Source organism: Denticeps clupeoides, chromosome 10 (assembly GCF_900700375.1).
Source record: "Denticeps clupeoides chromosome 10, fDenClu1.1, whole genome shotgun sequence".
Lineage (NCBI taxonomy): Eukaryota > Metazoa > Chordata > Actinopteri > Clupeiformes > Denticipitidae > Denticeps > Denticeps clupeoides.
In genome coordinates this window covers 7286162-7357422 of record NC_041716.1, presented here as the reverse complement: position 1 = coordinate 7357422, position 71261 = coordinate 7286162, and the positions used below count along the sequence as shown (strand labels likewise).

Below are 71261 nucleotides of genomic sequence, written 5' to 3'. Positions count from 1 at the left end.
CATGATGCACTGATGTTTTTTTTTTTTTACGTGTTCTGCAGGTGACCATGGCTCTCAGTTGAACTGACCCATGAGTCAAGGTGCTGTCCGTCCATCATCCGCCTGTGCACCCATGCTTATGCAGTTATAGGTCAACCATCAACCTTCTAGAAGCTCACGCTCCAGTTCAACCACAGCTGGCTGGGTCAATTATCTCCGTTTGGACCTATTGACTCATGCCGGCCTTTAATGCTTCTTTTGTGGTGAGCACCTGAGAGCTTGCTGGCATTTCGTGAGATGCACATTTTCAGGAATCGATTAATTAGTGACTGAAAGTGAGCTTTGGAGGGGCAACATATTGGGGTTTGTTTTCCCATCCAAAATTTGACATACCTGCCGAAGTGCCAGAATGTTTCTACAGCATTAGCTTTACTCAAAATGTTTGTATTAACATCATTAGCTTGCATGGTGGAGGTCAGAGGTCAAAGGGATCAATGGTTACGTCATCACTGATAATGCATTTTTGCCCGAGTAAGTGACATGTTCCATCATTGCTAATTGCCTCAGACATATTCCTCATTACTCAAGGGCTTCTCAAAATAGATCACGCATGGAGACACGTAGAGGCATGCGTTGAATGCAGTACCAGCCCAGCCCAAGGGTAAAAGACAAGTAGCTGACGTCATGGAACAAAAGAGACGAGAGCTGAAAGTGGAAGCCAAGATGGAGTTGGATGTTAGAGAAACTCAGTCCTTCATTTATCAGTGCAATGTGTAACATTTACATTTACAGCATTTATCAGATGTTCCCCCCCCCCGGAGCAACTTAGGGTGAAGTGTCTTGCTCAGGGACACAATGGTAGTAAGTGGGATTTGAACCTGGGTCTTCTGGTTCATAGGTGAGCGTGTTAGCCACTAGGCTACTACCTCCCTTCTAGAGATTACAGTGCTTAAAACTTAAATCCATTTTAGCGTTCCATGCATTAAGCAAATTGAATGGATCTTTACAGTGGACTTTCATCAGAAAAAGCCCGTGGCCTTTGTTCAGTCTATGTTGTATTGTGTCTGCATTTAGTGTCATGGTTAAATGACGTCCAACACAGGTTTCTGTGTAGGCTTATTCCTTTTGCTCATCTGAAACTTCTTTGTGATCCATTTGAACTAAATACCATGCAGGCTTGCATATCATTGAGCTCTCATCAACATGATTGCCCCCCATAACAGTTATGGGATGAAAACTGGAGAGAGTACTCCGAGCACTCTCAGCCATTTGAGTCAGGATAAGGTGGTAGTAGCCTAGTGGGTAACACACTCGCCACACTCGCCAGAAGACCCAGGTTCAAATCCTGCTTACTACCATTGTGTCCCTGAGCAAGACACTTAACCCTAAGTTGCTCCAGGGGGAGTGTCCCTGTAACTACTGATTGTAAGTCGCTCTGGATAAGGGCGTCTGATAAATGCCATAAATGTAAATGTAAATGTATTCTCAGGCTAATAAGAGATTCACAGCCACTTGTCATGATAAATGGTTATGAGAACATTCAGTCATTTGATTTACAGTCTTCTGCTAAAGTCAGGCTTTTCATTTTGCTCGTGGTTTAACAGCACAGGGGCAAACATCTTGTGTTCAGATTTTTCGAGGTCAACTAATTCAGCCAAATTTGCAATTCATGCAAACATTTACAATTTAAAATTTACATTTATAATGCTAAATTGTCTGCCAGCCTTTCAAAAGGTCTTGACTTTGGACACTGTCATATTCAGCATTGTTTAACATTTATTTAGTTATTTATTTATTACACAAATGCATCGATGGAATATGGCCTCAGATATGTTTATTTATGATATATCAGGCATATCAGTCTGTCATAAAACAAGTAGCACAATAAGCCTTGAATGCATAAGAGTCTTCAAGATGTTAAACTGTTTTGTGTATAATACAGTTTACTGGACATAACAATACTCAAACATGATAAAAGCAGAATGAAGTAAAACAGGCTTCCTAGTAGTGCTGCATGACATGGAATTTTTTTTTTTATCTATACAGCTTTAATTCCTCTTGACTCAGCTAAAAACAGCACCTCATAGTGAGGCTCAGATAGTTTAACTAGATGGAAATGTCCTGTTATCTGCTGCCTGCCTGTTGTGAAAATTCAAGGGGAAAAACATGTTTAGAAAAAGAGCACAGTTACTGCATTTCAATGGGGGTGGTGTCTGTTATTGTGATATTGTTATGGTTGATTCCACGATGGTTGAATAATGAATTGTCCATAACAACAATAGTAACACGGTATGTATTTCAGGGAAGTGTTTTAGCAAAGTGCATGTGATGAACAGAAAAAACAGAGGCTGCAAAAAGTTGAGCTCTCACATACAGACACTCGCCTATGAGTCAAAAGACCCCTGGTTCAAATCCCTCTTATGACCATTTTGTCCCTGAGCAAGACACTTCACCCAGAGTGTCTCCAGGCGGACTGTCCTTGTAACTAATGATTGTAAATCACGCTGGATAAGGGCAATTGATAAATGCCTTTAATGTAAATTATCACGGCCCTTGCACAATCCAATTCATTATGCATTAAGCAAATTGAATGGATCATTACAGTGGACTTTCATCAGAGGAAGCCTGTGGCCTTTGTTCAGTCTATGTTGTATTGCGTCTGCATTTAGTGTCATGGTTAAATGACGTCCAACACAGGTTTCTGTGTAGGCTTATTCCTTTTGCTCATCTGAAACTTCTTTGTGATCCATTTGAACTAAATACCATGCAGGCTTGCATATCATTGAGCTCTCATCAACATGATTGCCCCCCATAACAGTTAATTGTCTCGTGGGATGAAAACTGGAGAGTGTACTCTGAGCACTCTCAGCCATTTGAATCAGGATGAAGGAGAACATTCTCAGACCTGGCAAGGTTGGTCCACCCAGGACTGCATAATAACTTCTTCTTTGAGCAATCCCTTTCCCATAATTGAATCAAAGGAGACGCCATTGGAGGTTTCTTTCAATTGACATTCAGTAGTCCTTCCACAATTGATGAGCGTATAAAAATTCACTTTCATTTTTTGAGCATTAGTATCCAATATATAGTTGTCTGGTCTTTTGTAATGATTGTACAAAACAGGACAGAACCATCAGTGTAAATAAGGTACAAAATATATTTTAACTCCCTTTGGTTGTTTCAATGTGTGTATCAAACCTGGGCTCCATTTCACCAGCAGATCTCTCACAGTTCTATATCCCGCAGTCTATTCCTTGCGATGTTTGGTAGTTGCCAGAGGCTCATGGTTCAACCCTTTCTGTCTTACCTCAGCAAGCGAGTAAAAAAAAAGCTGTGAAAGCTGCTAGGTCAGCATTTTTTCTCTTATTTTATTGTTACAAACTCTCATAACCCCCGCTTTCTTTTTAACACACTGAATACTCTCGATATTCTTGTTTCTATGCTAGAGGAATGGGTGGGTGTTACAGGTTCAGCTCTCCAATGGTTTAGGTCTTATCTTTCAGAGAGATGTTTTTACTTCCACCTCAGAGGCACTTTCTTGGGGGGGTTCCACAAGGCTTCATTCTAGGTCCTCTTTTATTTTCTTTGTACCTGATGCCACTTGGAGCTATCTTTCAGACACAAAATGTCTCAGACACATTTCCTTTCATTATTGCAAATAACAGTCAGGTTTATCTTATTGTAAAGCACAGCGGGGTGTGTTCTGTCCAGCCTCTCCTTGGTTGCCTTATTGATGTCAGGAGGTGGCACTAAATATTTTGGATTTTTATGATAATAGAACTGAAATCAAGCTGTTGAGTCCCAATGGTGTTAGCAGACCCAGCCTTTTGAGGGTTTTTGTGGCCCCTTTTGAGAAATCCATGTGAGAATGTACCCTACACAAAATTTTGCCAGGTAAATGCTGTTGTGAAGTCCTGCTTTTTCCAGTTGAGGCGGTTCTGTCAAAATGCAATCTGGAAACTGTGGTACATGCTTTTATAACTACTCGTCTTGACTACTGTAATTCACTTTTCTTCAGAATCAGCCAGGCCTCCATGGCCCACAAACTCAGGTTTATAGGGCTTTAGCATTTGCAGCTCCTCAACTCCATGCTTTGTTAGGCAGACCCCTTCACTCATAGAGTTCAAATCTCTTCTAAAAACACACTTTTACTTTCAACTCTGTGAGGTGGTGATTTATGTGGTTTTTGTACTTGTCTTATTTTGTTTGCATTGATTTTTATTATATTACTTTTATTCTATTTTATTACTCTACCACATTTAATTTGTTATATTATTTTATTTTTATGGTTTCTTTGCTTATTTTATATGTCTCTTTAATTCATTGGTCTGTGTGTCATCATTTATGTTTACTTGTATTGTACAGTACTTTGGTCAGCCTTGTTGTTTAAAGGTGCTTTATAAATAAAACTGGTATGATATGGTATTGTGTTCAGGGAAATTAATGATCCACTACGTTCTTGTGTGCCTGTTGTCATGCTCTCGGGGTGCTTTGATTATGCCTGTTTTGTGCCACATGATGAGGAGGAGGCTCTGTCTCTCAAGAGGACAAATCACCACCATGGCAATAGTATGTGGGAGGCTCATGACAAAGGTTAGTTAACACACATATATGAATTGGCTGATGCCACATTACAAATCAGAGACTGTGAGGCAAGAGCTGACCCAAGAGCTTAATCCTAATCCTCTTTAATGACTATTCCCTGTATGTTTACTATAGGTTAGGGAAACTAATTAATGATAGAATAATGCCAATAGTTTCCCTGATGCCACAATTTTTTGTTTTGTACAGACAAAATGTCTAAACAGCTGATTATTTTGCTGATCGTTAAGTGATTGTCACAGAAAATTGCTTTTACTTTGATTACTTTTATTCTATTCTATTTTATTCTATTGGGGCAGAGGTGGCCTAGCGGTAATCATAAGGTTGCCGGTTCAAATCCCAATCCGCCAAGGTGCCACTGAGGTGCCACTGAGCAAAGCACCGTCCCCACACACTGCTCCCCGGGCGCCTGTCATGGCTGCCCACTGCTCACTCAGGGTGATGGTTAAATGCAGAGGACAAATTTCACTGTGTGCCGTGCTGCTGTGTATCACATGTGACAATCACTTTATCACTTTATCTTTACAGTATAACATGTCTTATGAACAATATTTATAATGACTGTCAGGATCCGGTCCAGATGGACTTCTCCAGATCCAGTGTTCGGACCAGAGTTTCATGTTTGTCCTGTATTAAGTTTCCTGATTGTGTTCACCTGTGTCTGATTGTAAAAAGCTGCCCTGTTCATGTCTGATTGCCATTGGGTCGATGATTGGTGATGTTTTCCCTGTGATCATGTAATAAACCCCAGTCTTGTGACGTCGTGCTTATACGTCCTACATTTACATTTACAGCATTTATCAGATGCCCTTATCCAGAGCGACTTACAATCAGTAGTTACAGGGACAGTCCCCCCTGGAGCAATTTAGGGTTAAGTGTCTTGCTCAGGGACACAATGGTAGTAAGTGGGATTTGAACCTGGGTCTTCTGGTTCATAGGCGAGCGTGTTACCACTAGGCTACTTCCACCCCACGTCCTCCTTATTCGCCATGTCCTGCAATCATGACAATGACAGTATTCAGGGAAAATGGGACAAAGATCCCAAATTTTGTTCTAAGCATACAGCATAACCTACCTAGCATACAGCAGAGTTTGTGTTTCTAAACATCCTCATGTTAATTTTTTATGAATTATAACAAGTTATTTTTATCATAAGGAGACAAATGACTTCTTCATGACTGCTTGTCTGAACATTTCCTTAACAGGACATACTTTAGGCCATACTTTATATAATTTCTAAACACAAAAATATATATTTTTGCAAAATTCCAAGCACTCCTGTGCCCCTTGCTGGCTAGGAAACACTATGCATCTTCTTATAGCTTTGAAATACAATTTGTTCTGTTTTAGTGAAATCGTCACGGTTGGGCTGGACATGTCGATGAAGGAGGACGCATTCGCACGATTTCACAGGACAGGGGTTTAATACAAACTACACGAGACAAGGGAACATCAACACGCAATAACCCGACGGCGAACAGACACAAACAGGATAGTTTTATACAATTATATAAATATACACCAGGTGAACACGATCAGGGAACATTACACGAGACGAACATGAAACTCCGGACTAAACTCCGGATCCGGAGTAACCCCTGCCGGTCCGGATCATGACAGTACTCCCCCCTCAAAGGCACTACCACCTGGGAGTGCCCCACAAAAACGGTCCATGAAAGGGGGGGAGGAAGTCCATAAGGATGAGTGGCGGCTGTCCTGCACCGGCGGCATCAGACCCGGGCCAAAGCATGGCTCGTCCATGGGGACCGGCATCCTGTCCGCCGTCCGCAGGTAGCCACCACTCCAGTCAGTCTCTGGCACGCCCTTCTGGAAAGTTCGCCGCCTCCCTCGTCTCGATTAATGCCGGGAGCACCTGAACTGCGCGACTGGTCTCCTCGACCCCATGGTAGCTTTCGTAGGTCATCGAGGTCCGGTTGCATGGATTCATCCGTCGGAATCACCAGGGGGAACATGGACAGCGTGACAGATCCTCTCAACCCCATGGTAGCTTTCGTAGGCCGTCGAGAGTCTGTCACGCTTGGGGAACCGATAAAAACAGGACATGGATCATGGCGGGGAACTGGTGATTACCGGAGGTGCGTCGCTGGAATCTGGATGAGACGGCGGCGTCGGGGGACGTCCATACATGGAACCTTGAACATGGATCTGTGGAGCAGACGTCCTCCCGACCGACCACAGCTCCCTGGATCTCAGAATGTAACTTACAAAACTGTGCAAATTGCATTTACTATAATGGTAATATGTTACCAAATCTGCGTAATAATGTATTCTTTTAAATCACTTACAATGAATGAATCACAGTTATAATAATAATAATAATAATAGTAATAATATATAAGCTACCATCCATGCTTTTTTCAGCCACTTTCTTCTTTTTATTGTATGTATTTCTGTTTTTACTCTTTAATTGTTTCATACATTCCCCATTGCTGTGAACAAACAGTATTTCTTATTTTGTTTCTCCAACGTGTTCCTTGCAGTTTCTCCCATCCAGTCCCCTTTTCTTCTTCTGATTTGCGTGTCCATGTCTCAGCTCAGTATGAAGCCACTCTTCATATACAGCACTTGTTAAGCAGATGGAAACATTATAGCCTGGTTCGTAGCATCACATTTTATCCTACACATTTGGGAAATCCCCTCCATACAACAAATGACACCAGAGATCTGTGGTAAAATTAAACTATTTGTCCGCTATCAAAGCAATCCACCTATTCATCTCAACCGTTTGACTTCAGTTAATCCTGTCAAAGGTTTTTGCAAAACATTGTGTAAAAAGTATTCCATGATGTTGGATTTTATTATTTAGATTTGTTTTTGTCTGTCCCTGGGTGAAACATCTCCATCATATAAGCTTTATTGACCCTAGTTACACTGGTTCTCCATCCTCTGATACTGAACAGGATGGATGGACACCATTCTTCTAAAAGATAGTCTCTCATTTGTTATTTTAATGATGATGTTGTGACAGGCTCCGAAATTTCCCATAGGTGTTGAGATGGGTTGGCATCTGGTGATCTGATGGCCACTGTCTTCATTCTCAATTACCCTTTCTTAAAGACAATGTTATCATCAGGGCAGAAATGTTTGAAAATGAAGGTGATCCTTCATAGTCAGTTTGAATTGACCTGTTGTGAAAGTGACCCCAAACCGTGAACGTGTAAAGCCGATCTGTAATTGGAGAACATTGCAAATTTATGGCGGGAATAATTTAGGTAAATAGGCATGTGAGAGAAAACAAACTGTGCACAAATATACAAATGGGGCCTGACAAAATCCTACAAATCCTGAACTGCCATGGTGCTCCCCGGGTGCCTGTCACGGCTGCCCACTGCTCACCAAGGTGGTGAATTTAATGAGTTAATTTTTGTTATGTGCACCGTGTGATGTGCTGCAGTGTTTTTTCATTTAACTTTCACTTAAATGTTGTATAATCACATGCATATTGCATTTTACATCGTCCGAAATGTTCCAAAAACATTACAAGCAAACATACAACCACACCTGTTCTCACACGATGTCCATAGGTGAAACGCAATAGAGGCAAATGGCGATGAAAGCACTTCTCTCTTGCACATACTCACACTTGCATCACAGTCTAGAGCCAGAAATGGGAATAATTGCATGGCTCCTCCAGCGCTAGATGGGCTCTCTCTTCTCCAATCACTCCACTTTGATTCCCGGTGCCGTAATTGTGCGTGTGGGCATCCATATTCATATTCTGCATTTTGACACCCATATTTGGGATTGTTGTATGCACCCCGCCACTGTGCATCCTTCAGACCCTCTGTAATCATGATCTGTGAAAGTTTGTGCGTGTGTTTTCAGCTGTCTCTTCATTATGAACCAGCTGGAGCTGGGGGTGCAGCGGCGGCTGTAAAATCTGTGCTGACACATTCCCTGTATAGCAACCGCTATTTACCAAGCAGAGCATTACTGTCAAAGCGAGGGCCAGTGAGTGGGAGAGCACAGGAAAAGGCGGCTGTGGGGACGCAATCTAATAAGAAATCTTTAATGCAGTACGAGGAATACACTTTCAGTGGTGCGCGAATGAAGATATTATTATCTTATCTGCAATCCGAACAGAGAGCGACTCTTTGAAGCATGCAGCTGAAAAAGAGGACAGAAATAGAACTGGCTTGTATAGCTGTGCTGTTCCTGTGAAAAAAACATATATCTTTAAAACTATTTTTAAAGATACTGAAGACTTAAGATTCATGTGCATAGTGAGGAGAAGAATAGGAAGGAGGAAACATACATGAAAGGGCCAACACAAAAATCAATGGTCATAATGTCAACAGAACGATCTGACAAACATGGTTATGCAATGCCAACTGAACGCCCCTCTTCAGGGTGTTCTCATGTGGCTGCTAGTGTTGTTTTATGACGAAATATCTTAATAATGAGACTAAATCACAATTAAAAGAAGAAATGGCCTATACAACAGCCAATCAGAAAATAGCAGTATTGTATCTGGGTAAAATGCTACACAACCACCAATGAAAAGGCCTCCTGGAAGCGGTATTCATCCATAGACGCTCCGAGCACCACTTCAAGCACAGAGTAAGTCATCTTAAGTTTTCATGTTACTACAAATTCACATTTTGTTTGACACAAACAATGACAACTTGACTGCTGTCAGAGAATATTATGCCAGATAATTAGCATCTTTTCAATGCTAAGTTCTAAAGATTTACCGCCTGTTCACTGACAACATCTGTTCAGAACAAGTAGTTCTGTCATATTTCATTATCACAGGATGACTGACATATTCTCACATTATAATCATCTCTCTCACTCAAAGTAATTTTAAATTTAATTGAATGTAATTGTCTGTGGCGTGTATCAAATCTTTCTTCCATAAGTCTGAGCAATTAATAACAATAACACTAATCATAAAAATATTAATGAAACACCACATTACTAAGGCAGTTGTGGTCTGGAGGTTTAGTGAACTGGTGAAATGGCACTCTTACCCGGGGGTGGGCAAATGTTTTAGCTCAGGGGCAACATGGATTTTTAATATTTTCACCACATGCATACATATCAGAAATAAACAGAAAAAAGGCATTGCAGTATTTACACAATCAGTAACACAGAAAGACCAGGACGGATCTCCTACACTGCAAACGACTGCACTCAAGTTATCATCCTTTTGTACTTCATGATTACACTGGAATAAACTGTTTGAGATATGTGCAGTTTGTGTATTTGAAGTGAAATGTAATAAACAAAATATGAAACATAATAAGTATGTGCCACCTAGTTAATGTCCCAGTGTTAAAACGATTAATTATATTGACTAATGGCTGGATTGTTAAGGAGAATAAAACAACTGTATCCTTTTGTTAAGGTACTCCAAAAACAGGAGTATTGTAGCTGCTGGGTGCATCATTGGCAGCATAGGAGATCGGTCCTTGACTAGTGTGGTCTGACTTTCTGCATTACTGATTGGGGCCTGATGGTTCAATTTGTTGTCAAGTGCACAGGACTGAGATTATTAGAATACAAGAAAATGGCATTTTTTTTAAAAGGTGTCTTTGTTAAGCCATTCCGTTGCAACCTATAAAAACATGTCATGAACCTGGAGATTATTGGCCCTGACTGCTTGCCATAAATGACTGCTCACTTACTATGCAAGCCAGTGCAATTGGTTTATTTAAATAAAAGAATTTCTAATACAACGCTATTCAGTTTCTTGTGAGTATATCAACACTAGCAGTGGAATTTACTGCTATGCAAGGGGGTGCCACCTAAAGTCTTGCCTAGGGATCCCAATATGTAAATAATATATAATAAAAATATAACCTTTTTATTATTATGAAATGGGTTTAACTAAAACAAAGAGTTTGCTTTTATCATTTCTACTAAATACTTATACTGTTTTGACTGGGTTAACAAGGGAAAAAAGTTTCATTGACTAAAATTAGACTAAAATGTCATCAATTTTATTGACTAAATCTAGTAGCCATGGATAATTCTGACTAAAATAAGGCTAAAATGCTTAGGGATTTAGTAGACTGAAACTTGACTAGACTAAAATGAGTCTGAATTTGATTAAGACTAGTAATAACTAATATGGCAGCTTCTTGCAAAGACTAGACTAAAACAGGCTTTCAAAAACAACTATTGTAGCTGCATGTCAGAATATGGCCCCTTGATGTCGTTTGTACTTCATATATTAGTGAAAATTGACAATTTTTCACTAGTAAATGTATGTTGATGTGAAAGGAGGCCTAAACAAGATGATGACGATTTATGGGTGAAGTATAGGTTAATCTATAAGGAAAAAGTACTTGCCTACAAAATACATTAAGTGTCTAATAAACCCTCAAGCCTCAACACTTTAATGACAGATGGTCCTCAAACCTTTTTCCAGTAGTGTATTTAAATAGTTTACACAGGGGGACAATTTTATTCCTAATATGAATATTATTAATTATTGGCTGTTATCCACTGTCAATACTGCAGTCAAACACACAGCCAGTGAGGATATTGTACTATGTTGTGGATATGAAGAATCATAGCTATATTTTAAACATGCAGAAGCTGGCCAGATGCATGCAGCCCAAGATAAATCAAAATCAAAAGTCTACTGGAGCAAATATAATGGATAAGAATGCAACGTCAATCATGAATGAACAGACACCTCCAATAGCAAGCAGTAAGGTGTTCAAGTGACATGACCATACAAAATGTCATTTAGAAAGAATGATGGATTTTAGTTTCAGAAGCGTATGAAGACTAAATTGCCTGACATCCTCCAAGGCTAACAAGTTCCAAGATGACAACGTCCTGCTTTACTCTGCAATAAGAATTGACTCTGCAGAGCTTCACTGCACTTCAGAAAGATGTGCCTCAGCGAAGTATCCCTTCCCATTTCAGTAGCACAACTCCTGCACTGCAATCTAGACAAGATTAGGGTCAAACCACAAGCATGGAACACATCAGTACACAACTTGAAACAAGTGTGTATTTTATTCATTTATTCACATAGAAAAAAAAATGTTGTTATTTTTTTGTATGAGATTTTAATTGTCAGTTCACAAGAAACTCATGCTTACAAATAAGGTGTTCCAATGGGCACATGGCTATATAATTACACAGAAAAGTGAAATACAGTCATAGAAGATAGCACAACTGGATCAGTTGATTTTTAAAGTGCTTTTGAGCTAATGTGTGCCTTTTCACGTCCAAAAATCAGAACACATAAGGTATTTAGTGTAGCTGGAAAACCACAAATATCACCTTTAAAGATGAACCTTTTTAGATTATTGTCACTATTTACACACATTAATTTCCATTCCTGTTACACGTGGGAAAAAAGACTGTTCCGGTCATAAAATTGAGATTCAGCAGATTATACAACTCGCACGATAATAACATTGTACTGGATTTTCATACTGTGGCCTGTTTTACTGGAGGCATCGGGACTGCTGTGGCCGCTGTGGCTGTGAAAGTCCTGGGAGGTATTGCTTCATGGGTTGACCTTGCCCTTGGCACAGGCTGCATAAGAAATCAATGGCCTGCTGGGAGCTGACAAATGCGATCATCTTGAGGTGAGAACAATCAGAATTTCTAGTCAGCCAAAAGGTCCGATAGGGCCAGTTCTGTCTGCTAGCGGCTGGTCCCTCGTCATAGTAAAGCGAGGCCCTTGGAGGTGTTCTGGCCTGTGAATTATTCACACGTGGACGTTGCTTCCACTCATTTGACACTTCCACGTGCTGGTAGAAATTTGAACAGCATGTGAGTTAATATTAAAGAAGGAGTCATGCATTTAAAAAGACGACCACCAACTATATAAGCAACTCTTCACATGTTTCACGAAAAATGACAACAGCAAAAAAATCTTAAAAATGCTGATCATTATAAAGATATTCTAACGATATTAGCTGAAAAAAGACAGCTCCTGCCTGAACATTTTGGCAACATTTTTTTTTATTCAAGTCTGCTGTATAGATGCCATGTGGGCGCACCCTTCAGAGTAATAACCAATAATTGAAAGAACGGTTACCACCACGCTAAAGTAAAAAAAACAATTCTGAAAAATCTTGTGGTTTGAATAGACTCATGTTGAACTTTTGTTTTTATTAATTCAAAAACAAATACATATTTCTTGAAGGCCAGCAGAGTGACACATTTGCTTTGCAAGCTTTGCTCTAGAGCCTTGGTTCTCAAACTGATGGTACTTGGGCTCCCTCCTGCACTGTAGTTGTTATTCAAATTATGTGCAACATGGCTCAGTTCATTTTAATGGCCTCCTCAATTGGGTACTTCCAGTTTTAAATCGTGTTCGAAATGGTGGCACTTTGAGAGCGGAATATTTTTGGAGGAGAACCACAGAACCAGAGCATGACAGCAAACCACTGGCTTCCCCCTCTATTAATAAGCATTTATTATAAGCTACAGCAGCCCAGTAGCACTTCTAGTCAGTTCTGGATTCAAGCTACCTTCTGAAGGTCAAGCATGAAACACTGAAGAGGTTTTCCTGGTGTTCTACCTTTCCTCTTGCTAGTTGCACTGAACGTTGCGTGTTGAAGATTGTAATAATTTGTACTAATTCGATGGGTGGCCTGTCTAAAACCGCATGATGTTCATGGTGAGTATAATGTCAGTTAATTACTGTATAGTCAAAATATTTTTCAGATGTCGTGTAATGTTAATTTGTCCCTACCACTGTCATAATTCAGTCTTTGTGATTTGAAATCTATAGAGGTCTATAGATGTCAGATTGTTATCGGTTCCTCTCAGTGATTTTTAAAGTACATATTTTACCACAGGCATCAACCCTCAATCAATTCCCTTATTCTTGGGGATCGATAACAAATTTCTTCTTTCAGGCAATGCTGTACATGGCTGCTGTATCTCCACACTTGTCGGTGAAGTTGACTCTCTTGCTGTTAACCGTGTACACGGTGACGTCCTCCTGCTCGGTAGCGTGGTTTGGGCTCTCGTGCGACGAGTCCTTCATGACGCTGTAGTACACTGGGGCGTTGAACTTCGCCGCCTTCTTGCCACTGCCAAAGCTGCCTTTGCACTTGCAGAGCTTCTTGAAGGCGCTGCGGAACTTCTGAGACATGAGGTTGTAGATGATGGGGTTGATGGCGCTGTTGGCGTAGATGCAGATGCGGCAGAACAGCAGGAACCAGGTGTTGAGGTACGGGGGGTCCATGAGGGAATTGATCACTACCAGTGTGCGGTACGGCATCCAGAGCAAGGCGAACAGAGCCACCACAACTGCCAGCATCTTCGTAACCTGTGGCCACAGCAAGCAGCATAAGTATTTCAAACAATCCTGTATGATCAATTACAAATGATTATTAATAATGATGGCTTTCTCATGCTTAAAATGTATTTGAAAATGTATTTAGAAAGCTGCTTATAATGCATTTAATGTACAAACCTCTACTTGTATTTGTACTTGAGCACTAAATAAACACAGGCGCTCAACTTTAAGCTACATTTGCTAATTTTTGTAACGGATCATCAGTCTTATGTTCAACCCACCTGTGTTTAAAATGTAAAAATAATTTGATTGTTTTTTTTTTACTTCCTGTACAGTGCTTGACCTAGGACACGTATACTCACACTAGACAGAGACAATCCCTACATGAAGGTGGTGATGGCCAGTCAGGGTGTATGGACAAACGGTGCAGAGACCAGATGCATACAGAACAACAACGTTTATTTCTTATATAGCCCAAAATCACGTACAGCATGTCTCAATGAGCTTAATGACCATGCGACTTGTGTCTGTGAACCACATGTCTCATAGTCACTGGATAAATTGGATATTGGATAAATAAAAATAAATAAATAAATATCCCTGTCACTCTCCACATGAGCCTCTTTCCCACATTCTTTATCATCCTATAAAAATATTCATTAGAGCAAGCTTTATTCTTAAATATGAATTCGGATTATTCATTGTGATTGATTAATTAATTGAAGATCATGGTTAATTACATGATATTTTTAATATTATATTAATATTAATATTACATGAAAACCCCCAGTGTACACCATTTTACACCGAAGAGAACCGCAGTCTCACCTGTTTCCTTGATGAGACTGAGCCTTTGTTGGGCTTGCAGGAGGACATTTTAGTTGTGCTCATCGCCCTCCCCTGGTGTATCGAGTTGTTTCCACCTCTTTCACCAGGATTCAATGGCAAGGGATTCGTGAACAAAATCCTTGCAATCAGACCATACAGGACCATTGCAATGATCAACGGGATGACGTAAAACAGGGTCAGGTCCAGGAAGTAGATGGGTGTGTACAGGTTCCTGGAGACCCGGTAGTCGCATGTGACCACTACTCCATTGGCATAAACTGTCTCCTTGATGTCCACCAAGAAAAACCACATTGTGCAGTAGAGCGAGGTGAAAATCCAGACTCCAGCGATGATCTTCTTGGCCCTGGACACAGTGCATATAAACTGAGCCTTGATGGAGTGGCAGATGGCTATATAGCGCTCGATGGTGAAGGCTGTGATGGAGCAGGAGGACACGTTGATTCCCAGGTACTGAAGGTAAGTGATGCAGAGACAGCCTGTGTAGCCGTAAATCCAGGAGGTAATGACCTCAGAAATGTTGGGCAGACCTGCAGCGAGGAGTACGATGAGGTCAGCGATGGCCAGACTGACCAGGTAGCAGTTTGTGGGAGTCATCATATGCTTGGTCTGGAGCACAACCAAGACCACCATGATGTTCCCAGCAATGCCTACTCCACATATGAGCAGTGCCAGGAAAATGGTGATAACCTGAATTTCCAGGGAGTTCTCCGGCATGTTGGCCAATGGTTCACTCGTCACGGAGGTACTGAAGTTCAGCTCAGAAAGTAAAGTGCTGTTCTGCATTTTGTTCTTGGTTTTGTTTCAGACCTCCTTGGAAGATGATTATTCTGTTAACATACTAGGAAGAATCCTAAAAATGTGTAAAAAAAAAAATAAAATATGAATATGTCTAAGTCCTCTTCCAATTCAAGTTTTCTCAAGTTAAGGTTCATCACAAGTAATACAAAAGTATCTTACCAGACTTTGTTATTTCCTCTCCATTTTTCACCACTCAGTGGGCTTCATCAACAGCATACTCACATTTCCCCCACAAGCTGCATCCTGAAGCCAGAGCAAAACTGAGCTGACCATCTCAGAGTAGACCTTTCCCTGTCTGCACCTCCCCATTTCCCTCCCTCCGTCTCTCACAAACTCCCTCCCTCTCCTCTCCATTTCCCCCCATGTCTCTCTCTCTCTCTCGCTCTCTGCCTTGCATCTTCAGTCCATACCTCAGTCTCTCCCTCTCCATGTGTCTCTTTTCAGACCCTGTCCATTTCTCGCACTACCTTGATTTATTCATGTTTCAGGTACATTTGGAGGCAGAGTGGTGTGTTCCCCTAAAAAAAAATTTCCTTTTTGTACTATCAGATCATGCCACATAAAATGTAACGCTGCGAACACCAATAGGATCCAGCACAGCCCTCATCAGACGGGATTGAAATAAAAATTTTATCTAATTCTAAGATAAATTGATATAGCATGATTATGGTTATATATGGGATAAAACATGTGATTTCTGAATTATTACACTTTATCGCAATAATTACATGTTGCTGTCTAATTGGGCAATAGGTCTGAGCCTTATTATTCTGTCTCTTTTTTGGGGGGGGAATTTGGGTGAATTTGGGGGAATTTTTTTTTTGCCTTTTTTTTGTCAACCATCGCCAGGCTTCAAGTGTAGCATCTTGTCGAATGCAAATAGCACAATTTCAGCTTCAACTGAGTGCCACTAGTCGTCAGGTCTGTGAAGGCTTTTTGTTTTCGGCTAGTCCTGATAGCATTAGTCCTGATTGCGGCAGTGCTTGAGGATGAGGAGAACGTAAGAGACCTGGTTCTGGTCTTGGTGTGTACTGAGTGTAGTCTGGACCATGTAAAGGAATTTAAGCTCTTTGAGTAAGTAGCCATGTATGCACTTGTGGAACCTAGGCATGTCACACTCAGCCAACTTTGAGCAGGGTGTAAGGTGGGAAATTCGAGGTTCAAGCTGTGTCCCCACCCCAGGTCAACAAATTGCCTGAAGCGGCATGAGGGGAGCGTCATGTGACGGATGGATGATGGCGGCATTCCTGCATTCCTGTATTGGGGGATTCGTTTGAACAAGACAGGAACATCAAAGGACAATCTGATTGGTCTGCATCAGTTATGATTTGGGTGACCAATGTCTGGTATAAAGGAGGTTCTCAGAGCTCCCTGGGGAGCCTCTCGGCCTCTGTTTCTTCTTCTTCTATCTCATTCTGGTCTTTCTACTGATGTTGGTACTATTTATATACAATAATTCCATGTAAATTTAACCTATTTGTGTTAATAAATTATAAACTATTAATTCCTGCAGTTCCTTACGAGACTCTGTAGCAGCAGCGCGCCCGTAAATCACTCTGTGATTATGTATGTCAGAAGATATACATCCTTGCTGAAATTTCCCATAAACGTAATTTTTTTTTCTCCGCCTCATTTTGAGGACATGCCAAGTTGTGTTCTGACAAATAGCAAACGTAGGGTCATGCACCGAGACTCACATTCTTGACTAATAATTGTCAAGGGGCGTGTCATTCACATCCACATAAGGGCAGATTGAAGAGAGGCGGCATTGAAAGCAGACATATGGTTATTTTATCAGCTTACTTTTAGTGATGACTGTATAAGATTGAGATAGATGTACACCATGGGCTACGTTGCATTTATTTGCTGGAATTACAAAGCCCCTGCAAACATTTTCATTCATGGTCAAAAGAAAGCTCTACAGTGTTTGGGGCTCTCGATGAGCAGCAGAGGTTTTCAGCATTGTACGTAATGTTCAGTGTGTGGTATGTTCTTCTCCTCCGCTTCTCAATCCTTGACTTTGAACTGCGTGGCTACAGCTCGAGAGCTTTTCATTTGTTTTGGTGCTTCTTGTTGAGAGCCTTCTTGTTCATGTCCCCAGTCCACTAATTACAGTCTCAAACATTAAATAAGGAAAAAATGATGCGGCATGTACATGAGCATGTGTGTGCTAATTTTCCATGTCCATGTCTAAATAAAGATCTTGGATGTAAAAAAAAAAATCACAAGTAAGTGTTTTATGAACAGCATTAGACCACTTAGCACTGAATGCTAATTAGCTTGTACTTCATTCATTTAATGTAAACTCTACAATGAAACAGTGGACTGCTTGCACAAATCTAATATTTTCTCCAAATCTAATATTTTTATAATATTTGATATCCGAAGTGTACAGCAGGAACTGTACTGTTTAAAGTGTACAGCAAATGTGTTTTTATTTCATTTATGCACTATTGCAACCCGATCGTTTCTGCATTCTTACAGCAAACCTCTGCCGTATATAGGAATGAACGCTTCAGTTCCTTTTACAACTCACAGCACTTTCTTAGTCTGAAAAATTAATAACGTATGAAAAATGCATGTCCCAATCAAAAGATAAGTATATTGAAAAATGTCTTTAGATCACATCAATTGGTGAGAGCATTTAATTGGCTGGTTTGTTAACCGTGTAACTTTCGTTAAAAATCATTAAGCATGAATAGGACTTTGAGGACAGAAGGTAAAACTGGGACAAGAATGAAATAACCAGCATGAAAAATAGATGAATTTATGGAATTTTGTTCCTAGATAGAACAAAAATAACTGAATACAACCCGTGGAGCAGGGGGTGGTGCCCAAGGGATCTGAGAGCAGAAGAAACTCTGAACAATGCACAATCTTTACAGCATTACATCTTTCACATTCTTACATATTTGATAACAAGTAAATTTCAATTAATTTGAAGGTTTACAGGCTAATTACTATTTGCATGACTTGGCTTTAGCAACATGCTGTGCCACGGGAATGTGTCTGCAGTCGTGTTAGTGACATCAGGTGGCCATTGACTGCCATTGCAACTGTTCACTATAATATTAACCCAGCATAAACAGAATAAACCAGGTTCATTGCAAGTCGTTACATTAAAATATTTAACAAGATTTAGTATTTACATTTTCACATAGTTTGGACACAGAGACCATGCAGTGTTTAACCGCCGCTTGTTTCTGTTGTGCTGCTCCCTGATTACATTTGACGCACTTTTAATAATTTAATCATGCGCTGCATTAGTGGTATCCCCTGTGTTGCCATCTAAATCGCTGATCACGTTTTATTCCATAATATAGAGTAATGAAGCGTGTAATAGACGCATCTCTGAATTGATAGGAGCCTCCATTTTAACTACAGTCTTCATTTATTGAGCATCAGAACTATGAAAAGTGAAAGTGATTTTCATTGTGAAACACTGCAGCACAGCACACGGTGACACAACGAAATGTGTCCTCCACTTTTAACCATCTTCCTTGGTGAGCAGTGGGCAGCCACAACAGGTGCCCGGGGAGCAGTGTGTGGGGACGGTGCTTTGCTCAGTGGCACCTCAGTGGCACCTTGGCGGCTCGGAATTTGAATCGGCAACATTCTGATTACGGGTCCGATTCCTTTCCCGCTGGGCCAACCACTGCCCACTGATGGATTGTATATGGTTGTCTTTCAATGACCCAGAACCACATGTGCTGAGGCTCCTGTACAAAACAATATGAATGTTGTGTAATGTGTGAAAGACAAACTACACGGTATGCTGCAGATCAGATTTATTGCTCAGTGTCCTTGACCAGACTCGTGAAGATGTTTGAATGGACCAGCTCTATATGCCCGCCAGTCTGAGACGATGGTTGATTGTCACAGACCCCATTCCTTGATACATTTGCTTGGATGAAATAGACTCCATTGTCTGTTCCTCTCTGTTTGGCCAGAAATTTCTTGAAGAGAAAGTCCACCCTTCGCTTCTCCTGTCTCCGGAAAAAAGACGCTGCCACTTTTCGGCGCAGTCTGCAGGCATACACCTCCAGGAAGGCCATCAAATAGCTGAGGCCGAAGAGCAGGCTCAAGAGGAAAACAACTCCCCGGTTGGGCTCGGAGACTTTTAAATCACAGCGGCCGTCACTGGTATTGATCTTCCAGCCGTAATCATGGTTCAGGAGCACAGACTCTCGGCAGCAGTTGTCATGAAACAACAGGCAACCGTCATAGCAGTGTTCCACCTGCAGTAGAACAAGAAGAGGCGTGAGTTCAGTGCCAATTATTCAGAAGGGGAATATTAACCTTAGCCTGCCCCCTAGTGGCATACCTTGTAAAAGACATTAAGGCTGATCTCAATGGGTGGAATGTGTAAAAGCCAGGGCACACTGGCTGTCACCAAATGATAGACGAGAAAGTCCAGTCCGATTACAATGATGGTCAGGGTGAAGTACAATGTGACCACAGCCAGAGGGACCAAACAAGAAAGTAGTTCCTGCTTAGCTATCCTGCAGCTGGAGGAGTCCACTGTGCCCTTCACATCGCCTGCTCTCATCAGAACTTGGTTTTCAGAAGCCATTTCCTTCAGCTGTCCAGTGATGTAGTGGTTGTCGAACTTGACCGATATCAAGTAGGACTTCAGGTAGCAGGCAGATTCGGTGAAGAGATAAAGCACAAGAAAGGCCGCCAGGGTGCGGTTTGCTACCAGCTTGGCGGCCTGCACCAAGTCAAATGCCTGGAAGAAATCTTGTGCGATGTGCTCACTCACAGACCGGAACCTCTGCATGACCTTGAAAACGTCTATGTGTGTTAGCTGGTCAAACTCCTTGAGACTCTGCACGAGGCTGAACTGGTCTTGGACAGCCCGGACCGCCACGTTGACCATGTTCCCCTTCACCAGATTCATGAGCTCCGAGGAGTTGAGGAAGCTGTGGGCAACGTTTCGCGAGGTGCACTTCAGGAGGTCTATGACCGCGCCCACATTGGCTGCCACATTGGGCACAATGTTGAGAAGCACCAACATCACACAGGCAGAGAGAATGACCTTTCGGCCCTGTGCCGTGCCCACAGTGGGCAGGGTGATGGTCAGCACGCAACGCAGGGGGTGGACGAGTACAATTACAACAAATGTGGAGATCATGTAGAGGCCCGTTGCGGCTCCAGACGTGTGATACCCATATTTCAAGACCCCAAACAGCCATTGGAAGAGAAAGCCTCCCGTCACGCAGGAAACAGAGAAACAGACAAAGAGCAGGCTGAGAAATTCCCAGATGCTGCATGGCGAAGGCTTCGAATAAGCATCCCACAGAAATGCCGCACCAGCACGGACTGAATCAGTATAACGCCCCAGCCTAAAGAAAACAGCATGAGTTATTATGTTATAAAGTGTCAATGTGAAGAATAATACACAGCTAGTTCTAGTAAGTTTTATTAGGCTTTAGGAAGATAGTAATATACACACCAATCAATATGGGTACTGGTGTGTAACTTAAAGTGCAAAAAAAAAAAAAGTTAATTGACACATTGAAATGTGTCCTCTGCTTTTAACCATCACCCTTGGTGAGCAGTGGGCAGCCATGACAGGCGCCCGGGGAGCAGCGTGTGGGGACGGTGCTTTGCTCAGTGGAACCTCAGTGTCACCTTGGCAGCTTGAGATCCGAACTGGCAACCTTCTGTGCATTTCCTTACCCGCTAGGCCAACCACTGCCTCACAATAATGAAGTTAGGAGAATATTAGAAGGGTATAAATGTTACTAGTATTTAAACTGAAGGCGAACGGATGGATGGATGGATGGATGGATAAAAAATGATTCTAAAGGTGAGTCATTTGTTAACTCTAGCCTAAAACGAACCAAGTTATTTGTGTAACTGTGTAAAAGTGACAAGTTTGCATAAAATTACATTGACTTCATTATGGAAATCAGAAGTGATGAAAAGAAAGGATCTGTGTGAGGATGGAAGGTAGATTATAATAAATATTAGATTGGAAAATCTGCCCCATTTTAAGTAAACTGGATTGTAGCCCGAATGATAAATTTAAATATGCATGATGGTTAAAAGTTAATTATTCTAATAAAAGATATGGATATTGGGGGCTGTAATAATGGACTTGATTTCAGCAGCTCTTTTGGCAGAGTGGCTTACATCTCACCATAAGACAAAACACCCTACAGTTATATTCAAGAGAAATTATTGTTCAAACAAATGTTTATTTAATTATTTTAACTACTTTATTGGATCCTTTAACATGAAAAATTGCTCAATAATATAATATAATATAATCAACAGTCATATGGAAAAAATGGTTATTGGCTTCCATATAAAATATTTGTTGTCTTATGTTGCATTTTTCACAATTGTTCTGATATTTTGTACATCATTATTAAAAAGTATAAATAACATTATGTCTGTAAAACCTCACAGAAACAAAACGCTTTATAAAAAAACAAGCACATACCCAGTTACAAAGTTAAATCGGCCTAATCTCCTTGTGTGCACCATCTTCACAAAATTGCCCAGGTTGTGTAGAATGTGTGCAAGTCTCAAATAAAATACAGAAGTTGTCCCTCACTGTCACAACGTTATTTGTCATATTTAGGTAGTTGTTGGAAGTTGCCGTTCTGCCTGCATGCAAACACACACGTATGGGTCACACACCCACACAGAGCACAGCTATCACAAGCGCATCAGTCATTCACCCACGGGAACACCACAGTACGCCAGAACTACACCACATGACAGGGCAGCAGGACATATGCAGCAGAACGTTACTTTAAGGGGCTCTTATCAGAAATGTCATAGTCTGAAAACTGATTATATAAATAAAATGTAAAATTGAATGAATAAAGTGAAGCTGAATATTTTTGATGATGGCCAAATTATGACTGTAGATAACTGGGACAGATCCAAAGAAGGATAACCGGTGAACCAGCGACAGGATCATGCGATCCAAGGGTCATGTGCTGCATGTGGGGAGTGGAAGAAGGTGGCCTGGTCTGATGAATCACGTATTCTTTTAGATCATGTGGATGGCTGTGAGTGTGTGTGTGTTTGTGTGTGTGTGTGTGTGTGTGTGTGTGTGTGTGTGTGTGTGTGTGTGCAGATGCACTGTGGAAAAAAACAAGGCATTCTGGGCAACATCCATGTATGTTTATGGATGTTACTTTCACACTGACACTTGCAAACCATAAACACAAGGAATACTTCAAGGTGTAAATTTTCAAAAAATGACTGAGTAGCTGTGGGATGTGCTGGATTTTGTCTGATCTCAAAATTTACAGGACTTACAGACACTTTCAGAGATCTTGAGTCCACACCCCAGTGGGTCAGAGCTGTTTTATACCATATTGGTATATTGGGCTGGTGGTTTTAATGTTGTGGATGATCAGTGTATTTCCACAGTCTTGTGTTTTCTATTTTTGTGTTTAATTACAACCCAATGAAAGATTTGATAGTAACAAGACTTTTACCAGTTCTTTTGAATGATAAAACTAAACCAGAGAAGAGTAGTCATTCATTTACCTTAATTTACACCCAAGTTGTGCAATCCAACAGGATAGTTTTTTTTCAAGAACTCATTTTGAATGACTCATGACTCTCAAAATTTCTCAATAACTGACATGCATTGTGGTCAGATATGAGCAGCTTCCCACACACTTCGATTGTTTCAATTCCTTTGTGATTTTAAAATGCTGTTCTGTTTTTTTTTTGTTTTTTTATTTAATAAAGGCTATGCTTAGACTGTACCTTTTTTAAGGTATATTACACTGCGGCTGGAAGTATTAGCAGTATCTGGCAACACAGTCTTCATTGCTAACCCATAAATATTGCTGTTATAACCACCTTATCACAAGTCTTAGTCATGTCCTTTGGAAAGATGCGTATGGCACATCTCCTGTGTATGAAAAAATCTGACCAGAAAGTGGTACAAAAATCATGTCTTGACAATACAATAACATATTTAGTATTTTAAATCAATTACATTCCTTGCATAATATAAATCTTTATTTGTTTAGTTCAATCAACAAGCTTATAATTAAATAATTAATACAGTGCAACTACACTGTCTACCTTTGGCAGATTATTAAAGCAAAATTTTGACTTTGGGACACAAGGAGTTGACAAATAAAATAAAAAAAACTGATGAAAATTAAATCATTCTGAAGCTTATTCATTTGTAATTGTTAATGTGTGTTTCCCCTCACCTGACTAGAGGGAAACTGTTATAATAGCATGCAGTTATTATTGTGTAAATCCCAATTTTCCCTATAAGTCATCTGGCACTCTCAGAATGACTCTGCGTACGGTTCAAGAACATGACTATATTAATTATTGCCTGTAATATCACACTCCTGAATCTGAAAAAAAATTAATTATTACCCTGAAAATGTGTGACTGCCTCCTTCAACAAGACTGAATTCAATAATTAATTATTTTCTACACATACTAGGTACAGTCTGTTTGTGGGGTAAAGGTCGACCCAGCAGCCTAATTTAAAAGATGATCTGTTACATATTCCACTCACACATATAACACTGTGCATTATACAATCATGGCTACAAATAGTCATCAAATATAATTTTATTGTACCTAAGTTATGCATAATTATGCAGTGCTCTGCTGATTAAATGCAGCACTAACAATTTAAAATGTAACTATCAGTTTTAACACTGAATTGTATTTGTATGGTTGCGATAAAATTACACAATTTGCTGAAATATGACAGGTGAGCCATTATGCTCCTGCACATTCACACAGTGAACAGGAGGTGGCATGAAATTACCACAACAGCACAGTTGGCATGTTTAAATGCTTAAACACGTCATTAAAAGTGTGTCATTTCAAAATCACATTACATTACATGGCATCATTGAACACATTTGACAAAATCATTAACACGGTTGGTCAGAAAAGTCCTTTTCTCGGTCTGCTTCAAAGCAGTTTCAACACAGAATGCCTTCTTTAAAAGATAAATGTTCATACAGCCTGACCATAGAAAACTGTTACATGACAAATGTCACACAACTTGGATGTTCAAGTTTTTTCCAACATTTTTTGCAATGGCTTTATAGTGTCACATTGAAGGGCTGCAGTGTTGCACCCACCGAGGCCATAACACCAGTGGAGACGTTCACAGGCTGAGCCCATTCAGGGTAACTGTCCAATCCGAACATCTGTATACCCCACGTGTTCATGGCCAGCGACACACACAGGATTCCCAAAATGTTCATCACAAAGCCCGTCTTCACCTGCAAAATGCAGACCAGAAAAATTCCAATTTAAAATATTTCATGCTAAAATAGAGGCGCACATTGAGGAAAAGTGTCTGACTGCGGTATCATACCATGTCTTTCACCATGAGGTGCCCAGAGGCGAAGGCAATGGAGTTGGGCGGAGTGGACACAGGCAGCATAAAGGCAAAGGAACACCCAATTGTCGCCGGGATCATGAAGTAGAGAGGATTCACTTTTACACGCAGGGCCTGACAACAATGAAACAGTCACGGATGGCAGTTTTTATTTAAAGGCAGCCATTTAGAATGGGTCACTACAGCTGGCATTTCAACGTTTGACATTTTAGTGTCCTGATCAACATATGGGGCACAGACATTTTGTGATCAAACTAAAAAATATATAGATAAAAACAACTAAATTGTTTTATTTATTTTTTTATTATGAGTATTTCATAATTTGAGTAAATTTAGAGTATTAGCCGAACAGAGTTCACTTGTACATTCTAGATTGCTAATTTACTATTAGCCATTATGTAATGGTGGGCGATTTTTATTTTTATATTTGTTTGGCTTTACTGAAATATTTTATTGAAACACTATCGTAATCTCACTATCATCAATACAATCAGAGACATGACGCCTTTAGCCCAACATATTACATTACGCAATGACTGCATCTCTTGCTCCCACTCTCAGCTGGTCCCAGTCACCATTCCAGGGTCACTGAGTGCAGGCCACGCCCATTCCTGATTCCCCACACCTATTCCGTGCACTATAAGAGGACTTCCTGCACTAGTGTTCCGTGTCTGGTCCTGCACCTATGACCGTGTTTCACGTTTGCTGCCGTATTGCCCTATTGTTAGGGTTAGAGTTCTTTTATCACAGTCCATGTGAATTTGTTCCAAGTTTGTGTTCTAGTGATCTCTCTTCATGTTAACGTCTTTTCTGGTCAGAGATGCTTTCCACTTGTCTCCTTGTTTTTATGTGAAAACAATAACCTGGATCGAGTGTTTGTTTGTGTCATGACACATTTTCAATAAGATACTGTAAAGGGAATAATAAAAATGAACAATGTGTGTCATTTTGAAAGTGGAAAGAATCGCCCTTTGATATCTTTACCCTCCAGTAACATCTTTGGTCTCCAGGTAACAGACACATGTCAGGTGATGCTTGACATTATTGTGCAGAGGCCCTGGGCTACAGAACACAGTGCAGTTGCTCCAGTACTCCAACAGAGGAACGGACCTAATTATTGCACCTAATGAGTCCGACATGCTCCACTTCAGCACACACAGGCATAATAACCACCCAAGCCAGACTGTCTTCCTAATACCAAAGCACAGTCTCCAAATCTAAGCAGAGGTCTATTACCACTGCTTTCAAAAATATGCGTTTATTTGAAATCTATTTACGGCATGGCGCTGGGCTGAGTTTGATTAAGTACGGATTCATTAAAAATACATAGACTTGGTTTAGGCTCATTATTACCCTGTTTAAATTCCAACCATGTACATGTTCATCATGACATACTTTAATTTGCCGCATGCATAGTATCCAGCCATGCCAGATCCCTGTTGCTTAGTAACACATTTAAAGATTTGCATGAAGAATAACTGAACTAAAATAGATTTGTGCACTGAATACAAAATTGTGCCATTGAAAATTAATATAAATGTCACCCATTCACGTAAGCTACAATGGTCCATAAATGCAAGGATTACAATACAAACCTGTCTGTTAAATCAATATCCCAATAAGACACCATGCAGCACAGATATTTTAATAAGGCTCACTGTGAAGATGTCGCTATAACGAGTGTCTTAGCAAAACTTATCAGCAAAAAAAATATAAGTGATGCCTGGATCTGAGAATGAATTCATTTTCACAGTGCGTAGTTGGAGTATGCAATTGCTTGCCCGCAGGGGTAGCCCGAGTGAAAAACCTTGGTTCTTTCAAATCTGAACTATGAATGAATGGGGATGAAGTCTAGAGCAGTGTTTCCCACCCCTGGTCCTAGAGGAACGTCTGCCTGTACATTTTCCCTCCAGCCCACATGGCTTCAGACCGTACCCCACCCATTATTAGGCCATTAAGAAACACCTGAGCCTACTGAAGGTAGGGATGGGGTGAAAACGTTTTGTTAGATGTACATCCAGGACCAGGGCTGGGAAACACTGGTCTAGAAAGTCACAAACTGACCTACAACCCAGACGACTGCAAAGCCACTGGTTCGATCCCCACTTACTACAGCTGTAGTTAGTGTACATGTCACAGCCCCCTATCAGAAGCACTTTTAACTACCACAGTACACAGTACAACACAGTCTGACTTTAATGTATGTCTTAAAGTGCTATAATACACAGTTAAGAAACATTAATCATGCATGTATGTTTGTAATTAATAGAGAACCCTTTTGACTCACCAGCTCAGCAATGACAGGCAGGAAGATGATAATGGTGGCTGTGTTGCTAGCAAACTCTGTGAAGGAGGCCACAAAGGCAGTAATGAGTATGACTGCCACAGGAGTGGGGACCTGAGCGAGGGGCTGGAGATGGCCACCAATCCAGGCAGCAAGACCAGACTCCTGACAAAACAGGAGCAGCGGCACAAAGAGAAGCTCTTAATGAGGAACTAATGAAACAGCGTAGTGAAAATCGTCACTAAAGGTGAAGTAATTTACCTCACATCCTTTCGCCATGGCAAAGCCCCCACCGAGCAGCAGTATGATATTCCAGGGCACACACTCCTGGGCTTTCTTCCACGACAACAGAGGAACATAAGGAGTATTTGATGCTGTGAAACACATATTGAATGTGAAAGCCAAGCTCACGTAAGACCCATCATTTGTTAAATTACTATCCTGAATAGTTAATTGGTTCCTCGGGTATGTGTGTGTGTGAACGTTACAAATTTTGCACAGCAAATATCTGGCACTTAATATAAGTGCCAATTTCTAATGCTTGTATTTGGCAGCTTAAGTAATGTGCACAACCTGGTCATAAGGGAAAAAGTAAGACAGTAATTTGACAGGTAATTTGATTCTTTGGAGGAGAAGATGATGTGTGTATCTTGTTCCTCTTCCTACTGAACAAGCTTGTAACTTAGACACCCCTGGAACCCCCTCATTACCTTTCTCTATAAAGAGCCAGTCTTACTCTTACTCTGACTGTGCAGATGTCTGCATCTCTATTGTTGCTGGTTTTCTTCAATGTTGGGCTTTGTTTGAATGAAGCCACTTCAATTTTCATCCACTTTCATCTACAATTATTACAACTGCTGTATCTGTGGTATTGTTGTATATTTGTAGTCTTTGGTCAATATTTTTGAATGTGTACACAGCTGATGTAAAGTGTGTGGGTGTGTGTGCGTTTGCATGTTAATTCTTTGACCTCTTGTCCAAAATACAAGCTCTCACCTAGGTCACAACTCTAAAAGCCTTAGTGATTAAACCTGGGATTTGCTGTAACCAAAGCATGCCCACCAACACTCAGCATGCAGGTTAACTGATGAAAACACAGAGAGAGGGACAGAAATGAGCAAGGGGTGAGAGTGAGATGCAGGGCCGAGAGGAAGGGTGTGACAACTAAAGTTTTATCAGCAGCTTGACACCAGTGAGATACAAAAGCCGAAAAAGACCCAGTGAACATGGGGTGAAGTTTGGGTGCATTTTTTGAGGAGATTAATGTAATCGCTAGAACAGCAGGCCCACAGTCTCGACCTCGCAATGGGAAGCCTTTTGAGAAACCAAAGCTGAATCATTAACATTCCTCTGGTTATTTACTGTACCCGACAAGAGATGCATTCTCAGCGAAATACAAAAAATGTTACTTTGCAGAGCTTGCCTAAATCGAATTGGACGTTAAACCTTGATAGCGTTTAAGGAGATCTGTAGTAGCATTTGTGTCATCCCAAATCTCCGGGGTGGGGGCTAACCTCCCTTAAATGAGTCTTTGCAGATTGGAATGCCTGTGATTTCTTGTTATAAGCATCAATATCACAAATTTATATATATATATCTATATCGACCATCTCCCTGTAAATTCCATGTGCTCATGAGACACTGACCTCTTGAGTCAATCCACCATTTAAGTGATGGCTTTTCTGAGGGGAAGAAGAAGAGAATGGATATGATGATGACTCCCGTCACTGCGTCTGACACGTATCTGCAGACACCATGAGGAGGACAACATAAGGCATAAAACTCTGAAAGTGACGTGATTGTCATTGTGACACACTGCAGCACAGCACACGGTGACACAACAAAATGTGTCCTCTGCTTTTAACCCATCATCTTTAGTGAGACAGTGACAATGCTTCTGACCTTCTGATTACGGGTCCACTTCCTTACCCACTAGGCCACCACTTCTCATTAAAATTATACTTTATGGCTCTGCAACTAAGCAACAATTATGTAACAATCAGAAAGTACATAGAAGGTTGCCATTACAGATGTAATGTATTTTATATTTTACATTTTGCATAATGTTTTCACATGGTTTATTCATAAATATTATATACTTAAATGCTTATGGATTGCCCAAAACTGGAGGATTGCTGACAATCAGTGGCTTAACAACAGGGAGCCATAACAGAATATATTACATTATTACTAATGCAATCATTTTTTTTAATCACACCTTGTTCTGCAACACTATATTTGCTACAGCATTATGTGTTTCCCACAGACTCTAGAATTGAACATGTGTCCAATTAGAATAAGTGAAATATTACTTACAGAGAACACAGATTAACCACCAAACTGAATATGCAAGAATAGATTTTATTATACTGATAAAGAAAATCAGCAGCAATAAAGGGTTCTTATCATCATCATCATCAAACTATGTTCATAAAATAAGAGATGTATTCAAGAGAAAGAATGGACTGGAACTAATAGACACACCTTGCAACTAGTACCTGTGGAGGCTCTGCAGATGACTCTGATTTCTCAGATTTACACATATAATTCAAAATCAGATTGCTCAGATACCCTCTGTGCTTTTTTTTTTTTTTTAACCCCCGTTGCACTTGGGGGGGTTCTTCGAAGGCATCACACTTCAGTGCACTTAGCAGAAGCCCTGGAGACACGGAAAGGTCGATGGTATATGCGAGAGCCGCAGCCTCGGTGGGTTTCTGCATGCCTCCGCACATTAGCTTGAGTGCCTGCTGTTCCGTAGGTGAGGTGACACTGACGCAACTTGCCTCCTTTGGGTCCGACATGCTCCCTGTGCCTGGGCACTGAGCTGAATTCACCTTCAGCCTATCCCAAACTTTTGCTTTTAACATTCCTGTGGGCCTTGCTGGACTTTTACACAGAAGAGAAGACAATAGACTATGGAACTGCATAATGCCTGCTATACCTCTTTTCTTGTTAATTTCTTTATATATATATGTGTGTGTGTGTGTGTGTGTGTGTGTGTGTGTGTGTGACTTTGTTGACCTCGCTTACCCTTTGTTGAAAAACACAGACCATCCAGTCACAAACTTTGGATCTCGTGTGAAAAGCAGGACAGCAAACAAAATGAAAAAGAACAATATGGATCCCTCTGCAAAGCTGAAAATGAGGACAAAGAGGCATTAGTAAAAAATCTGAGGGTGAGGGTAAATGTGACACCATCATAGCAACAGTATAGCAGGTATCATGGTAGTGTTTGTCCTTTGTGCAAAAAAAAAAAAAAAAAAAAGGATTGTGATGCCCTTACTTTATGGGTCCTAACTTTCTGTAGTCTTCTTCAATGACGGCAAAAGCTTTAACCTCAGCAGCTGCTCTTTTGTCATTTTTTGTTACACACAGCCTGCATGTTGCAAAAAAGAAAACCATAACAGCTTCCCTAATCACACAAATTACCAATATGCTATAAAATATGTATGAAATCTAAACTAACAAATAGCCTAATGTGGAACCATATGGGAATACGTGCAAGTTCTGATTCATTTACCAAACAGATAAGTCAATTCATATCATCAATCAGGTATGGGAATCAGTCAGATCCTTCAGTAAAGTTCTTATCAGAACATGGCAGCACCTCACCTTGTGTTGAGACCACCATACAGAAATGCAATCCACAACCATCCCAGAAAGAGAAAGACGAGCATGAGAGGGAAAGAAAACACGAACCAGGAACCAAAATTGATGAGGTCACAATCTGGAAAGTAACTGTTAGAGAAAAAATATTATAATTAATTAATTATGTTAATTACAAATATTTAGATTGTGTATTATATAATCTATTAAATTCAAAGTGACCAAGTATGATTCGCAATCTAGACGCTGAGAACATCCTTTCAGGGATCATAGTGTAATCCATTACATATCCCAGCACTTTGTCAATTAGTTGCTTCGCTGACATTGTGAGCTTTACCCCAGTGACCTGAAGCTTGACTGGTCATTGGTAGATTTCTATTGAATATGCCATTAACACCTTAGTAAAGTCTAGATGCTGATGTGTTTCCTTGCACAGGGGCGCTGATTCTGCATCTACCTCTTTAACTGCCCCACAAGAATGAGGTTTGGTGCGGTTCCGGTGATGGTGGCTGTGCCTCCAATGCTGGCCGCATACGGGATGCAGATCAGGAAGCCTTTCCACACCTTCATCTGATACTCTGACTCTTTCCTGATATCTTCGGGAGTCTCAAACTTCTCCATTCCGTCTCGCCTTTAAAAGTCATGTTAAAGTTTATCCTGTAAGTGACTAGATAAACTCTGTGTGTGTGTGTGTATATATATATATATATATATATATATATATACACACACACACACACACACTACAGGCCAAAAGTTTGGACACACCTTTTCATTCAATGTGTTTTCTTTATTTTCATGACCATTTACGTTGGTAGATTCTCAGTGAAGGCATCAAAACTATGAATGAACACATGTGGAGTTATGTACTTAACAAAAATAGGTGAAATAACTGAAAACATGTTTTATATTCTAGTTTCTTCAAAATAGCCGCCCTTTGCTCTGATTACTGCTTTGCACACTCTTGGCATTCTCTCGATGAGCTTCAGGTCGTCACCTGAAATGGTTTTCCAACAGTCTTGAAGGAGTTCCCAGAGGTGTTTAGGTGTTTAGCACTTGTTGACCCCTTTGCCTTCACTCTGCGGTCCAGCTCACTCTAAACCATCTCATTTGGGTTCAGGTCCGATGACTGTGGAGGCAGCACTCAATCACTTGGTCAAATAGCCCTTACACAGCCTGGAGGTGTGTTTGGGGTCTTTGTCCTGTTGAAAAATGATTAAGCTTCCAACTAAACCCAAACCGGATGGGATGGCATGTCGCTGCAGGATGCTGTGGTAGCCATGCTGGTTCAGTGTGCCTTCAATTTCGAATAAATCCCCAACAGTGTCACCAGTAAAACAACCACACACCATCACACCTCCTCCTCCATGCTTCACAGTGGGAACCAGGCATGTGGGATCCATCCGTTCACCTTTTCTGCGTCTCACAAAGACATGGCGGATCCAAAGATCCAAAAATCTAAAATTTGATCCTCTTCAAAAGCAGAGGTTACTCTTGGTCTTCCTTTCCTGGATTGGTCCTCATGTGTGCCAGTTTCGTTGTGGCGCTTGATGTGACTCCACTTGGGGACACAATTAAAGTTTTTGCAATTTTCTGGACTGACTGACCTTCATTTCTTAAAGTAATGATGGCCACTCATTTTTCTTTAGTCAGATGATTGGTTCTTGCCATAATATAATTTTTTACAGTTGTCCAAAAGGGCTGTTCGCTGTGTTTTTTTTTTAACCTCTGCACAACACAACTGATGGTCCCAACCCCATTGATAAAGCTAGAAATTCCACTAATTAACCCTGATAAGGCACACCTGTGAAGTGAAAACCCTTTCAGGTGACGACCTTTTGAAGCTCATTGAGAGAATGCCAAGAGTGTGCAAAGCAGTAATCAGAGCAAAGAAACTAGAATATAAAACATGTTTTCAGTTATTTCACCTTTTTTTGTTAAGTACATAACTCCACATGTGTTCATTCATAGTTTTGATGCCTTCAGTGAGAATCTACCAACGTAAATGGTCATGAAAATAAAGAAAACACATTGAATGAGAAGGTGTGTCCAAACTTTTGGCCTGTACTGTGTGTGTGTATTTCAAAAAGCCAGAACAGTCTGAGAAAGGATTATGTAATCGCAATCTTAGACAAACATCACACTTCAGACTAAGGTTAAATAAGGTGGCGATAGCATTTAGAATTTTCTTAGGCACTATCAGTGCCAACAAGCCCAACCAGGATGTTGTGAGTCGTTGACTTATTGAAGTTCTGTGACAAGATCCAAGGCTCTATGCAATTACCTGAGCATCTGACGTAGGCCTTGTGATTAAGGACACGAAATTTTAGTTTTTAATTTGTTTCCCAATTGCATGCAGTCTTACCTGTCTTCAATTGTCAGCATTTGCTTTTCGGATGGAAGCACATGCAGCTTTACTTGAGTCTGTCCTGTTTTGGGGTCAATGTACAGAGTGCATTTTAGAACCTGTATTCTCTTCTTTACAGTTATTGTCAGAACATTTCCTTCGCAAATTCAGTCCCTCAGTCCCAGAATAATTATGCATATTCCAACAATCTCTGGCCGTGAACCAGTAATAGCCCCTGGAAATGTACTATTTTGCACCAGCACAATTTTTATCTTAAAAAAAGTCTTCTCAGAAATAGTGGTCTTTTTGTAATGCTAGGCCTTCCCCATTCCCTAGGCATTTTCAATAAAATGTCATTCAGAGTGACAATCACTGAAAATAAACCTTTCCAAAGCTAAATTTCACGACAAAACTTGAGAACACAACACCTACAGTACATGCTGGACATTAATTTATTTGGTGCCATTTTCTGCTATTGCCAATTCAATTAGTAATGATGCTGATATTCCACAATCCATTTCTTCAGCCATCCTATTCGGTCATGAACACTCTCACCATCAGATTCTTCCTTGACCTTGCAGTTTTCCTTCAGGGTCTCCAGGTCCCCAAAGAGACTTTCCAGGATGGCATTGGCTATGGGCAACATCATGGCAGTTGTTGCTGTATTGCTGAGCCACATGGACAGGAAGGAGGATGTGATCATCATGCCCAAGATCAGCCTGAGAACAAAAAGAACTCAAAGGTTATAAAGCTTGAATGTGTTGGAAAATAACATGTTTGGCCGCTCGGGTAGTTCAAAATTGGGTCGAATGAAAATGATTTAAATTATACACCAAACTTCAGAAGGTCAACAATGTGTCCTGAATCATGTTAACTTCTTCCATGGATCCAGCTGGCCATGAAACTTCACAGTGTATGCAAGAATTTTTTATACGCCCACTGAGTTTCTGATACAACCAGCCAACCAGTAGCCCAAAGGGAAATGAAATGCATTATTTAAATAAATGATTTTTAAAAATATTATTTGGATACCTAGAGTTTGCAGGCAGGCAGATTCAAATGAGTAGATAACATTTTTGTTTGAAATGGTCTTTTCTGAGAGTATGGGGAAGTGATTGCTTGGTGGAAATGTTATGTTACATGAGTATTTTTTTCTTTTCATTTTGTAGTTTAGTCATTTTTCTTTTTTTTTTTAATTCTGGTCTTTAACTCACCAGGCCGGCTTGACTCCCACAATCTTCAGCACCTTCAGGGCGATCCTGCGATGCAGCCCCCACTCCTCGATGGCTGACGCCATTACCAGCCCACTCAGAAATAAGAAGTTGGTCTCTAGGAAATACTGCGGGCAGACCGACTTTGAGGGCAGGACACCCATGGTTGGGAAGAGGCAGACTGGCAGCATGGCAGTTACAGCCAACGGGAGCGCTTCTGTGCACCAGAAGACGGCCATCAGCAGGACGACGTACAGACATTTTCCCTCCTGATATATCACAACAAGTACAAAGAAATGTTTAGTTAACCCTTAAGAAGACCCTAATGAAGGTTTCTGTTGGGCTGGTAGAGATAATATTTGATCAGCCATTAATGATTTTCTTGACATGATGCGACAGCATCCTAAAGGTTGTAAATAAAGGTTGTAAATACACCTGTTAACAGGTTTTGTATGTAGTGAACCTACCGGTGACCTTATTTATGAGGTGGGATTTGGGAATGAACAGGGTTGGACTCCAACCTTTCTATGTTTACCAATGAATGTCAGTACCAGGTCTAAAGCTCTACTGTGTTAAATTCACTCCACACTGAGACCTTAAACAGATACCGATGTAATGGGCCATTTGCATCCAAGCGTGTTCTACCCTGTTAACCTGAAAGCCAATTTCTCATGAATCCATGGTTAACAATGCATCAATAACATCCAGAGATTTCTACATAGAAATGCTTTATAAAAAAGACAAAAAAAAGATTGCATTATTTATAGGTTTTGCATACAGGTTGGGCCTCATTTTCAAGGAACAAGAAGAACAAGTGTTTGCTTTAATGAGCTGCCCCTTTTCAAGGGGTGCGCAAGTTACGCAATGCATAAGGCAAAGGGACACACAGCAAATACCCCAGGCAGGGGTGGGGTCCATTTCACTGAGCTTACACACACACCGATTAAGCCCTGTTAAATCAGCACAGACATGTTTGCTGTTTCATTCAAGCTTGAACCTGAAGCTGGGTCAGAACAATATGACGTTAATAATACACCGAATCCACGTGTAATGTGTGGAATTAATTTCATATAATAATGTATCAAAAGGAGCGTGATACTATAAACTCTGAAGGTTAACAGTACACTATTTTTAAAAGTGTGCCAACGTATATATATGGATTTATTTATCTAAACTGTGTGCACACATTCCAATAAAAAAAAAAAAAAGACATTGCTTTAGGTAATGACCGGGCTGGCTCGGTACCAGTACAGCAGTGCGTTATGATGATGATAATGATGATGATGATGCAGGTTTTACCTTGACAGGCAGTGCCAACAGCAGCGGCAGCAGCAGCAGCGGGGTGAGCAGCAGGATGAGCTGCTTCCGGACACACCACAGCTTTCTGGCGAATCCTCTCAATGTCTCCATCCCACGAACCGTTCCCCTCTCGGGCGATGCACACAAAAAAAAGGCACCTCGGCCACGCCGTGGACTTTTTAAAGCCCCGGGTAACTTTATCACTTTTTGTCCTTTGTTCAGCTTTTGGCAGCCCGGGAGAAGGATTAACCACTCGCTTACACTTTAACTCCTCGCATGTCGGAGAGAACCTCGGGTCCAAGTCGGCCGGAAAAGAGGGTGCATTGTGAAGACGAAGCCTTCTGAGAAAAGTCAACGGAGTGCTGGCTGAAGAGGTGGAAAGTTGACACCACTGGGGGGCTGGCACATGCTGGTTGGAGCTCCTAACTGAAAACCCAGCCTGGCCCACACTGGTGATAAGGCTGTGGTCTGCAGCTGACCATTCCTGCACAACTGCTTCTACTAATGCTTTCGGTTCTTTGGCCTGCTCATTTAGAATAAAACTGAGGGGTATTTGTCACTTGTGGGGGGACCAGGGAGGACCAGTTTTGCTCTGAACCTCAGGGCATTCTGACCATTTCTCCAGTAAACATTCCTCTTTTGAGTCAAAATTTGTGTAATTGTATAAAATAAACTACATAGAGCTTATATTAAAAGAATTAAAGTAAAGAATGGCCAGTTTAAATCTGAAACTCTGCTATCGTAAATGAAAAAATTAACAGGACAGAATATTCAGTGTAAATCTGAAACTCTGACAGCATAAATTAAAAATGACCAGGATAGTATGGAAAGTTTACATCTGAAACTCTGCTATCGTAAATTAAAAAATTACCAGGACACAGTGGCCAGTGTAAATCTGAGATTCCACTATCATAAATTAAAAAAATAACAGGACTGAATGGAAAGTTTAAATCTGAATCTCAGCATAAACTTAAAAAATGGCAGGTCAGAATGGCCAGTTTAAATATGAAACACAGTGTAAAATTAAAAAATGAAAGGACAGAATGGCCTGCTTAAATCTGAAACTCTGATAGCATGAATAAAAAAATTGCCAGGACAGAATGGCCAGTTTAAATCTGAAACTCAGCATATATTTAAAAAAATGCATGGACAGGAGGGCCATTGTAAATCTGAAACTCTGATAGCATAAATTAAAAAATTAAAGGATAGAATGGCCAGTTTAAATCTGAAACTCTGATAGCATGAATTAAAAAATTTCCAGGACAGAATGGCCAGTTTAAATCTGAATCTCTGATAGCATTAATAAAAAAAATGCCAGGATAGAATGGCCAGTGTAAATCTGAAACTCAGCTAACGTAAATCTGAAATTCACCAGTATAGAATTGCTGTCTGTCACGACTTGGGGTCGAAGGGAGAAAGAAGTACAGAAGCAGGATATTTTTGGGAACAAAGGGATTTATAATAATAATCTAAACAATGATGGCACAAAGGGCCAACAAAGTAAAGGAATAAACACGAAAAAGACCAGAAAACAACCCGAAGGCATGTGTCTACTGACAGGAACTGAAAACAAACCCCAAGGGTAAGTAGACAGTCTCAAAATTAATGCAGCAGCACCTACTGTGTGCCGCCTGACTAGTCTTATGGAGTCCTGATCAATCGAGTTTAATTGTTTTCAGCTTGAAATGATCAGGACTCCATAATCTGGCACCATCTATCATAGATTTCATACTGAGTATGAGTTTTAAATTTGCCAGCACAGAAACACATTTGGAGATTGAAACACAGAGAACTTCAGTTAAGATGTTAGTCAGCACAAAATTGGAGGTGTAAATTTGAAACTTCCACAGAGAATTTTTTTGCCCCATGGATTTCTTTTGTCTGCTGTCCCTGCGAGTTGATCTGCGAGTTTGCAGATAGCTTACAGCTAAATGACAACCACAAGAAAAAGACCTTTTCTGTCAGTTGCTTGTTCTATGAGGAGGATATATTGTATTAGTTAATTGTTTATGGTTTAAGTGGTGTTTTGTGGACAAAGTTTAGGTAATAGATTGACATACCAGTTTTTATGGTGACTTCATTTGCACTGAAAACCCATCCCACATTGTCCCAGAGAATGTTCACCCTAATCACATGCCTTGTTGGAAGTAGGAATTGTGACCCAACCTTTGGACACTGTCGTTCTTATAAATAGCCTACAAGACATTTCAGTAAAAAAAGACCTAAATCCATAAAAATGGCTCTGTGTGTACACAATCCTATTTGTAGGGATAAGCATGCTGGTATATTGTACTTTGTTACACCATCCTGTTCTGTTTGGGATTTAATTAATGATTAGGCTACAAACAGACCACTGACCACTTTATACCTAATAAATAAAAATCAGGTGAGTACCAGACAGCTTTCATAGGAGCACATTGTCATTCCATGTAAATAGAACGCTACAGAAAAGAACCTCCTATTTGTCTGCTTTCAAGACATAAGACTGACAAATGTTCTTTCATTGCAGTTACAGAACAAAGAAACGTCATTCTGATCTTCTGCAACCATGCTGCTTTTGAGATCCATGCTTTTGTCTGCTCAGAAAAATGATTTATATGAAGGTACACAGAGTGGTGCTATTCAAGTACATTTTGCTGTAAAAGTATGAACTCAAGGCTTACTCTAATACACATATCACATTTGTAAAAGAAATCCTTGAAGTGGTTTTCATCTTTGTTTCCATTTTTCATCATGGTCATATTGCGAAAACAAGATAAGGCCGCATGCCGGTTAGTGGCATGGCTTCACACCTTCAAGGTTATGAGTTTGAATCCCGGCTCGGACCTTGTGTCCAGGTTCTCTGGTTTCCTCCCATTGTCCAGAGGTAGACACACTAGGTGAATCATTGGACAATAGTGTCTGTGTGTGTGTGTGTGTACGCTCCCGCTCCCACTTTGCATTCCAGTTGCGAAATAGTTCATTGAATGTAACCATCTATTTGTCTCCTTCTTGTGCCCCCTAGTGATCAAGCCGTGGAGCTCACATGCACTACAGTGTACAACTGGTGCATACAACTGGTCAGTTGATCTAGGTTCTAGATTGTAGCTTTTCACCTTTCTTTCATAAAAAGTGGATTATTACACACAGTTCATCAGTCATTCTCTGCCAAGTGACATTTGCAAACCTGATTATATTTGATCTGTGTGAGTGTGCTCCATTGTGCTCTGAATCGCTGATATGTGAAGACATCAGGGTTTGGAAGGTTAAGGTTAGAAAAGGAAGCAGCTGCAGCCTCAGGCGAACCTCTGGCGTTTTCCATCTGGGGCTGGTTTCAAACAAATGCACAAAAAGCATGCATAACAAGTGTATGAATATAATTCAGGGATTTTTGTCACGAATAAAGCAATTAGTTGTGTGCTAAGCCCACATTGTATTTACTTTTACAGCACTTGGCAGAAACTCGAATTAGGAGTTTTTAGTATTTCCTAAAAAGGAAGGTTTTTAGCTTGCATTTGAAGGTCTTTGGTGACTCAGCTCTTCAAACATCTAGTGGAACTTCATTCCACCACCTAGGAGCCAAGACAGAGTTTATTCTAGATTAATGCTTTCCTACTATCTTGAGAGCTGGTGGTACCAGTGGAGCAGTACTGGAGGATCGGAGTGATCAAGGTGCAGAGCGAGGAGTGATGGGAGATCTGAGGTAGGAGGGTGCTGACCCATCCTTTGTGTCAGTGGGAATCTCCTGAAACGGGACATGGCAGCTGACATTTTAATCACCACAGCACTGATGTGTACTTACATTATGGCCCTGAGTACAAACTCTTTTATTCCGGTTCGGGGTACTAAAACAGCTGTAGTAATCTGCCCCAAATCATTACTCATTGGCTGGATGCTGGCTTCTGCATTTATGTTGTTGGGCTCCATAGTATCTTCTCGGGTCAAACTGGAAAACTACATTATGTTTTTAGATGTGTTGGGAAGTGGATGGGTGGCTTTTGTTTTTGTGACCAGCTTCTGGTCATTCATGCATCATCTACCTTGTCAATTGAATTTCATCTGACATTTCACAGTCGGTTTTTTTATTTTCCCAGAATCCAGTCGAATGGCATTAACCACCTCTGGTGAGGGTCTATTGGCTGAAATATCTGGTATTTTTTTTAAATCACGTTGTCAATTAGACCCAAAAGAAGAGCCAAAGCAGAAGTCTCTCCTTCCAAAGAAGGCTCTGATAAGTGCATAATTGTGCTGGAGCATGTTGTTACATTTAATCTAATTGAAACACCTTGAAGCACGTCGAAAAAGCCCTTAATGAATGCACTGCCAAAGATGAGGCAGTACATTAGCCTTCTTTGAAACCCACCGTTTCTCCAGTCTGTTCACACATCAAAGGACAGAATAACAGTATTAAGAAAACAAGTAAACTAAATGGCAATAGACTTGCTGCTTGCCAATAAAATTATACATTTATATATATATATTCAATAATAGAAATATTATTTAACATGCATTATATACCATGTATATACAGTATTTCATGTCTTCATTTGCAGCATTCCGGACAGGACCTGTGTGTGTGTGGAAGGTGGTTACAGTGGTATTTTGTCACTTTCTACTGTGCTGTACTGTACTGGCATAAATGGGGATTTACAGTATGTCCACTTCCCTTCTGCTTTTAGTGTCACACTTTCAAGGTTGCATGTGATTAACGCCAGGGGCTACGCAGAAGGAAACATTCTTTTAGTGTTCTGAATGTATTCAACGAACTCACCTTAATTTGAACTTGGTAGAAATATCTCTACAGTAGGAAAATGCAGATAGAAAAATAAGCACAAGGGAAGCACACATACACATGCACAAGGCAGCTGTCTCTCTTCCGAACACATGCATACGCGCACACACATAGAGTCAAAAGGGAGCAAGCAGCTCAACAGACATAGCCAAAGCGCCAGAGTCTCGGAAACAGAGCACAACCCGCCACAGCTGCAGCCACATCGGCAGGAACTACCTCAACGTCGCCGCCTCTTTCCTCTCACTCCCTTCATCACGTTTATTTCTTCTTTTTCTGTGTTTTCTTGCTTGCTCAAGCTTTTCCTTTGGTGTCTCGTGATTGTGTCTCTTGTGAAGGAACTCGTCCCTTTGGAATCCCTTGACTCCCGATGAATGCTTCTCACCCCCTTCTCCTCCTGCATTCAGACTCCCTGTTGCTCAACAGCAGTGAGGAGGGCGACCCTGGAGATGCATCTCCGCCAGGGAACAACAGGACAGAGTTTGCTGATGCAGGCGGCTTCTTCAATGGAAGCAGGACGGTGGTCCTCTGCGAGCAGGTGCAGATCAAGGCGGAGGTGTTTCTCGCCCTGGGCATCGTCAGCCTGCTGGAGAACATCCTGGTGGTCTGGGCCGTGGCGAAGAACAAGAACCTGCACTCGCCCATGTACCTGTTCCTGTGCAGCCTGGCCGTGGCCGACATGCTGGTGAGCTTCTCCAACTCGCTGGAGACGGTGGTGATCGCGCTGCTGCACAGCAGGCTGCTCAGGGTGGGCGACCGCTTCATCCAGCTCATCGACAACGTCTGCGACTCCATGATCTGCATCTCGCTGATGGCCTCCATGTGCAGCCTGCTGGCCATCGCGGTCGACCGCTACGTCACCATTTTCTACGCGCTGCGCTACCACAGCATTGTGACAGTGCGTCGGGCTCTGTCGGCCATTGCCACCATCTGGCTGGTCTGCATGGTGTGCGGCATCGTCTTCATCGTCCACTCCGAGAGCAAGACGGTCATCGTCTGCCTCATCGCCATGTTCTTTGTGATGCTGGCGCTCATGGCCACGCTCTACATCCACATGTTCCTGCTAGCACGCCTGCACATGCAGCGCATCGCCGCGCTGCCTCCCGCCATCGTGGGGGACAACCGGGCCGCCGCGGCCAATGCCGTCCCCGCGCCCCGGCAACGCAGCTGCATGAAGGGTGCGGTGACCATCACCATCCTCCTGGGTGTGTTCGTGTGCTGCTGGGCACCGTTCTTTCTGCACCTCATCCTCCTGCTCGCCTGCCCGCTCCACCCGCCCTGCAAGTGCTACATGTCCCACTTCACCACCTACCTGGTGCTCATCATGTGCAACTCCATCATCGACCCCGTCATCTACGCCTTCCGGAGCCTGGAGATGAGGAAGACCTTCAAAGAGATCCTGTGCTGCTTCAGCCCCAGCTGTCTGGCTCCTTTGTAATATCCGGGCTCTCTGACACTCGACGTGCCCCGAGACGCTCGCTGCACAGAAGAGAGGTGGCGTTTCGCTAGACACCAACTTTAGTGATCCAGGTAGCATCAGATGTGAACTGTCTTGTGTGGTGTTCTGGATGCGTAATGTGAGGTTTGTTGCCATCTGAAGTGTGGGAAGGGTTCCTCAACACAGTACTCCACAAAAAGTGCCAGCTGAATCCATGCATTCTTTGCATTGCACAAGCTTCAGATATCCATGTCAAATATGTGGAAGCTACTGTATATTGCTGTAATCTACTGTATATTGCGCTTTGTGATGGCATTTTACGCCATCAAAATGAATGAGTTAACGATACTACTTGCATAAATCCACAATCATGTTGTGATTGTGCACTTACTGCTTTATGTGTGACACTTCTACGGGTATTTCTATGACAATTTGCCTGAGGTATTTATCTATTACATGACGTAACAAATGCAAACCACACAGGTGTGTGTGTGTATATCAGAAGTCTATTTCATTTGACTGAAATACCATGTGACAGTGTCTTCTTTTAAGTCCCATATTAAAAACCTGATGTGACGAACAGAATAGTTTGGTGCCGAATCCTTTCTACATCTCATACACACACACATTGCACTCCCATTAGGAGGCATCTCCATGTTTCAATAACCATTGAACAAGCTGGTATTAAAGTATAAAAACGGAACACATTCACAGCATCAGAGATGTTCTTCAGCGCTATGTGAGTGCAAAACATGCATGCCCATTTCATTATCTTCACACAAAATCATATAAAACATGTTCATCATACATTTAAACATCTTTTTATTGCATGCTATTTTTTTTCTTAATTACTGAACATTAAAGAATGTATTCTTAAGAGTAGTGACCAGTAGTTAAATAAACCCCCCCAAAAAATATGGATAAATCGGATTTCACATGCCCTTGCACACTGGTCTGACCTTCTCTTAGGGCTCTTTTAGATTTTCACATCATGCACTAAATTATTCTGACGTCACCTGGACTGTACGGGTAGCCCCACAAGTTACCGTATAGTGCACTACTAGCGTCTCTCGCCCCCACAGGTTGTGTGCCCAGCTGGTGGTCCCAGCAGGACTCGTCCTCACCCTGCAGTGCAATGTCAATATGTGTCTGTAATTTAGCTGCTTCACTCATGTGAGCTTGCTCACCCTGTGGAAATAATGCTGCCGGTCATTGCACAGCCTGCTGAGAGCAGCTTAAACATTAATTATAGTCTATTTACAGTGGGTTCAGCAAAAGAAAAGAAGCCTGCTTGTTAAAGCAGAGGATGGTCAGAAAAGCTGAGAGGTCAGTGTAGCCTTGCAGCAGAACATCTATGGTTGGAGGATCTGCAGAGGACATTCCCAAGTTCACACTCATGAAGTGTTGCAGCAACCACTCTGGACCCAAAATGGTGCATTTTTTTGTGCTTTTTTTTAATTTTCTGCACCAAAAACAAACACTTAGCAACTTAGTGTTAAGAGTCTTGCTCAGGGACACAATGGTAGTAAGTGAGATTTGAACCTGGGTCTTCTGGTTCATAGGCGAGTGTCTTACCCACTAGGCTACTACCACCACACTCATTACCATTGCCACAAATCCCACTTACTACCGCAAGACACTTAACACTGAGTGTCTCCAGGGGGACTGTCCCTGTAACTACTGCTTGTAAGTCGCTCTGGATAAGGGCGTCTGATAAATGCTGCAAATGTCAATGTAAAAAAAAACTTAGTCATCCTACTAAACCATCTGGAGTAAACTGACTTGGCGAAACAACTGGGCGATCTTGGACTGCTGCGGAGAGCAGGCCCCCAGGACCCAGTGTTGCCGTGCTAGGCTAAGATGCTAATCCTACTCTCCAACATCTGTTACTTTTACATTTACATTTACAGCATTTATCAGACGCCCTTATCCAGAGCGACTTACAATCAGTAGTTACAGGAACAGTCTCCCTGGAGCAACTTAGGGTTAAGTGTCTTGCTCAGGGACACAATGGTAGTAAGTGGGATTTGAACCTGGGTCTTCTGGTTCATAGGCGAGTGTCTTACCCACTAGGCTACTACTACCTGTTCCCTGGACTACATCAAACTCCAGTGGACTACCCACGGGAATCTAAAACTGCTGTGTCTTTGTTTTTTACAGAGACGTGACTCAGCGACAGAATTGTGGATGCCGCCATTCTGCTAGATGGGATAACTGCATTATGTGCCGACAGGAATGTGTTTACATCCACGCGGAATGGTGCAAGAACTGTGTGCTAGTTCAATTGTTCATTGCTGGTGGAGTTTGTGACTGTGAGATGCTGACTTTTATTTACCGCAGGAATTCAACCCAATTTTTATTATCGAATATTCCGCATGCAGCATATGGCCCCATCCATCCTCCATTTGAATAAGTTTTCTATGATTGACGGTGGGGACAGTGTTCTTGGAGTCGAAGGCAGCATTCCTCCTCCTCCAAACATGAGGAGTTGAGTTAATGCCAAAGAGCTTGATGTTGGTCTCTTCTGACCACGACACTTTCACCCAGTCCTCCTCTGAATCCTTTAGATGTTTAGTGGCAAACCTGTACAGTCTTGAGCAGGTGGACCTTGCGGCCACTGCAGGATTTTAGTCTTTACCTCTGGAGTGCCTAACGCTTGGCAATGGTCTTGTAGCACATTTCTACCTTGTCCTTGGCATCCTTGGAAAACTCTTTGGCCTTGGACATGGTGGACAGGTGTCTTTTATACAAGTAAAGAGTTGAGAAGCTCCCAATGGCCGCTCCTTACCTCTTTAAAATACAACTGGAAGCCAGAAATCTTCTTGATTGATAAGGGTTCAAACACTTAATTAGTGAATTAATTAGTGAAAATGCTAATTAACAATTTCATTGTTAGTGTGCAAATTTAGCAATCCAGCAGTGGATCAAATACATTTTCCCTGACTACACCTACAGAGGCTGGGAACAGAATATCCAGAGATGTGCAGCATTCACATTGGCCTTTCTTCCAAGGGCAGTGTTATATAATAAAATATCGATGTGAGTAGACGGTCATTCTCTCTCACTTTCAACTGAGACTGTGCTTCAATGTCTACACGCAGAGCAGCCCTCTGAAAGAAACCCCACTAACAAGCATAGCCAAGGTAAAGTGCCCACACGCCACCTACACAGGGCATAGGGTCATCTGGCTCTTTCAGATACCTAATAAGACTATTACTACCACTTTCAAAATGAACCTGTTACAACATGGAATGTGCTGAAAGGAGAAATACCAACTTCTTCTCCTCATGGAAAGTGAAATTCGGTAGACTGTGAGCCCTGATTTGAGTGTAAGGTCATGCACGTCGAGATTATCAGCATTTGTATTAGAATTCTAAATGTGTCAAAAATATATCTGTCTTGTGTTCAAAGTTATCATTTATAGGAGATAATCTACTAACAATTGTTTTCATGGATAGCATCCTGATCATTTACACCAATTACAGCTTGTAACATCCTGTCACCAGGTGGAGCCATATCCTTGTTTAAATTAAGTTTGTTCTTACATTTACATTTACATTTACAGCATTTATGAGAAGCCCTTATCCAGAGCAATTTACAATCAGTAGTTACAGGGACAGTCCCCCCCTGGAGCAACTTAGGGTTAAGTGTCTTGCTCAGGGAAACAATGGTAGTAAGCCCTAATTATCTTGTGTTATTCCGTGTTTCAAATTATCTAAGCAGGCTTGGAATCAACTATGTCAGGAACACTGAATGCTGATTTTCTGTTAAAGTTGTGAAGTAGTTGTGTTCTGTTCTTTTTATAATTCACTCATACATTCCTGAGGATCAAGACATTGGGTGCATCATGCACATGCTGAAGCCTCCTTTCAGTGTCTGATCTCACATGTTTTACAAAGATGACACATGCATACCTGTTGTCATGGTAACAACCAAACCCAAAACAGGCACGAGGGCCACAAAACATAAGATAAAATATACTCTCAGGCAAAAATAAACTATACAGCACAGATGTTCATAGAGAGACATGCACAACAGACAGGTTCCAATGGAGTGGAGGAGCAAGGGAGCATGAATAAAGTGAAAGTGAAGTGATTGTCATTGTGAAACACCGCAGCTCCCTTGGTGAGCAGTTTTGTAGTGTTTCACTGCTCCTGATTGTGTGCAACTTTTTTTACCTTGTATAAAAGTATGCCATGTCGAGCCCTTGACCTATTTGTCGTGTCTTGCTGCATGTCATGTTATTTGTAATAAATCCCCTGTTTTGTGATATGTCGTGTGAATGTGTCCATCATTTCTCCATGATGCTGTGACTGATCTATATTTTTCATTTATTTAGAATTCTAATTAAATTACTGATAATAAGGAGAATCATGCTTGCCCTGGACAACAAGCCACACCTATACATTTTCAAAATAGGGATTACAAAGTGTTCAAAGTTTCACTTTCCATGAAAATATGAAGTTGGTATTTTTTTTCTTTAAACAGTTGCTCACATCCTCATCATGTGCTTTAGAAAATTGTGTAAGATAAGCATAACATCTTTGATATTACAATTAGATCCACACATTAGCTGTTTAGATTTGTCTTTATTTTTCTATTGGTAGCAATAAACATATGTATATGTGTAATAGAAATGAAGCATGTATACTTTATACTTTTCAATTACAAATCTATGTGTATGGATGATCGAATATGTTATTTATATATGTGTATGTATGTGTTGGCCAAAATATTGTGAAATGGTAGTGATTTCTGAATACTAAATCATTGTCATAAATGTTTTCAGTAATGCATTTAACTACTACTTAATATACTATCTTAGAATATATACAAAACACATTTTTCAAATGCATGTTTTCTTTGACAGTATGTCAAATTTGTCAGTCAATTTGTCAATTTCCAAAAGAATAGCTTTTATTGGCCAAGAATGTTAGTGCACACATGCAAGGAATTGGAATTTGTGCATGAACATGAATGAAACAATCACTTATTATTGAGTGTTATTATTATCGATTTACAGTAATTTACATGTGCATGAAGTGGTGACCCATCAATAAGAACCAGGTCTTTGCACAGAACTGGTGTCTTGGGTCAGCTGATGGAATGGATGCGTTTCATTCTGATTCTTCTAAGTTTTCGATACATCTAAGAACAAGCACAGGCATGACATATAAACATGATGTGAGTCCCTCCTATACATAAAAAAGCTGATATAGTCAGAGGAAAAGAAGAAGAACACACATGAGCATAAATCAAATGAGATGTAAGTAGGGTATAAACTCGTTTGTGAGATTGGGAATTCCAAATTCCCAAATTTTTTCTAGGCACTAATGTTGCATTTGTTAAACAAAAAGGCTGACAATCTGCATATATGGCTTGGCTGCAGTGTGTTCCCGACAGCAGAGATCACGACTGTGCACAATCGGTCTTAGGAATGTAGAGAATGGAGACAATGGAGTCTCTGCGTTCTTGAAAATGTGCAGTAAATAAAGAGTGTATGTGTGTGTGTGTGTGTGTGTGTGTGTGTGTGTGTGTATATATATATATATATATATATATACTTTTAATAAAAATACCACACATTTTCCATGAAATGGTGTGAAACAGACTTACCATAACTGAGATGACACAGAGGGCCACTTTGCACAGACCTAAAGTGATGAAGCCCATGATCACCCAATCAGTGCGAAACTCCACTAAAGTTTCTGCACAAGGTTCAGAGGGCGTAGGCATGAGAAGATTTGTCTGTGGAATAATACAAGCTGGAAAAAATAATGATAGTAATAAAATCATTATTATTAATTCATATTTAATATTGTCCTACAGTATATCAGTGATTCTTTTTATGAATTTGTTTATTGGAATAACTATTATAGTTAGTATTTTTATTATTATTTCGATTGTATTATTATTATATTATTATAATATATTAGTAGTAGTTTTTAACACATGCCAGTTGAAAATTACCAACTGGACTTCAACACAGATTTATAAATACAAGCAAAAAAATTAATACCTGATACTGTTAAATTGACGTAAGACGCCTGATCAGTTTTGCCAAGGTTTGCCCATAACCAACACTCATATGTTCCAGCATCAAGGGGCGTTGCTTGTTGAATGAACAAGCTTTCATTCTTTAACAGATCGACTACAGATCCATTTCTGCTTGTTATGTTGCCTTTTCTCTTCCAGATAATTCCAGTTCTCTCAGGTTTCTAAGGCAAAAGGTGAGGCAAATGTAACCCAGCAAATATATTCTCATCGACACATAATCAAATTCAGTTTTTTTTTTTTCTTAAAATCCAAAAGGCAAACATGATTAGCAATGAGCATGTCAGCAGTGACACCCCCGGCATATAGCACCATGATTACAAAGTATTTCCATGAAAATAAGGTTGAATTATGACAAAAAAAACACTCCTGAAACCTTTCAAATCCACCCACAAGTTTAAAAATGATGGTCTGACAAGCAGCTTCATTGGACTGATACAACAACACCTGTCTTCAGATTTCAGTGGTGGTTTCAGTTTCCAACAAAGACATTTTTGCAAGATAATAATACATTTCTGAAATTTTAATACAATGACAGTGAGCTTTTGTATTAATTCTGCGATCCAAAATATAAAAAATTGCTTCACAAAGCCATAGCTAACTAACAATTATGTAATAAGTGCAATAACTGAGAAAGTAAGAATTGTGTATTATGTTTAGAAGACAAGTCAAATATACTTAAAGTATCTCTACTTATTTACGGGGTTGAATTGTTATACCACATGGGTGAAGGAGGGGAGAGCAGTTTTTTATTAAAGAGCAGTTTAATAAATGAAAAAAAAAAACATGGCGAAATGGCTGGAAGCAAACGGTAACACACAGCACAAAAACGAAAATGAATGCAGGTTGGGGGAGTGGGAGAAACTAACATATAAAGGGTTCTAATCACCACTACCTAACAGGCGGAGCCTGTGGGTGATTAGGACCCGGCACACATGTGAACGGGCGGCACCTGGCTATCCAGGGATCACATGAATAGGGCATTCTAATATGACAGACACTTAATGGCCTATTCAGTGCTGAGTAACCTTTGGTCAGAAAAACTTTATAGAACCTCGAAAAATGCAACTGACAATTTCTTATTTCTTTTTGTACTTACATCTTTTGAGTTGTTGGAGGAAGGGTACTGTACCCTGAACCAGACGACGGACCGATAGCTTTGACCTTTATTAACTGCTTCACAAGGAAGAGTTACATTTTGGTTGCATTTTATGTGCATGTGAATTCGGCTTTCAGTGTAGTGTAAGAACACCAGGAACATCAGGAGATGGTGCATTACTAGAGCAAAAGAAAAACAAATATGTCCTCTTAGGTTTCAGCAGGGCAGTCTTAAATCTACCTTATAAACCTCCAGAAGTGTATAAGAATTATGTTTTTTTGTTTTGACAGCAATGGTCTATTCAGAATATTCTTTTAAAAAGAACATTTCCTGTTTGAGTAGAAAAAGAAAATAAAACTGTCTTTTGTTATAATAAAAATGGAAGAAATAACAGGAAGTATGGTTTGCAGACTCTTGCTGGTGTTAATAGAACAAAGAGACAAATGGTGATTGTATATGCATGCATTTCACCAAAAAATTCACCAAACTAAATAAACCAAAATCCAGTACTGCTGTTCGAAAGAGCAATGGACTGTCTAGACTGTCTAAACTTTCTAGACTGTGTCCACATTACAGGTCACACATCACATAGCCGAAAATGTCCTCATTATGCTTAGTTAAAAGGAATTAGAAAAATATAGAACACTGCAGTACCTACCTCAGAAGTTGTGAAGTGAGGTGAGATGTGACCTTTTCAGAGGAGCGCCCTGTGTGAGGTTTTTAAACATCCTCCGTGAAATTATGTAAAGGGGTGGGGAAGTTCCTATAAAAAAAGTGAAGTGATTGTCACTGTGCAGCACGGTACACAGCGACACAACGAAATGTGTCCTCTGCTTTTAACCATCACCCTTGGTGAGCAGTGGGCAGCCATGACAGGCGCCCAGGGAGCAGTGTGTGGGGACAGCGCTTGCTCCGGGGTACCAGTGGCAAAACCTCTGCCTGTGACAGTGACGCCTCCCAACCAGCTCTACTGAATGACTTTCATGCACGATTCAACACACAGACACACAGTGATCAGGTGCTGTGTCTAACCACGGCGGGTGTGAGGAAAACTCACACTGCTGGACCTGCTGGCAGATGTTCTCACAGACATCTTCAACATCTCACTGAGCACCACTGTCGTTCCAACGTGCCTCAAGGCCAACGTGCCTCAAGGCCACCAGCGTGCCAAAGTCTTCAGTGTCGTGTCTCAATGACTACCGACCCGTTGCACATACACTCATCATGGCGAAGTGATTTGAGAGGCTGGTCATGAAACATATGAAGATCCTGCTGCCCTCCACCCTGGACCCACTGCAATTCGCCTATCAGCCAAAGCGCTCCACAGACGATGCTATCGCCACCACCCTGCATCTGACTCTCACCCACCTGGACAATAAGGACACATACATTCCTCACATGCTCTCTTCCACCTCCTACCATCTGAATAAAAGTATCGAAGCATTCGAGCCCTCACTGCCAGACTGTGCAACATCAGACACCTAAACACTCTGAACTGAACTGAATACACACTCTAACACACATGTTCAGAACATATCTCTGTTACATTTCTATTATAGCAGCTCTATTATTCTATTATTGCACCTCTGCTCCTTCATTACTTATTTCACTAGTTTTTAGTGTTGTTTGTCCTCTTTGTTGTCTGTTCTTGCGCTGCCCATGTCCCATGTTTTTGCACATTATGTTGGCCGTTTGCCGATGTCCCACTTTTGCACTTTATGTCAGTAACTTTGTTTAAATGTTACATGTCGCACTGGGTTCCGGAAACATTATTTCATTAAATACTATGAACATGTATGTAAATGACAACAAATCTCAATTTGAACTTGAATGTACAAGATTTATCACACATTTTTAGCTGCCAAACAGCACCATTTTATTCCTTTTCATCAGAATAAATTAACAAAGCTAATAATAAATTAGCTTTCAGTGTAATATAGTGATATTAGAGAATGTCTTCTCTACTTCAGATGTAATGACATCTATTTTCACATTTCTTCTTTGCCACCTTCCGTTTTGGGGCGTGGCCATGTAAACTACTTGCCATACCATGTTTTTCCACCAAGCGGGTGGGCAAGTCCTGTGATTCTTGAGGTTAATGTAATAAAGTTGTTAAAATAAAACAAATTTACACCCACATAACAAAATTGCACAATAAGATATTCCGTTCATGAAAGTTGCCATGCCATTCACGTCCATGAAGATGGCCATGACATTCATGTCCATAGCCAGTATACATAAAGAAATTGAAGGGACAGTGGTGTTCTAGCGGGTAAGGAAGCATACCCATAATCGGAAACATCATTTATTAATCCCTGTCCTGATGAGCAATGCCATTCACTGTGATGTATTTATGTACCCACCCCTTTACCTATACAGGTCTACAATATTTACTGTTTAAAGTAAGCGGTGAATATAAGGTAAGAAGTAAGTTATAGTGCAGTTAAGATGATAAGGTATAATATTGCACAACAGTTATTGCACTTCAAGACACAGAATAAAGGTAAGATCGTAGATAAAAATGCATGAGTAGTGCACAACAATTATTACAGCTAAAACAGAATTTAATAGTGATAAATGGCAAGCGGGTGTGTGTGCACGGGCAAGTCCTGTGATTCCTGAGGTTAATGTAATACAAGCGTTAAAATAAAACAATCTCACACCCACATAACAAAATTGCACAATAAGATATTCCGTTCATGAAAGTTGCCTGTGTTGAATTACAGAAAGTCAATGTGTTTTTGTTTTTTTTATAAAAATAAAGCTCCTAGGAGGAGAAAACCGTGAAGATATTACCATAAACATGATTCATTTTCGAGAAATACAAACGGTTCTTTTTTTTAATTGCTTCGGCGGCAATGGAAAACATCACTTCCTGAGAAAAAAACAAAGCCCATTCAATTACAGCTTTTTCAGCATTTTCTTTTATGATAGTCTCACAGAGGGTAAAATATGCATATGGCACTGAAAAGGTCACTGGTTGGGGATTTTAACTAAATGTTTTTGTTTTTTGGTTCAGTATTTTTAAGTAAAATTTAATTAAATACATTTCATTAAAAAAAATGTTTTAATTGTACAACCCAGATTAGGTTTTAAACCACAGCATACCGAGTCCAGTTTCATAGATTGCATTTCATGTACAGCACTGCTTAACTGGCAACATAAGAAATCCATTAAAAGATCCATGCAAAAGATAGTTCTAACTTTTTTTTTTAATTAGTAGAGAATCTTAAATAAATCCATCCTTGTGCACCCAATTCTTGTTTTACAATCATTAAAGATGTAAGTTCTACAGTCACTCCACTCCCAAGAAAAGAAATAATTGAAAGCTCAAGATGGCTGTGACAATCATGCACAGAGTCAGCATACATAAAGAAATTGAAGGGACAGTGATGGTCTAGTGGGTAAGGAAGCATACTCATAATCGGAAACGTCATTTATTAATGCCTGTTCTGATGAGCAATGCTATTCACTGTGATGTATTTATATAAGGGATAATGGGAACTGCCTTCATTTATAGTAAATATTAAGTGTGATATACAACATTTGATACACGAACGCAGTGTCCATAACTTCCATTGTTGTTTTTGCATTTGTGTTGCTGCTTTCGTTTGTGTGTGGCAGCGTTGGCATTTGTGCTGACCCTTCTGGGCCACCGTAGAGTTCAGCTATAGCATTTCTCCTAACTAACTTACTCCTGCTTCAGTATTTCAGTCCGATTCCACTACCCGATTTAAAAGGGATTTATGCAGTTAAACCATGAAAGTGGCAAGAAAACAGGTGGTACATTTTTTACCCGATAATTTTTTATCAAATTAGAATACAAAGGACACATTTGCTGTGGAGTGCAATGCTGCATTTGTCATATTAACCACGATCATTCACACTTATGTGCGATGGCAGCACTAGTGAGGCCCTAGAAGGGGAGGCTTTTGTTGTAAACAAGCTTTGTGGTGGTCCTAAATACTCTTCCTGTTCTCTAAAACATAAGGGTGCAAGGAAACAAAACTGAAAGCACGCTGCTAAAATCTTGCGTATTGCAGGTCATACGAGTGCATTCATGTTACCATCAATGAAGTGATCAATTCTGGTTCACTGTGTGGTAGTAGTCTAGTGGGTAACACACTCTCTTATTAACCAGAAGACCCAGTTTCAAACCCCACTTACTACCATTGTGTCCCTGAGCAAGACACTTAACCCTAAGTTGCTCCAGGGGGGGACTGTCCCTGTAACTACTGATTGTAAGTAGCTCTGGGTAAGGGGGTCTGATAAATGCTGTAAATGTATAAGTAACTAGGACCCCTAACTATGAATAGAATCTTTTTATTCACTCTGTTGTAGTTTCTATACATAAGTCAGACAATAAGAAGGTTACAAGTTAATCTAAATATTCTCTAAAGAGGAAGGTCTTGAGCTGCCATTTGAAGGTGCTCAGTGAGTGAACTGTTCATTCCACCACCGAGGGGCCAAGACAGAGAAGAGTCTAGATGAGTGTCTTCCTCGTACCTTCAGAGATGGAGGGACCAGGCGAGCAGTACTGGAGGCTCGGAGTATACGAGGTGCAGTGCGAGGTGTAATAAGGGCTGTGAGGTAGGATGGTGCTACTCCATGTTTGGCTTTTTAGGCCAGCATCAGTATTTTGAATCTGATGCGTGCAGCTACTGGGAGCCAGTGGAGGGAACGTAGCAGAGGGGCGGTGTGGGAGTATTTGGGAAGGTTAAAGATCAGTCGTGCTGCTGCATTCTGTATTAGTTGTAGAGGTTGGTAGACCAGCTAGAAGGGAGTTACAGTAATCCAGTCGTGAGATTACTAAGGACTGAACCTGTATCTGGGTGGCCTGTGTTGACAGATTGTAGAGACAGATATTGTAGAGAAGGAATCTACATGAGTGGGAAAGATTTCTGATGTGAGTCGAGAAGGAGAGTTGGTTGTCTATTGTTACTCCAAGGTTGCGGGCTGTTGTAGAATTTATAATGCTCAAGGAAAATGTGAACTCAAGTGACCTCTGGTGATCATCAGATACACAAAACACCCTTCCAAATAAGGTGAAAATAAGGTGTTTTAATGCAAACTAATTAGACCCAACAAGGAAAAAAATATGATTGCTTTTTTTTTTACCATGCGTCAAAGAGCGATGTGCACGCAGTGCTATTAAAGCCAAGAAAAGCAGCAGCAAGACTGTTACAGCTCCATACATCTCCGCAGCCAACAGACGAGACTCCGTAATTGGCAGGTCCGACAAGGGCCTGGCGCAACCTGGAAGAAACCAAATACACGTCATATGAAAAGGATTATTGTTGTTATCAGAGGTGGACTAGATTTCATTCATTGCTGTACTTAAGTTGCACTAACTTGAAAGCACGTTGTAAGTCGCTCTGGATAAGGGCGTCTGCCAAATGCCGTAAATGTAAATGTAAGTAGAGTTTTTGAGTATCTGTACTTTACTTGAGTATTATTCTTTTGAGAAACTTATGACTTTCACGATTTGCAAAAACGATTTGGACACTGAAGTGCCATTTGCAAAATGAATTTCCATTTGAATAAATGTATAGAAAACCCATGGCAAAACACAATGCAATTCAGTGAACTGCTATTCTATTTTTTAATCCAATATACTTGGATTACACCAGCTCTTAGCACATTGAATTGCCTATTCCAAAATATAACATCAAATTACATGCTCAGATTGGATGTTGAATTGACAATTGAATTGCCATTTGAATATTTGTTCTTAAAATCTTCCATAGAAACAGAGCCGTAATCAGAAGGTTGCCGGTTCGATTCCCGAACCGCCACACACTGCTCCCTGTCTCCCAGCCCGTGGTGGCTGCCCACTGCTCACCGAGGGTGATGGTTAAAAGCAGAGGACACATTTTGTTGTGTCGCCGTGTCACAACGGCAATCACTTGACTTTCTCTTTCATTTCACCAGTGGTACTTTATTATAATATGAAGTGACGTGGTATTTTGGAGTCATATGAGGGACCATATCTGAAAAAAACATGAATCGTGCTGATCATCAGCAACGTTTGCATCACGGATCATGCAACCACTGATCAGATGATCGTGTCACAACAACAACAAAAAAACACGTTTAACAAGGAAGCGGCTCCTCACCCTCCGGGTAAAGGAACTGGCTCTCCCGGAACTGGTGGCCCAGTGGCGGCCACAGGCTGCAGCAGTACAAGGTGCATTCGGCGTGCGGCCACCGGGGCGAGAAAAGTAGAGAGAAGTCCTCTCCCACGTCGTACGTGTGGTTTACGAAGCGCTTATAACGCGTGGTGAGGTTGTTCTCCAGGTTCTTCTGCACCAAACCCGTCATGGCGTCCGAGTCTGGTCGCGTCTGGGAGTTGAACAAATCAAATGCAAATATGCAAATTAATCTTTTGTTTTTCGGAACCAGACGAACGACTTTTCGACGTTCAACAACAACTGTTTTTAGTTTTTTATTACGCACCTTATACCAGATAATCTTTCTGTACTTCACGCCATACTCGGCCTGGGCGTTGCATGGGATTCGTATGTAATTCTCGCTTTCATTGTGCATCAGCATCGGCTTAACATGAGTCAAAATTAAACCTGAGAATGGAAAAAGAAAGACGTTCGGAGCGAACTTGGTTTCAGTTCTGAACATTTGCATTTCTGGCGTCCATTGATTGACGCCAGAAATGCAAATGAAATACGTTTTGACAATTATTTAATGGATGTTGATGATAAGAAACAAAACCTGCAGCAAATTAACAGAATTTAGGTTAATTACGTGTCCCTGTTTGAACGGTCCGTGGCGCTAAGGGACCGTGTACAAATTCCAATTGCACTTTCAAAAATTTTGAAAAGAATTTGAGCTGTGTATAAAATGTCGAATCAAGTAATGTATCAAGACTTCGCCACTTATTTAGCGTAAATATTTTTTATTTTGTTTTCAAAAGTATAAAATGTCTACTGAAGACAGCATAACTAAATAAGGATATAAAATGAGTTCTGCATGACAAAGTGTTTCATAGAAACCGAGGAAAAGACATTACCGCCCATGTACTCCTTCCGCTTGAACCCAAGTTGATGACACGCTTTTCATTAAAGTCAAATCATCGCACATGGTCCCTAAAGCCTTGTTTTGGTGTTGACACCTCGGAGAAAACCCTGGATTGTATAGAGTCAGACTGCTCTTTTTCATTAAACAGGTATAATTTATTGGGTTTTTTTTAGCAGTTACACATATTTTACACACGTAAAATAAGGCTGTGTAATTAATTTGTGATCGCAATAGTTCGCGGTCTTTATATGAACCAACTGAAACCAGTGTCACTCACATTATATTGAATGGTACTTACATGAAAAAAGCTGTATCAGGTTCATTGTATTTTTGTTTTTTATGAAGACATTAGAAGACTGAATATTCGCAGACTGGCAATGGATCACGGAAGTAAAGCGGGACCTTCCATTCGCCAAAGACAGGAACCGTCATTGCGCGGCCAGCCAATAGCGAAAGTCACCATGCATCTTCTTTATTTTTATCACGACGCTAATGTGCATTGCAAAACTCAAACTTCGCTGGGATTATGGTAAATATGGAAAATTTTGAATAATTAAGGCACGAGGATTTTAAGACCATCGAGCTGCTCATTTGTTTCTTATTTTTGTCATGATAACACGCAATCCAATGAACTATTAACAACAATAATAATTATTCTGATTTATTGTAGTTATAATATTTGTTGTTTTGTTATTATTGTTGGATTAAAACGAGGATTTATTCATTATCTCCCATTCTGACCTTGTGTGCTTCTTGTACGATGCCGCTTTTGGCCACAAGGTGGGGCAGTGGCACCAACATTGATTGAACATTGAAACTCTTCAATCCCCAAAGAGCATGGCAGATTATGTCAGAATCACATCCGAACAAAAAATCTAATTTAACAGCTAATTGAAGGCCTAAAGCCTCGAAAGTATACCTTTTATTCATTGTTTTATCTATTGTTCTGATAGGTTATGTGTGTGCTATAGTGAAAGTGAAGTGATTGTCATTGTGAAGCACAGCAGCTCAGCACATGGTGCAGTGTGTGGGGACAGTACTTTGGTCAGTGGCACCTCAGTGGCACCTTGGTGACTTGGGATTCAAACCGTCAACCTTCTGATTACGGGTCAGTTTCTTTACCCCTTATATTAAAACCAGTTCTTGAAATTAATGTTTAGGAATCAGGAAAAGCTTTTTCAAGCGTTTTGTGTGCACATTGCGTTGTGCTAGCTGTCACTTCCACTTCACCTAAATTCGATTAATTAAATGGCTAATTATGATCACACGCTGGGAGGTCTTAAGGGAGTTTAAGGGAGTTTGAAAAAAAAAACTGATGCTTGGTAGCTTTCTCAGACAACTCTTGAACCTTGTTATGCACTTTACTCTAAAGGTGGTAGTGACTTAGTGGGTCCACTTGCCTATGGACCAGAAGACCCAGGTTCAAACCCCACTTACTACCATTGTGTCCCTTAGTAAGACACTTAACCCTGACTTGCTCCAGGGGGGAATTGTCCCTGTAAATGTCAGCCCCTGTCCACTTTGGGTACAGTAAAGATTGAAATAGCTACAATTAAGACACCGAAGATCTGGGGTCTTAATCTGATGAATCATGTCTGGCATTCATGTGGATGCTACTTCCATAACAACATTATTAAATGATGGCAGCAGCCTTTCAGCACAGTAAAGTCAACAAAAAAGTCCAAGAATGATTTGAGGAACATTATGTATTGTTCCAGTCACCAGGTTCTCATTTTAATAATTCATTGAATTCATAATACCCATGCCCCACTTCAAAATGGGAAGGATCTTCTTAGAATGTCTTGGAGCCAGACATCACAGAACACCTTCAGAGATCTTGTGGAATCCATGCCTCCACTGGTTTGAGATGGTCTGACAGCAGAAGGGTGAGTCAGGAGGTTTCATGTAATATCTATTTAATTAAAAAGTGCAATATTTAAGCGAAAACAAAAAAAAACCGACTTATTGCTTCTTGCAGCTCACCAGGGAGTCATGTAGGTTTGTCTTTGGTTCCTTGCCTGCGCAACACACTGTCGGCACCATTTGCAGATTACAGATGGTCACCCAGCACCCCCTACCCCCAGGCAATAAATCTCTGCTTCCTCTGTAATAAATTGCAAAAAGTGTTTGAACTGTTCAGTAACTCTGTGTTATGCGGTGCATTTGGCTCATTGTTTTTCTTTTCTCTATTTTTATGAGTCGGAGAAGTCCCCTCCGACCACAGGCCGTACAGTCAGCCCATCCTGTTGTTCTCACAGAGAGGTGCGCTCCCCATTGTCCGCCCTTTAGTATCTGAGCGTGTCACTCTTGTTGACAAAGAAGTGGTGCGGGAGGGATATTTTTAGCAGGTTGAGGCCATGGAAAAGGGAAGAGTGAGGTTCTCAAGATCCAACCATCTGGATCGAACAATGTGCACCTCCAACAGGAGCGAGCGCACGGTGAGCGGCAGGGATGAACCCGCACGTGCTCCTTTCTGCTGTATGAGGTCTAATGTTACCTCCTCTCCCATTTATACAGTGGATCAATCACTTTCAATCACTTCTGGACTCAATCCCCCCAGAATTTTGCACAAATTCTCACTTTACTTTCACTTTACTTTACACATTTGCACACCTCCACCCTGCCTATTACACATATTTAATGTTTAAAAACATAAAATTGTAATGTTTGGTTATGTTTGCAATACTTGCATATTGGTTCCACTTGAATACTTGCAATTTTTGCAATACTGAGGTGTATAGCAGTCGCAAAAGCATTTCACTGCATGTCATACCATGCATGACTGTGCATGTGACAAATAAAAATTGAATTTGAATTTAAATTTGGATTGGATGTTTTACCTTGAAGCAAACCCTCAAACCTCACCATGAGCTAGAAGACCAGTTTAACACAGGGTTGGCTGTCACAATGCAGACATCACGCATCCTATTGCTGTTGCCTAGGGTCACTTATCTGACCCTTAATTCGCATCGATTTGCAACAAATGATTTAATGTAACACTCTTATCGATGAAACAAACCCAGATTAATTTGATAGAAAATAAAAACCAACGGCAGCAAATCAAGGAATTATTCAGATGTAAAGATCTGCCCTCCGGGATATATTTTACCTTCGAGCAGCGGCGTTATAAGGACGTTCCGCTGATTACAGACGCGCTAAATATCCAGGTGCAGATGATGATATGGTTGGTAAAAAAACCTCTTATTTATGAACTACGAGGCGGCACAAATCATGCTCCACATGCACACAGCATGGCCTCTGCGGTTGGGGGGGTGGATCGAACATGCACTCTGCTCGAGACCTCCGGTCCGAGACCAGCACCTCGACGGAGGTCTGTTAACAGTATGCGCCGAACAGAAGTGGACCGGTCATTAGGAATGTTGCCAGAGACACGGTCTCACAGTGTGTCCACCCACAAGGTTAAGATGTCCAGTAATGCCTGTTACATTAAACGGCCTCCATGAAGAGGGAAAAGGGGTGTAAAGAAACCCAAGTGAGACCATTTAAAAATCCACACGCCCGTGTGATTGTGTGTGTGCGACTTCGCGGAGCCGCTGGTGACGGAGTGTTGTCCCGTCCTGCGCGGTTCCCATAGGTTGTTAGCAGGCGCAGCTGCAGGCGCGAGCCTCGTGTATCTGTCAGTGAGGTTGTTGAGTGTGCACTTTGTGGCCTCTGATTGAGGATATCCTCTGGGTGATCACCTCCGCTGCCCAGACGAACACACACACTTGCACCGGCGTGCAGCTGGACGCCTGCTTGCAAGAGCTCACACACTCACACTTGCATGTGGAGATAAACTCACACACACACACACACACACACACACTGAGGTCCAGGCACTTTCACACACAAAAACACAATCGGGGATGTATTTTTATTTAGCTGCACAAATGTGAACTCTGATGAATAATCAGGTTATTGGGGAAGCAAATAAAGAACGTTCAGGAGTTACTGTTAAATAATCAGACGTTTGGTTTCACTAGACTTGTAAAAGGGGAATGTTGTAAAGATTCTAACATTGGGGGTAGTTGTTTTATCTTAAACACGCACATTACATTTTTACATTAACGACATTTGTCAGATGCCCTTATCCCGTGTGACTTGCAATTGGTCACAGGGACAGTCTCCCTTGAGACACTCAGGGTTAAGTGTCTTGCTCAGGGACACAATGGTAATTACAGCAGTTTGAACCTGAAACTTTGAGGTCTCGTGGTTTCTAGGTTCGTGTTTTACCCACTAGGCTACTACCACCTACCAGTTGTTTTTTCAGTGTACGTCCGTACTAGCATAGCGCCCTTATTTTGCTGAATAATAAATCAGTTGACTTGTTGACAGGCAGAGTGCACGTGAGTGAAACTCTTGTTCGAGTGCATCCTCGGCTGCTGGTGGTGTCCATGAAGTTGGCCCATTTATTTCAGAAGACACACTCGTGAGTATTTGGTCTTTTCCCCTCTAACCCACAGACTCCCGGCCTGCACCCCTGAGAACGGTCAACCTCGCGAATGCCGACTGCTCCAGCCATGCCGACGTGATGCAAATGACGAAAGCCAATCACGCTGATTCTGCCGTTCTTCCAGCGAGCACGGAACCCACCGGCCGCCCTGGGACTCGTAGCTCATTGTGCGATTGTTTGGCTAAGGAAGTGCAGGGCCGCCGTTACTGGATTAAGGCTCTTCACCTTTTCGTCGGGGTGAGGTGGGTGGAAGGGTGGGTGCCAGACTGAGTCCGAGCAGCTCGCCGGGGCCCGGGCCGTCAGGGGCGTGTGGTGCTTGGGACTGAATGGGGGATAACTTGCATTGTCCTGTTATTCCGCTAACCACCTCGCAGGGAATTCCTCAACCGCTTCCCGACCCCTCCTCCCCAATCCTCAGTGGAACAGTGAAACAATGGTTCCTGTGTGTGTGTGTTCCTGTCTGTGTTTACATGTGTGCACCTCTATTTTTGTTTGATTTAACCTTTATCTAAGTAGGTTACGTGTCACGCCGTGTGCACGCAAGTCAAGCTGATATCCTGTGTGTGTGTGTGTGTGTGTGTGCGCATGATTGCGTGGGTGGTTGTGTGTTTGTTTACAGTAGGGCGTGTGGCAGACAGGCAGCTCACTCCAATTCGGCCAACTGGGCTCCATAACCCTCCTCCCCATGGAAAAATAGGTGGAAGTGGCATTGCCGTCCTTTGAATGGACAGTGAGAACGACGGGGACGGAGAGAATCGCGTCTGGCGGACATTAGTACCCCTGACGTTCGGTTGACGGCGGGGGACGTCTCTCCCCAGTCCGCAGGCGTCTGTATTGCGGGGGGGAAGGCCTGGAGGGGATGTTATTAAAGTATTATCCCCCACACGCCCATCTTCCAAGGTGCTCTTTAGCAAGCCCCGCTGCGTTTCTGAGGATGTCTGGAAGTAAAAACACTGGGCTGGGAATTGCTGCCGCGTTCACGGGACGGCCTGGAAAAATTCTCCGCTTCCTCCTTCCCCTGTTTTCATTCTTTCCTCATCTGTCTGTTTCGGCCCCATTGGTTGCTGGTGGTGTTCAACGAGGGGTCCAGACAGAGCTCAGACCGTGACTAAGCTGCCGTTGACAGGGCTGCACACCGACAGTGTAGTTTCTTTTGCCAAGCGGAGCACCAAGAGCGAGTTTCTCCTAAAACGCATCATCTTGGAAAACAGAGCGAGCCGTAACAACAACAAACCGGTGTCAGTAAAATCTACAAGTTCTTGCATTCACTAGTGCCAAGCACCATTTTGAAACATACTGGGTACTGGGTAGGGCCACTAAGACTCAGAAAGGATGTCCTTGTGTCCTTTTAATGTAAAATTTTGGCTGAATGTGTATCATGATCGTTCTTCTGTTCAGGGGTGTTGGTATATTTCACATTGCTGATTTAACAAGCAGACTAAATCAATGTCTTTTACAATTGGGCTGTCAATAATTATCTATTTGAAAAACTAGTTAACTGCACATTTTGCTCTTTATCAATCATGATTCAGATGAGTATGGGTAAGAAACATCCTGCAGATTTAATGGAAATTAAATTTAGAACATTTAGAGCAATTAACATATTAATTTTGTAGGAAAAAGGATCCTGAGAAATTTGCTAAATATCAAACATGATATTTAATTTAAGAAATTTTAATTTCTTTACGTATCAGCAAGTTTATTTATTTTGCATGGAATCCAGATATTTACCTTATCTTGGTTAATATGACCAATTAAAATTTGAACTCTGATATTCACATTTGATTACTGAACCAGAAAAAGAAAACTAGAAAACTAAAAATATCCAAGTGTTGGTCTTGACATGCAATGGGCTCTTCAACAAATTTTTTGTGTGTTATACATTTGTTATAAATACATAACTCCTACTTTTATAATAATACGTAATTGCATATAGTTTCTTTTTTGTATTTGTTTTTTTAACAGCATCAAACGGCATAAAGGGTGTGACATAGCTTTCTTTCACTGTTCTTCTGCCTTTATTGTACGGAGAAGCTTGGTAGTTTAGAGCAAATAGAAATTGCTTTTAATAATCTTAATAAAATCTTATTTATATGAAGTGTTCTTAGCTGAATGTTTATTTAAAGAGTTCAGCTCATCTGTAAAGTTGAGTTAAACTGAGCATACTGGCTGCGTAAATGTTATTAATTCTGTCTACGATGGCAGATGTGGTGAATTAATGCTTTTTGCGTTCTCTGTGTACAGAGCTGATCATAAATCCGTCTTAGCCATAATGGCTGAATATCTGTGGAAAAACTCCATGTTCTAATGGCAACCATCCCTCACCCGTTTTCCAATTCTGTAGCTGATTTACATTCTCATTCATAAATAGTTTCAGACAAGAGTTGATCTAAAGCCAGTTTCAACACTGAAGTCCTGCTAAATGTTCCTCTAAATCCAGGACTTGGGCTTCGTTAGTTTCATTCTGAAAACCTGAAAGTCTTTTCCACCGCATGGTACTGGCTCACCTTCACTCATCTGTTATTTTTCCACTGGACAATAGTAGTACTATATAGTTTTTATGGTGTCACCTCAGTTGAGGTTGATGCAAATAGTTAATTACCCACAGATTTAACAACACTCGGACGTCAAGGCACACTACATGCAAAATTTAAGCCATTCTAGCGCACATCTTCCAAAGGAGGATGGAACACAGATAAAATGAAAGTGCTGGGAACTAAAACAAGTTGAGTAAAGTCCTGCATAGCAGAGTAGAGCACAGTAAACCAGGTTGATTTGGTACCGTGGAGTGGGCAGGGCTCTAGAAACAAATCAAAGTACAGACATCTTCTAGATTTACAGATAGATTGATAGACAAACAGACAGATAGATAATGGAGATTGTTTAGTTTCAAAATAAATTCAAAATTAATTTTGAGAAATGCATTTGTGAATCTTGTTAAATTTTTTTTCATTTATATGTGAATATATCCCCATACTAGATAGATTGATAGATTCTGTAAGAAACAGACCTGGTTGTGGCCTTAAGTGCAAGATTTTGAGAGGAACACCAGACATCTAAAGTTTAAAGTGAAGTGATTGTCATTGTGAGACACAGCAGCACTGCACACAGTGCATACAGTGAAATGTGTCCTCTGCTTTTAACCCATCACCCTTTGTGAGCAGAGGGCAGCCATGACAGGCGCCCGGGGAGCAGTGTGTGTGGATGGTGCTTTTGCTCAGTGGCACCTCAGTGGCACCTTGGCGGATCGAGATTCGAACTGGCAACCTTCTGGGGGCTGCTACAGGGCTGCTTCCTTAACCGCTAGGCCACCACTGTCCCCAAGATGTTTTGATCTGGCCTCTTCTGGAATCAATGTTTCAAGGAAAAGAGGAACACAGCTGAGCCCAACTTGACCATTTGAAATTAGTCCAACAGTTCCTCAAGGGTACCAAAACCAGGCCCTCACAGAGCCCAAACGTCAATCCTCAAAAGTGAATGCAGGAAACCACAAAATTGGGACCAGCTAGAACACAAGAATGGACCAGAATCCTTGAAGAGACCTGTGCCAACCTTGTAAAGAACTACTCTAAGAGATTAGTGTCAGTTGGGGCTCGGAAAGGTAGAGCTGGGTTGACACTGCTGACTTGTTTCGGTTGGCCATGGTCAGCATGATCATGAAGCGGGTGAGGGTCACTGCTGTCAGACATTGCTGTGGAGACACACTGCAAACCTGCTGAGGAGCAGAGGACTTCCTCAGCGACGGGTCCATCAGCACGGGGACTTGCAGGAAGGACATCGTTGCTTCCGGGCCCCACCAATCTACCTTGTCTTCACTGACCTCCTCATTTTTGCTGGATGCTCCTTCAGCCTCTTCATGCCTCCTTGGCAGAGGCGCCCTGTGGCAGGGGCAGTAGGCAAATGCTAAAGGTGCCCTCCATCCAGAATGTGCCATACACAGAAGATTTTGCTATTCTTAAAACTAGTTGGTCTCAATGTGTCTTACTACAAAAAGAACAAACCAACCTGGAATTACCTGCACAGTAAAGCCCCGTCCCCTCCACGCCGCCCCCTATTCTGGCTTTGAACTGTCACACATTGAGTATGACAATCACTTTTTTTAGTCTCGCCATTTCTCACACAAAAAAATAGTTTGTAGGCCAATATGATGTAGCGCCCAATATTTATTAAAATATGAAAATATTAAAATCTTCCAGAAGTTTCCAGAGCAGCACAGAGCAAGCACAGAGTAGGTCATCTTCTGTTTTAACAATGACAGCTTGACTGCTGTTACAGAATAGTACACAGATAATTAGCATCAGCTTTTCAATGCTGAGTGTCTGTAGCCTAAACCTCTACAGTCTGTTCAGAACAAGTAGTCTTGTCATATTTCATTATCACAGGAGGACATTTTCTCACATTATAATCATCTTTCTCTCCAAATAGACTCCAAATAATTGCCAATAACATGTATCATATATTTTCTTTGCACAAGACTGAGCAATTAATAACAACATCAACACTAATAATGATTTTATTAATGACACGCGCCATTCCAGCGGCCCATTCGACCCCTTTGACTCCCTGACAATGACCAGGGACTGGGTGGGGTGGGGGTTTAGTGGAATGTCACTCTTACCTATCATCAAAACCTGAGAGCTAATTATCGTACAACAAAGATTGAGTTATTTTGTATTTCTTTTTATTGGTTTATTTAAATAAAATAGCATCTTAGACAAAGCTATTCAGTTTCCTGTGAGTATATCTACACAAGCAGTAGAATTTATTGTGATGCACCTAAAATCTGGCATAGGGACGGATTAATTTGTCAGGGCCGGTCCTGCTCCTCTGGGATCCCAGGAGGACAACGCACAACTCCTGACTGAGGGAAGGGACGCCTTCGCAGAGCCATCCTCCCGCCGCGCCGCTTCATTCATCGCCGGGTTGCGCCCATGGGAAAAAAACACTCCCAGAGCACGGCGATGTAGTGGCAACATGTCTTTTTCCTCGAGTTCTCCCGAGAGTCCACCCAGACTGAGACCCGATCTCTGCCGGTTATGCCGATGTCAGCTGCATCGTAGTTGTCGTGTATTCTGTCATGCCACAGTCACAACATCGTGCATACAAAGGCTTCTAATCACCCACAATCCTCAGTAACATTGCATTACCTCTCCATGGACCTCTGTGGGGTTCTATCTGGAAAGAAATATCTTAACATGATAACCCGGGGAATTACAAGCTATGCTCTGAAGCCTTTTAGCTGCATGTGGATTAAGTGTGACACAGTTTTGGTGTTCTTAAGACAACAAAAACATCTCTTCTACTGGGAGGCCCATTGGGCCAAAACACATTTTCTTCATTACTCTAAGACATAAAACATGATTTTCCTTCTGTTTTTATGCCTTTTTTTCCATCTCTCTCCACCTTCCCAAACAATGGTGCACACATTCAGGTCATTACTCATGTCAGGTGCTGGAGGTGGAAGCCTCCGTCCAGCTTCATTTCACTCCCGCTGCACCACTTCCTGCAGGAAGTCTTCCAGGCCATCAGGGAGATGCTGGCTGCTTCTGAGCGAAAGGGAGATGTGGAGAAAAACAGAGGCGCGTAAAGATAAAGTAATATAAAACACACATACACAGACACACACGTGTGCTCCAGACGTCCCCCGATGCAGGTACGTCCTACCCCGGTGGACCAATCAAATACAGGAACAGCGGTCTAACTGCTGCGGCTGCTTTTGCTGACTCTCCTTTCCTCTCCTTAGGGGAGGAACCATCAATTTCGTCCAAGCTGTGTCATCGGTTGACACCAGCTCTCCTGGCTTTCCTGTCTGTGAAGACTTTCTCTCTCTCTCCTCGCTGATGTTTCTGTCCATCTCTCTTTTTCTCTCCTTCCTTGTCTTGATTTCACTTCAGGGAGCTATACATCTGGGTCCCAGGCCCGGATCATGTCAGGACTGGCAGTGACCCAGAGCCGAGTCGCTGGGAGACGGCCTCTCAGAGGTCGCAGCCGCATGTTTTTCCTTCCTGTGCCTCCATGACATCTTCCTGCTGGAGGAGAGCCTGAGGGAGACATTAGGGCCCCGTCCCGGGCCACAAGCACAGTCCGGTGGATCACAATGGAACCCAATCAGCCAAGGGCGGCTCCCACAAAACTGGGAGATATGCTGGGTGAGGGGACGAGGAAAAGAGGGAGTGTTTGAGAGGATTAGACCCCAAGTCGAGAGCGAGTAATGGTCTTTCCATGCACACCCTCTCGCCAGGGAGTCTTCCTTCGTCAGCCTTCAGTGGACGCTGTCTGGGCTGTGGCCTGTTAGATTCAAAGTATGTCCAGACAAAAACTGTGCGTGTAAGTATGTGTGTGTGTGTGTGTGTGTTTTTTTTGCCTGCAGGAACCACAACAAACTGGGCCATTTCCAGTCCGGAACACAGTGCGAACAAGGAGTCTGTGGAGACCAGCGTAGCTAAGCAACCGCTCAATCGCAGTAAACGGATCGCGGGGCGGTTTCAGTTTCAACATCACAGGCCGTCTCTGTTTCCACATCGCGCCTGCTGTCAGGGTGGGTGGAAGAGTGTCTGATAGTGAGACACAGGTCAAGGGTGTCAAACAGTGGGAGGTTTTCATTGGTTTGGATACTTTTTCTCTGGCGAGGAAGAGTTCTCACTGATAAATTGCCACATTATCTGCACAGAGGCTAGTGAAGTCATTCAAACTTTATCCAAAAACACCAAAAAACCTGTGTGCAGATTTTGCATGCTAATGCCATGCCTGACCAAAGGCATGACTAAATTGGCTAGAGTGGTGGGGTGCAGGATGCGGCCAGTGTTCTGGGAGGAGTGCTGGAAGCCACACCCCAGTAATAGATTCAGTGGTTATGGAAAGTGAGTGAGTGAGCGAGCGAGTGAGCACAAAACATACATATTGTCATGTGTTTATTAATGCTGAGAGCTTTTCCATTTCTTTTGTCATATAGATTACGGTGTAACCAACTAACTAATGGTTACAGTGGCCTGGTGGTGGGCAGTGGTGGCCTATCGTTTAAGGAAGCGGCTACGTAATAAGAAGGTTGCCGGTTCGAATCCCAATCCGCCAAGGTGCCACTGAGGTGCCTCTGAGCAAAGCACCGTCCCCACACACTGCTCCCCGGGCTTCATGGCTGCCCACTGCTCACCAAGGGTGATGATTAAAAGCAGAGGACACATTTCGTTGTGTCACGCTGTGCTGTGCTGTGCTGTACTGTGTATAACAATGACAATCACTTCACTTTCACTTTAACCTCAACACACCTACCAGCCAATCAGAATTAAGCATTACACAATTAGCAGTGGATATCATAAATAATATTTTGATTGAACTTCACATGACTTGCATGATTTCAGTCTAGATTTCTGATCTAAAATCGTGAACCCAGTTGTATGAGTACAATAACATTTAGAGATTTTCTGATGCCAGAAAATAAAATGAAATAATTCATTATCTTATTGTTGACTTGTTTATGAGTATTGCTTTCCCAGCTTGCCTCGTAGTAGTATTGTGTGAGCACAATATAATTCTTAAGGGTCAATGTGATTTGACATCCTTTAAAACAAGCTGTAAATTTAAACGTTAACAGAATGATAAGTGTGTCAGTGAGTCAGAAACGGGCGGTAAGATGACAGGATGCACGGGGGGGATAACCTTCAGCACCGATTCCGAGATGAGGGTGGTTTAGTCACTGCCTTCCTCTGCCCAGCCATCTCTCTGAAGCGGTTCCAGCCCTTTGTCACCGATTCGACTGTGCCAAGCCTGCAACAAAAGAGTTGCTGTGAAGACTTGTTTAATATTAATTGTGAATGAATGTGAACGTTTATAGTTCAAACGGCTTCTTGTTGAACAATCGCGATGCCGAACTCAGCCGGTTCTCTCCCAAAAGTCCCTGCAGTTGATGACCCGTCATACAGCCTTGGAACAACAAAAAAACAAACTAAACAAAAACATTTTTATGTCCCCATCTATTCTTAACCCGGGGGCCCTGCTCCATATACGGTGACCTGTGCCATTCATGCAAGAGAGTAAAGGCTCTGGAACTGAACTGTCCCCTCAGCTCTGCTAAGACCTCCAACCTCCCTGGCCCCGGCTCTCTCTGGAGGGCCCATGCTGTGATTTATACTCCTGACATCCAAGCAGCTGTGGCAAGGTCTCCGAATGGGGCGCGGGGTACTATTTGCCGTGACTAATCGATACCAGACTTCAAAAAAAAAAAAAAAAAAAAGCCGGTGGAAGGAAGGGGTGGTGAAATTAGGGAGGAGGGAGAGGCAACCGTGAGATTAGTGAAAATACTCTAGTCAGTGACACCAGAAACCCTGACCCTTCACTCACACTCACACAGAGTGACAGAAAGAATGAAGAAAAGACAGAAAGAAAGAATGAATGAACGAATAAAATTAACTTCTAGTCCTTATTTCTAGAAAATAATAAGCAATGACATAACAATCCTTTGGTTGACAGTTTAATCCAAGTACTTGACAGACAAGGATTTTTAACATGACCCTGTTGGCAAAGTCCTCCTGGAGCAACTTAAGGATAAGTATCTAGCTCAAGGACACATTGATAGTAAGTTGGGATCCAAAATACAACTTTGTGGTCAATCAGGTTCATATGTGGCTGCGTTCATTTTTCACGATGAGTACCACCTCTGAAAAAGCACTGCTAAACTGGCCAGCTTTAAAAACAGAATAGGCCTATTTCAATTAGAACGCGTTAAATTTTTGGATCACACCAAAACAAGTAAGGATATTAACTGTTCTACATTGAAAATAGTATGAATATTGAATATAGTAAGAATAATATAGTGAGAATAATAAGAGAAGCCCAGTATACCAGTACAGGGAGTCACTGACAATTGTCATCAGATAAATTAAACACAAAAATAGTCTAATTTGAGATTCAAAATCATAAAAGAATTGTCATAAAGGTTAAAGGTTTGAAACTGTTTTTTTTGTTGTTGTTGTTGGAGGTTACTGTACTGAGAACAGCACCTTGTGAAGTGCCAATTTGTAAATGTTATCATGAATAGCCCTGTATGTAGTGGTAAAAGTGGTATACGTGTTGGTATATGACACATAGCCATTTTATTCCACTAGATGGGGTTGTTTGTAATGGCTAATTGGCCGACGTCTCCGCGCTGTGTTTACAGTAAATAGTTTCCATGTTGTGCTCATGTCTGCGTCCGATTAGTTTCCTCCCACAGCTCTGGACACTGGGTGAACTGGCGTCTATACATTTCCCCTGGCTTGAGACTGCACATTCTTGTCTGTCTCTCTGTTTTCTTTGATAGATTGGTGACCTGTCAGAGGGTGTGTAGGGCTATTCCTGTCTGATCTGACGTTTGATAATGCATGAATACATGGACTAAGTAAATCTGTGGAAAACTATAAACATCTCTTCTGTTAGAGTAAATATGGAGAGTGTACGTGCTGGTCTGAGAGCACCGACCAGCTTGCCTGAGCACTAACGTTAATATGAATTTGTATTCTTTAATACGCACATCTCACCGAGCAGTGATATGACCTTTAAAAAAAAATATGACCTTTCCTTAGGTGGTGTCATGACTTTTCATTGTTTCATTTTTTTTCCTGATTACTGAAACCCTTCTGCTCAAGTTATATTTCTTTATTTCTCTTACTGCAATGTGTTTTAAACTATATTTCATTTACTGCAATTCACTAGAACGCGCCAAGCAAACTTTCTAACAAGCCGTGGAAGTGATAGACAAATTCCCAACATTTGGTGGAGCCCACAGTTTTATGACTGTATTTCTGAGCCAGACGAAACCCTTGACATTTAAGATATTTTTATGTATTCTACTGTCAGTGAATGTTTCCCTCTAACATCCCACCCAGCTAGCATGATAAAACATTTTTACCTCATTTCTCCTGAGGATATTTACACGTGCTTTTTCTCACTTATTCTCAAGGCTTCGTTCTGCTTTCATACTACATGCATTTACTTTTATACAGTGTGTATATAAAGAAGGAGAGTAATACATATATACACAAATACACATTATGACGTACAACCAATTTACAAAAATAATGAACTGCATTGATAATTTATGTTTGTCCACGAAATTGATAAATCATCATGCTAATGTTATAACAATAGTTTTTTTACGAAGTGTATGTAATATAAGTACATTTTGCCCATAAAATGCATGTGTACCATTCACTTAGAAACATGACCGTATGGAACGTTGCAGATGTGCCATCTTGTTCTTCTTGCTCCCTGCTCCTTGTGCTACCTGACCCATGAGAGCAAATTAATTCATAAGAAAATAATTTAAGATACTAAAAGGGTATAAACTGGGATGATAATTAATATTGGGAGACAACTGTTGATAAAATAATAAAATAACAGATAATATTACCTGTTAAATTTGGACTTTTGTTTCATTACAAATTGATTAAAAAATACTGATTTGTGTGTGCACAATTTATACCTTAATAACCCAATACCCATTACCAAGATTAATTTAATTTCATACCACCATTAATGAGTGATTTCTGTTTATATTTGCATCTGTCCATGAAATGGGAAGACTTAGAAAAATCAAAAGAAATTTTAATTATGATAAAAAATAAATTTTATTTCATCATAGAGAACAAGCACTTTTTCACACGAGTGGTTTAAAAAAAACTATAAAATCTGTAATAAAATATTTTTTCATTGCATTGGTGAATCATTAGGCAAAGGAGAGTCCTTCCTTTCTCTCCACGTCTCACGTTAAAGAGGAAAAAGTTCGGTATTTTTATCAGCCTCTTTCTCCGTCCACCTCCTCGTGTTATCTCTCGCAGGGACGTGGCCCGGGCCCGAAAGGGCC

General features: G+C 41.3%; 5 protein-coding genes and 1 long non-coding RNA gene across 9 annotated transcripts in view; 2 read left to right on the top strand and 4 right to left on the bottom strand.

Moving 5' to 3' along the window:
• Window positions 1-12573: 12573 nt before the first annotated feature.
• ocstamp (osteoclast stimulatory transmembrane protein) lies at window positions 12574-22674 on the bottom strand. 2 transcript variants are annotated; one of them, XM_028994641.1, is made up of 4 exons: window positions 21924-21999; window positions 15632-15715; window positions 14654-15524; window positions 12574-13855 (listed from the first exon to the last, which is right to left on the bottom strand). In XM_028994641.1, exons 3-4 carry the CDS (start codon window positions 15455-15457, stop codon window positions 13436-13438), a joined length of 1224 nt encoding a protein of 407 aa, XP_028850474.1. In that variant the 5' UTR covers window positions 15458-15524; window positions 15632-15715; window positions 21924-21999; the 3' UTR covers window positions 12574-13435. The 2 variants fall into 2 exon arrangements, with proteins under 2 accessions (XP_028850474.1, XP_028850473.1); XM_028994640.1 differs by lacking the exons at window positions 12574-13855; window positions 14654-15524; window positions 15632-15715 and adding exons at window positions 19012-19710; window positions 19797-20817 and having other exon boundaries at window positions 21924-22674.
• A 548-nt stretch (window positions 22675-23222) lies between these two features.
• slc13a3 (solute carrier family 13 member 3) lies at window positions 23223-36433 on the bottom strand. Its single transcript, XM_028994639.1, has 13 exons — window positions 35581-36433; window positions 34285-34550; window positions 33626-33789; window positions 33089-33152; window positions 31181-31354; window positions 30730-30855; window positions 30401-30493; window positions 30148-30252; window positions 28764-28861; window positions 27379-27491; window positions 27121-27282; window positions 24810-24947; window positions 23223-24714 (listed from the first exon to the last, which is right to left on the bottom strand). The coding sequence occupies exons 1-13, from the start codon at window positions 35689-35691 to the stop codon at window positions 24532-24534; spliced, it is 1797 nt and encodes a 598-aa protein (XP_028850472.1). The 5' UTR covers window positions 35692-36433; the 3' UTR covers window positions 23223-24531.
• Window positions 36434-40215: 3782 nt separating this feature from the next.
• Window positions 40216-42241, top strand: mc3r (melanocortin 3 receptor). Its single transcript, XM_028994642.1, has one exon. It carries the CDS (start codon window positions 40719-40721, stop codon window positions 41784-41786), a length of 1068 nt encoding a protein of 355 aa, XP_028850475.1. The 5' UTR covers window positions 40216-40718; the 3' UTR covers window positions 41787-42241.
• A 4183-nt stretch (window positions 42242-46424) lies between these two features.
• Window positions 46425-56385, bottom strand: LOC114798720 (uncharacterized). 3 transcript variants are annotated; one of them, XM_028994644.1, is made up of 8 exons: window positions 56270-56385; window positions 55396-55517; window positions 55056-55281; window positions 54058-54195; window positions 49598-49702; window positions 47806-48004; window positions 47403-47551; window positions 46449-46934 (listed from the first exon to the last, which is right to left on the bottom strand). In XM_028994644.1, exons 1-5 carry the CDS (start codon window positions 56292-56294, stop codon window positions 49599-49601), a joined length of 615 nt encoding a protein of 204 aa, XP_028850477.1. In that variant the 5' UTR covers window positions 56295-56385; the 3' UTR covers window positions 46449-46934; window positions 47403-47551; window positions 47806-48004; window position 49598. The 3 variants fall into 3 exon arrangements, with proteins under 3 accessions (XP_028850479.1, XP_028850478.1, XP_028850477.1); XM_028994645.1 differs by lacking the exons at window positions 54058-54195; window positions 55056-55281; window positions 55396-55517; window positions 56270-56385 and adding an exon at window positions 48940-49118 and having other exon boundaries at window positions 46427-46934; window positions 49598-50169; XM_028994646.1 differs by lacking the exons at window positions 49598-49702; window positions 54058-54195; window positions 55056-55281; window positions 55396-55517; window positions 56270-56385 and adding an exon at window positions 48940-49537 and having other exon boundaries at window positions 46425-46934.
• Window positions 55829-56698, top strand: LOC114798721 (uncharacterized). The gene is made up of 2 exons (XR_003751096.1): window positions 55829-56119; window positions 56317-56698. It is a non-coding gene; the product is annotated as an uncharacterized LOC114798721 (long non-coding RNA).
• Window positions 56699-71006: 14308 nt separating this feature from the next.
• Window positions 71007-71261, bottom strand: part of tcf15 (transcription factor 15) — a 1617-nt gene continuing 1362 nt past the window's right edge. The window contains exon 2 of the mRNA XM_028994354.1: window positions 71007-71261. This exon is cut by the window's right edge and continues 134 nt beyond it. The gene's annotated coding sequence lies outside the window, so the exon portion shown is untranslated.

What these genes read in the sequence shown, in the direction of transcription:
- ocstamp (XM_028994640.1), bottom strand. Translation starts at nt 21,967, where the DNA reads ATGGTGCACACAAGGAGATTAGGCCGATTTAACTTTGTAACTGG. An exon ending in CGATTTAACTTTGTAACTGG is followed by an intron (nt 20,818 to 21,923) that starts GTATGTGCTTGT and finishes TGTTTTCTTTAG; the next exon opens with GCTGGGGCGTTATACTGATT. An exon ending in GCCTTAATGTCTTTTACAAG is followed by an intron (nt 19,711 to 19,796) that starts GTATGCCACTAG and finishes GTTCTACTGCAG; the next exon opens with GTGGAACACTGCTATGACGG.
- slc13a3 (XM_028994639.1), bottom strand. Translation starts at nt 35,691, where the DNA reads ATGGAGACATTGAGAGGATTCGCCAGAAAGCTGTGGTGTGTCCGGAAG. An exon ending in TATGGTGGTCTCAACACAAG is followed by an intron (nt 30,494 to 30,729) that starts GTGAGGTGCTGC and finishes TGCAACATGCAG; the next exon opens with GCTGTGTGTAACAAAAAATG. An exon ending in ATGGTGGATTGACTCAAGAG is followed by an intron (nt 27,492 to 28,763) that starts GTCAGTGTCTCA and finishes TGTGTTTCACAG; the next exon opens with CATCAAATACTCCTTATGTT.
- mc3r (XM_028994642.1), top strand. Translation starts at nt 40,719, where the DNA reads ATGAATGCTTCTCACCCCCTTCTCCTCCTGCATTCAGACTCCCTGTTG.
- LOC114798720 (XM_028994644.1), bottom strand. Translation starts at nt 56,294, where the DNA reads ATGAACCTGATACAGCTTTTTTCAT. An exon ending in CCTGATACAGCTTTTTTCAT is followed by an intron (nt 55,518 to 56,269) that starts GTAAGTACCATT and finishes TTCCATTCTCAG; the next exon opens with GTTTAATTTTGACTCATGTT. An exon ending in CCAGTTCCTTTACCCGGAGG is followed by an intron (nt 54,196 to 55,055) that starts GTGAGGAGCCGC and finishes GGTTTCTTCCAG; the next exon opens with GTTGCGCCAGGCCCTTGTCG.